The sequence below is a fragment of the Aphis gossypii genome, chromosome 3, assembly GCF_020184175.1.
Source record: "Aphis gossypii isolate Hap1 chromosome 3, ASM2018417v2, whole genome shotgun sequence".
NCBI classification, from domain to species: domain Eukaryota; kingdom Metazoa; phylum Arthropoda; class Insecta; order Hemiptera; family Aphididae; genus Aphis; species Aphis gossypii.
The window spans coordinates 29,804,367-29,876,455 of NC_065532.1; the positions used below are offsets into that span (position 1 = coordinate 29,804,367).

The 72,089-nt window shown below is 27.9% G+C and overlaps 5 protein-coding genes and 1 long non-coding RNA gene across 8 annotated transcripts; 4 read left to right on the forward strand and 2 right to left on the reverse strand.

Moving 5' to 3' along the window:
* The first annotated feature begins 14,522 nt into the window (after positions 1-14,522).
* Positions 14,523-36,996, forward strand: LOC114120116 (ATP-binding cassette sub-family G member 1). Its single transcript, XM_050203464.1, has 10 exons — positions 14,523-15,152; positions 25,064-25,184; positions 28,135-28,324; positions 29,207-29,352; positions 31,484-31,857; positions 32,438-32,658; positions 32,863-33,031; positions 33,981-34,081; positions 34,369-34,524; positions 36,219-36,996. The coding sequence occupies exons 1-10, from the start codon at positions 15,092-15,094 to the stop codon at positions 36,558-36,560; spliced, it is 1,881 nt and encodes a 626-aa protein (XP_050059421.1). The 5' UTR covers positions 14,523-15,091; the 3' UTR covers positions 36,561-36,996.
* A 1,841-nt stretch (positions 36,997-38,837) lies between these two features.
* On the forward strand, positions 38,838-40,585 carry LOC114120114 (acyl-coenzyme A diphosphatase FITM2). Its single transcript, XM_027981923.2, has one exon. It carries the CDS (start codon positions 39,160-39,162, stop codon positions 40,144-40,146), a length of 987 nt encoding a protein of 328 aa, XP_027837724.1. The 5' UTR covers positions 38,838-39,159; the 3' UTR covers positions 40,147-40,585.
* An 816-nt stretch (positions 40,586-41,401) lies between these two features.
* Positions 41,402-44,731, reverse strand: LOC114120117 (pre-mRNA-splicing factor RBM22). The gene is made up of 8 exons (XM_027981925.2): positions 44,550-44,731; positions 44,415-44,479; positions 43,164-43,217; positions 42,923-43,099; positions 42,766-42,852; positions 42,479-42,693; positions 42,071-42,214; positions 41,402-42,000 (listed from the first exon to the last, which is right to left on the reverse strand). The coding sequence occupies exons 2-8, from the start codon at positions 44,466-44,468 to the stop codon at positions 41,586-41,588; spliced, it is 1,146 nt and encodes a 381-aa protein (XP_027837726.1). The 5' UTR covers positions 44,469-44,479; positions 44,550-44,731; the 3' UTR covers positions 41,402-41,585.
* Positions 44,732-45,962: 1,231 nt separating this feature from the next.
* Positions 45,963-50,003, forward strand: LOC114120118 (cell growth-regulating nucleolar protein). Of its 2 annotated transcripts, XM_027981926.2 has the most exons (5): positions 45,963-46,143; positions 46,207-46,343; positions 47,853-48,081; positions 48,311-49,202; positions 49,669-50,003. In XM_027981926.2, the coding sequence occupies exons 2-5, from the start codon at positions 46,210-46,212 to the stop codon at positions 49,923-49,925; spliced, it is 1,512 nt and encodes a 503-aa protein (XP_027837727.2). In that variant the 5' UTR covers positions 45,963-46,143; positions 46,207-46,209; the 3' UTR covers positions 49,926-50,003. The 2 variants fall into 2 exon arrangements, with proteins under 2 accessions (XP_027837727.2, XP_027837728.2); XM_027981927.2 differs by lacking the exons at positions 45,963-46,143; positions 46,207-46,343 and adding an exon at positions 46,957-47,154.
* Positions 50,004-51,699: 1,696 nt separating this feature from the next.
* LOC126551435 (uncharacterized) lies at positions 51,700-52,547 on the reverse strand. The gene is made up of 2 exons (XR_007605343.1): positions 52,413-52,547; positions 51,700-51,933 (listed from the first exon to the last, which is right to left on the reverse strand). It is a non-coding gene; the product is annotated as an uncharacterized LOC126551435 (long non-coding RNA).
* Positions 52,548-52,622: 75 nt separating this feature from the next.
* On the forward strand, positions 52,623-59,045 carry LOC114120102 (serine/threonine-protein phosphatase 4 regulatory subunit 3A). Of its 2 annotated transcripts, none has more exons than XM_027981904.2 (13): positions 52,623-53,249; positions 54,152-54,207; positions 54,294-54,536; positions 54,607-54,811; positions 54,882-54,975; positions 55,039-55,219; positions 55,290-55,439; positions 55,506-55,662; positions 56,641-56,859; positions 56,928-57,441; positions 57,505-57,677; positions 57,746-57,897; positions 58,303-59,045. In XM_027981904.2, the coding sequence occupies exons 1-13, from the start codon at positions 53,096-53,098 to the stop codon at positions 58,390-58,392; spliced, it is 2,388 nt and encodes a 795-aa protein (XP_027837705.1). In that variant the 5' UTR covers positions 52,623-53,095; the 3' UTR covers positions 58,393-59,045. The 2 variants fall into 2 exon arrangements, with proteins under 2 accessions (XP_027837705.1, XP_027837704.1); XM_027981903.2 differs by having other exon boundaries at positions 52,626-53,249; positions 57,499-57,677.
* Positions 59,046-72,089: the final 13,044 nt, after the last annotated feature.

Below are 72,089 nucleotides of genomic sequence, written 5' to 3' on the forward strand. Positions count from 1 at the left end.
GCCAATAATAAAATATATATAGATATTGTAGATCAGTGTTTCCCAACCGTTTTACCACCACAGACTAAGGGCCACTTTTATAATATTTTATAGGTCATGGATCAACTCAATTTTAATTTTTAAGAAAACTAAAAAGATGGGAAGACCTTTTTTTGCTTAAAATCAAAAAAATGCGTATTTTTATTACTTTACGTTACTATTTTATTATTTTATTATTATTATATTTAATACTAAAATACTGAACAATAATTAATATTAATATTACAAGTAGATTAGATAATTACTAGCGATATAGTTCCTCAATAAATTATAATTTTTTTACTATTTAAAAAAAAAATAAGATAGAAATTGAAGATAAAATCTATGAGACCGTGGATCACCTGTGACAAGCTCACGGACCACCAGTTGGGAAACACTATGGTCTATATTGTAGATGATTATAATATATTTATAGATCTTTTACCAACATTAATTGTTTTTTTCCATACCATTTGAGGTCCATTAATAATGACGTGTCGATAGGTACCAATTATCGCGTCATATTTTAGTCCTAGGTTTAGTTTCTAGGTTATCGTATATTCTTACTCTATGGTCTATGGATATTGCATAGTATCATAGAGTACTACTCTATGGATAGTATGAATTTACGATGTACCTAGTATGGTTGTATAGCTATTAGTATAAAAGACAAAGATTCAAGTGTCCTGTTTCCATCCATTGGTTAGTATACAACATTATTTTTAGGTTAACACGACACAATGGGTGATTTCCTCATAATGTTATTCATATAACGATTATTTATTAATTTACCAGATTTACTTGTACCTAATCATTAAAAAGAAGGTAATTGCCTATGATTTATGAATAATAATACTCTACTCTAGGTATAATATGTAATAGGTAAAGATTTTGTGTAGTTGGTATATCTATGTAATTATGCTCTATGAATGTATAATAGTATAATGATATGTATATTTTATACCAGTTTCCTCTTGGCTATTTCACGAAAAAAAATGTTGTACTTTTACCGATCCCGTACGTATTATATGGCTATAATATACTACGAGAGCTTAAATATTTTCAATTTTTTCTCCCATACCCACGTAGTTTCATATGATTTAGTGTTATTATTTTTTTGGCGTTTGTTTTTTTTCTGGCTTGGAAATCCCGTTGCACGAGGTTGTGTACTTATGTCGGACGGCGGAGAAAGTAATCCAGCCGCCCGCCCATTAGGTTACTTTCATATTTGAAGTGTTACTTAACCTTGTACGGACTACGGGTACAGCGCATGCACACATGAAATACTCGTGTTAATAATAATAATATGTTGTGCGGTCCATCACTAGAACTTCACCGATTGGCGATCATGCAATATTCAGTGTGGCGAATTGGCGAATTATAATGTTTAATAATAATATATACCTATAATGCATTTAAGTAGTCGACCACTAAAATAATATATTATTATTTAGGTAAGGGTAATTGTGTACTAGGTAGTCGAGTTTTCTAACTGTTTCGTAACGTTATTCGTCAAAATAAATGTCAATATCAATGACACGCCTGGACGAACGTCCATTTTTTGTCAACATTTAAGATTTAACTTATCTATGTATGTATATTATGTATATTTTGAAGTATAATATATCTAATAATAAAAACTAATTCTCGAAAAAAAAAAATATTATAAAAATGAAATATCTAAATTTTAAAATACAAAATAAAATATTATAATTATTATAATAGTATCTAATAAATAGTTCCGAAAAAAAGCAAAGCTAGTTATAAACAATATTTAAAATAATCATTCACAAAAATCACAATAATGAATAATGCTTCCAAAAAATGTTTATCAAAAGTTGAGAATACAAAATAAGTATACGTATAATATGAATTGGATAAAAAAATTATTTTAACTAAGTTGGTAGATAATATGAAAAATAATATACAATTTGTAAAATGATCGCAACATTTCCTCTTCGTCCAATGGCAAAATTTTCTTCTCTTTTGAAGGCAAATTTTATTCCTCGTTCGTATAATAATTACTCAAATACTCAGGTCTTATTCTAATTGGCAGTAGGACTCAAATTGGGTAGTAGAAAAAATCAAAAAGACAGTTGACTTTATGAATATGGGCACCTTACATAAATATAATTTTCCTTATACGAGTAGAATGACCAAATTACTACTGAATATTTTAAATTTGTATAATTTATAAAACCCTTGAACAACAAAATCAACCTTTAATAAGTAATAATCATGTAAGTTTATACAATCTTTGATACCTACTTCGAATTTCGATGATTGATTAATCTATATTTATTTGAAGGAGGGATAAGTATTATAATACAAATAAATTTCATAAAACAAACTTTTCAGTGTGTTTGGCCGTTTGGACTGTAGGTAAAAATCCTTAGAATGATCCCTGCAAATATCTACGATCGATAGGTGGATATCCGCCTTGCCTACAATACTACGATTTACACAGAAAGAGATACATGATAAGAACTAGAGAGCATATCTAACTAGTAACTACCCTATAAAATCGGCCTTTGGCCCACAAATTTAAGCTGCAGTATAGGGACTAACTAACATTGATCAGTTGTAGCATAAAAATACCCTGATAGCAAAAATGCGCTCATTTTGTATGTAATGTTGCCGTTGGTTATCGTTTAAGACTCGCATAAACAGGACATACACAGGTGTCTTAGTTCCTATTACATATAGTTATGCATTTATGCCGTTCTTAAATAAATTTTTATTATTTCAAATACATACAATATTTAATATTTCGATTCCGCAGATTGGCATATTCGTGTCTCGTACCGTAGATGTAATATTTACACATTTTTTCGTCACGTGTCATATATACGCTTTGCAGTAAACACAATATGTAAATAATTATTATTACAGGATTAGAGGAAATTACGTATTTTTTGTTGACACGACTATTACAATAATGATAGGCGTGTACCTATAACCCAACCTATTACGACGTGTGCGTGTGGACATTTCTTTTCGCTGAAAATAATGACAATATATTATTTATAATTAACTACAAATCTTTATTTTATCTTGCGATTATATCATCATTCGATGTTTTATATTTTTGAGTTCAATACTTCCTCAATATTTATTTATCAAAGATTTTGTAAATTTAGCATTTTATGTAAATAGTCTATGATCTGATCTCTCTTATAACGTACCTACCATCGTCGAAATAAGCCTACATACGTTATTACCACCGTTTTTTTATTTATTTATTGCGTTTTCACTTTATGTATGGTTTCTCCCATAATGGAACTCACATTGTCATGTTGAGAGAGCTTGCGAGCTTAAATATCCGATATCTTGAGCAAGTATTTTCTTTTATTAATTATTAAAGTTAATAAGACCCGGAGGGAACTTTTTAGTTTCGTAGTTGAATCTATTTAAACATGGTGGTAAGTTTAAAATCCAGAGGAAAAGAACTCCTTAAACGATTCACACAATGCTAGAAATAAAACAGCTTATATTATATAAGTTATTGGATCAAAGCATTTTAATAATACAGATATCTCGAAAATTAGGACTTGCGTCTTGTAGGAAGCATACGGTGCGCATCCTGAAGTTTGATTAAATGAAACTGTTACACCACTATGCGATTGGGATTCTATCGATATCACCTGATATTTATTTATGTTGATTTCGGTGACTATTTATTAAACATTAACTGATGTATCATATTATAAAGTATTTTTTTTTTTTTTAATTAACAGTATAGGAACACTCAGTTTACTATTTATATTTTTTTAAATAAAAACAATAAAACCATTGTCGTCCACAACAAAAAATATGACACAATTATTACATATATATTATGGCAAAAATAGGTATTAAATACAATATAAAATTTGTTAAAATAGTAAAATTTTATGATTCAAATAGGTACCTACTTAGTGGCACATTTTTATGATTAAAATCGTTAGACTAATTGTAATATTATGTTGATTTATTTTTAAAATAGTGGTTTGATAGCAGTTTTACATACCTACTAAGTTAATCTATTAATATTTTTATTTAATAATCGTAAGTCGGAGTCAATATGTAAAAAAAATTGGCGGATATTTTAGTGTAAATGGGACGTTGAGTAAAATTTGTTTGTAAATTACTGACGAGTATAGACACATCGTTTGGTTTGTTCGACGTTCCGTGACGATTGACGATACTTTTAGTCTGCAGTGTTGTATAATGTCATGATACGGAAGTATTAAGTAGTTGTACACCTATTACCAGCTACTGTAGACGTAACTAGGTATATTATATTGAGTCACTACGACTGCGCGACGATAAAGCAAACAGTTTACTGCACGTTAGCTGTCTCCACGTGACCATGTATACATGTAGAAGTAATATCTATATATTTATATAAATCCAGCACTCTAGTTCTATGTTATGTATATTGTATTTGTATATATAATCTAATATTTGTGTTCATTCTTATGTTAATTCTAGAAGTTTTGAATCATATTACCATTTAACAATATAATAATTAATAATATAGGTACTTATATAAATATATAATATAAAAGCATATACATAGGTTAACGTTAAATATAAAGTAAAGGAGTGCTAAATTAATTTATGTACCACTGACTTTTGGGGAACTTTTCTATATGCTCGTTCTATTGGATTTAAAAAACAAATAAATCATTCATTATTTAAGATTTTTACCAATGATTAATATCGAATAGTAGAAATATATATTAAAATATAAATTACAAACTTACAAATATAAATATGGTACAGTTTGTAATTAGTATTTTAATTACGAAAGATTTGAATTGATTGAGAAAAATATAACTGCAATAACTGCATTATGATGCAAGTTATTCTGCGTACGCAATATTGTGCGGAACTTTGAAATCATAAAATGTATTCGATTTTAGGAACCTTGTCAAGAAAAAATTCTTTCTTTATCTATGGTTAATATAAAATTGTATGTACAATAGAAACCAAATTGAAAAACTTAATTTCCAAAAATAATAATTTAATTAGTGGAATATCATTTGCAAGAAATGTGCACAAATCATTAAATATAATATATCAAGTATGTAAAATTAATACTGTATAAATGTTAGCTAAAATTATAGACCCAAGATTCAAAATTATTATGCTGGAACCACATGAAGTAGATGCAGCAAATAAGATATTAAAATAGAAAATGAAATTCTTAGAACACCACCACCCGATACAAACATTACAAATGAAACAACAGAACATACATTAGGGTCAAGTAATTCTTTATTGTGGGATATTCTTAATGAACGATCAGTCACTATAAAACATAATATGAAGGGCCAGATCGATTATGTTTTGAGAGAAGTGAGCTTAATTATTAATTTCTATGATAACTAAAATGAGAGTAATTTTAAATTTTAAATATTCTTGTAAATACAGGAGTAGGTATTTAAAACTACCGCTGATTTTTCAAACATCAAATCCTTTAACTTGCTAGAGCTCTAACCAAACTATATTCTCAAATTTATTACCAGTTGCGATTAACTATCTAGACATTCCTACCACATCTGTTGGTTCTAAGCACATGTTCTCAAAAAGCAGGACAAATTGTTACCAAGAAGAGACAGAGTCTTGGTACAAGATAAGTAGAACAATTATTATTTCTATACAATATGATAATATTTTATAATTCTATATATATTTATTAAATGAATAGTAAGTATGTATTAGGTAAATTATTATTATTTATTAAATAAATATATAATTTATACTTTATTACTTTAAAAACTTGAAATTATCTAAATTTATTGTAAATACAGTTACATAGACTTAAAAGTTAAAATGTAGAATACTGAATAAGTGATACGAAAACTTAAAATATAATATTAGATAATTAATAACTATAGTTGATTTATTGTTTATCAACATATTTCTAATATGTCACCAAATAATCGTCTGAATCATATTTATCTGAAAAAAAACCAGTAATAAGAATCGTACTTATAATACTTGATATAGATAATATTTGTAAATTATCGATTGGTTCTTTTGTAATTAATTTAAATTTTAAAGCAATTTTATAATGGTCGTTACAATATTAATCTTGAATGAATTTTCATTTGAATGACAAAAATCAAAATAATTTTAAGTAATAGAATACGAGCGGTGACACCGTACACCATTTTCAGACGCACAAGGACCACGAAAGTTATTAGAAAGATGCCGGGGAACATTTTTTTATAAATTGCAATAAAAAGGTAATTAGAAGTCTGACAAAGAAGTTTTAAATGCAACACAATAATAACAGCGAAAATTAAACTACATACATATTATAAAAAATGTTAACTAAAAAAACCACTAAGTATAAGACTCAAAAAAAATGTAACTCAAATTATAATTTTAATAAATTAATTCTATGCGAAGTCAACCATATTATATCTTGTCAAAAAAAAACTATTAAAGTAATACTAAACTATGTGATTAGTGAATACTTCTTAAGGGGATTGTTGACGGTGATTTCCTGTCTTTGTCTAACACACCCGCAACATAAGAATTCAGACGTGTTTTTTGTCCAACGTACCGATTGATACAGTAAAGCGATAAGAATTCTGAAAACAGATTTGAATTCGTCGTCAGTCCACATTTTTGATATTATCTGCCTAAATCTTAAAATCATTATATTACAAACGAGTAATTAAAAAATTGTCATATTTCAATTATTTAAAAAGTTATATTTTAATATAAAAATGTGGACTGGCCGTTCTCAAGTAGACTTGACGACGACGAATTCAAATCTGTTTTCAGAATTCTTATCGCTTTACTGTATCAATCGGTAAGTTGGACAAAAAAAAACACGTCTGAATTCTTATATTGCGCGTGTGTTAGACAAAGACAGGCAATCATCGTCACCAATCCCCTTAATAGAAACGCCAACATCAATGTATTTAAATTTGTACTATGAACCAGCACTAAAATTAATCACTAACACTACCAGCTCTTTTCATTGCGCACACTTTACCGCGGTCTAGCAAGACGCTGAGTGGCGTTATTCGTGCTGAACTGAAAACATCCAGTCTTGGTCCCGATTTAATACCAAACGTATTTCTAAAAAATTGTAAATATGCTATTTCTCCACCTCTATTATATCCATTTAATATAACACTCTCATCTGGTATTTTCCGTAATGCGTGGAAAATAAGTTTCGTTCTGCCTATTCCTAAGTTTTCTTCTGATATTTCTAATATATTTGACTATCGACCCATTTCCTTGCTCTCCCTTATATATACCTACCTAAAATATTTGAATCAATAGTCGCTAATTAAGTTCAATTCAACTTGAATAATGTAACTGTTGACGATCAACATTCAACATGGTCTCAGACGTAATAAAAGTACAATTACCAATTAGCTTAATTTTCAAACTTTTTTATCAGACCCCATTTCGAGAAGGTCTAGTGTAGATGTTATCTACACATACTTAACTAAGGCGTTCGATACAATTAATCATCAAATCCTATTTATAAAATTAAAATAGATTGGTATTTATGACCCTTTTCTATCATGGCTTGTATCTTTCATAAGTAATAATAGATGTAAAATAGTAACTTATAAAGATCTTCTCTTGGTCTTCTCCAATAATCGTTTCTTCGGGAGTCCCTCAAGGATCCCATCTAGCTCCAATATTATTTTTCGTTTTTGACGGCCCATAGCCGATAATGCTATATAATAAGGCTTAAAGCCTTTAAGCCTTATTTATAAAGGTCTATATGTATATATATATTTATCTATATATATAGGCTAATATATATATAACCAATAGCCATAGCCTATGGCGGAAACGGGTGACTCTCTAACAAGGGCGCCCGCAGAAATTTTCATCAGGGGGGAGGGCAAGGTGTATATTATACATATACATATAAAATGCTAGGTTAGGTTAGGTAAAATATACTATACAAACATTGTCAACAAAAGCGGGGCGTTGTGCCCCCCCCCCCCCGGCCACCTTGCTGGCGGCCATGCTCTCTAACGAAAAACTGTGAAATGAAGACGATAATTAGTAAAGTTGTTAATTTTTACTGTTGATAAAGATCGTCTGTCTCAACATTAGACTCTAATGTACCAAAAAGATTAGACATTAATTATTTTTACAATTCTCCGAAATATCTATTTCAAAAAAATCATCAATTATATATATTTATTATATTGGTAACATCAGTTACCGAGTTAAGTTAATAAAAATACGTAATTATTATTATAACAATATTAGTAAACTATCGGAGAAAAACGTATAGCATAATAAGAAACTTAATGTGTTTTATTTTAATATAAAAAAAACTATGGAGAGTGATGCAAGTGGCATTGATTTGAAAAAAATACAAAGTTCGGTAAGAACTAAGAATTATGATAAAGTTCCACTTATTTCGACAGGAAATTTTAATATTAATTTTCAAAATTTTCAACATTATTTTTTAAACATTACAGAAAATGATCAATAAATAAAACAATAGTTTTCAACTTAGATATAATAAACAGTATACCTATGTCCTATAAATATTGTTTAACTATATCTTTGTAGACTTGTAGCTTATATAAATATTTTTTTACAATATCGTCAAACTTTCTATATTTTTTCTTGATTACTATTCTTTTCTATATTAACCAAACAATTTATTAATTTAAATGTAAAAATATACATAATAGTATTAATATATGCATATAATTTGGTATCCTGTTTCTAGAAAAAACCATTAACAAATTTTTTAAAAGATATTATTTATGTCTTATAATAGTTGTCAATGTTCTATGTATAGACGTATATAGTTGTCAATTGAGTACAATGTGTAGTGTGTACACTGTACACTGTACATACTACTTATGTATACAAAAATTGTGAGACTATCTACATGTATATAAGTTTTGAAATAATTCTTAATTAAGTTATATATTTTTTTATGATTATTTTCCAGTAGATACCTACTGTTTTTTTTTGCACAACACACACAGGAGAATATTATGTAAATTGTAGTTTGTACCAAAGTGAATGTATTTTCTTCGGGTGTATAAGAATTAGAATTTATTCGAAATCTATAATATGTAAAATGTCCACAACGTTCTTATTTTTATTAAACAGCTATTAAAAATTAAAATTCATATTATTACATATAGGCACACATGAATAACTGAGAAACGTTCACATTTAATATAAGTACTAATTATTGAATTATTTGAATCCTGTTTTGCAGAATATATTGGTTTTCACCGGTTGATGATAGAATACTATTGTTAAATGCAAACTCGGTGTATAGTGTATATAATAGTTATGAATTTCATTTTAAAATAATAAGCCATAAACCTACTTATACATATAGTTGAATTCTGTATTTTATTATCTAATATTGATGTATTATATTTTGTTATTTTTTTTTTTTTTTTTTTTTTAGTTGTAGAGATTTATTTTTAAATTGTTCATCAAAACTGGTTATTTAAACATAGATTTTTGTTTCTATTACTTGTATTTTTTTAATCATAAAATATATTTAGATAAGTTGAATAATGTTACGTATTTATATTGGAGGGTCTCAGAAAATGATATGGGCCGACATTAAAATCGACACAATCGTTATCTGTAATAATGATTGGCCCAAGTTAATAACGAAACAAGTAATCACTGGCATAGCTTATATTTTCCAATAGGTACTTAACTGTAAAAATAGTAAAAAATGTAATTACATTTTACCATTGCATAAGAATTAATTAACTTAATGCCTAATGGTATAATAACAATTAATAGGTTTTAGTTTTAGATATTGGCCTTGGTCATTACTCATTAGATAGTCGATAGTATCGGTAAAAAAATATTTATCTGTTTAATTATAATATTGGTAATATGGAGATAAAATATTAACACTTCTGGGCCACTTCAAATTGTATCTTGCATCCCCTCAAACCTATGATCAGTATGATCACAGGTGGATAAGTCTTTAACAGTTAATGTATTGTCATGTATCTTTTATTTAAATATATAAAGTAATATTATTAACTATATAAGTATATAACTGATTGATTTATGATCGCCTAGCCGCAACCAGTTGTAACGGTTATGATAGTGAAATTTGGTTAGTAATTTTGTTTTATAACGCAAAAACTAGTCAAGAAGGGATTTTTCAAAATTTATCCCCTAAGGGGGTTAAAACTCTTCGTATAATTAAATTAAAAGCTCCAGTGGCGTAATTTGGTTATGTTTGTAGGGGGATGAAATGTTTTTACATTTTACCTCCTTCCTCCCTCCCTAAAAAATTGTATCTATTGTAAGCATCTCCTTTCAATGGGGATTGGGTGGTGGGAATTGGGTGAAGGAAAGAGAGGTACAATCTCAGTAATAAAACATATATATTTCCGGAAATATGTTTCTATACAAGTACAGTTAAAATTTAACACTTCATAATAAGGCTTATCGGTATCTGATTTGGTAAAATTTAAATAACACTAATGCGTAAACGAGTATCTGTATATTATCTATAATATGATGAAAGTCCTTGAACTATATTTAAACTCATGGTTAAAAAGGTTATAAGTCAATAAGACAACAACTACAATATATAATAAGATATTTTTAATATAAACCGTAAATAAAATAATACAAAATAAAGTATATATGTATAAAGTAGGTACAAATTATATAGTTAGTAAAGCCACGGAACCCAAGAAGAAAGAAATTATGAATGCGTTTATAGTGAAGAAGAATATCAAAATTATATATACCTATTAAATATGAAAGGATGTATAATATTTAGTCATCTAATACACTTAGATTCGGTGGTTTCCGATGGAAAAGTGAATATCCTTGGCGTATTATAGAGGTCAATTTTTTTAACAGTTTTCAAAAAAATCGATAAAAACAAAAAAAAAGGGACGGAAAAAATAAATGAGAATTTTTACGCAAAACCAGTTTTCGACCAAATCGATTTTTTTATATGGTTGTAATTCAAAAACTAATCACTGAAATACTTGAAATTTTCACCAAATGTTTATGTTAGTGTTATCTATATGCAATTAAATTTTCAAAAAATGTTGATTTTTTTAAAGTTATTTATAGACGACTGAAACTTTCGGTTTTTATGAAAATTTTTTTTTGAAGTGTCGATAAAAAAATTTGAAAATGTAATACAAGATTCCTTATGAGTTGTTCTTATTGTAACTAAAATTAAAAATCATAAGTCACAATTTTTTTTTATTAGCGTTTATAGTTCAAATTTTTACGAAATATGTCAAAACCGCGAAAATTTGCAAGTCTCGATAAGATTTTTTTGACCTAGTCAAAATACTTGAAAAATTAATATAAAGTTTCTCATAAGTTATTTTTATAATAATTAAAAAATTATAAGAATACATAGGCATAATTTTTTTTATTAGCATTTGAAGTTCAAATATTGACAAAAATTCGTCAAAATCACGAATACTTGAAAATTATTTTGTAGGTATTGGCAATTCATAAAAATGTTTGTATAAGTAGCTATAAGAGTTGAAAATTGAATACAAGATTTTCCATAAGTTTAGCTCACAATAATTATAAAGAACTTAAATTTTATGTATTCAGGCCATTAAAACATAAACCACCTTTTTCACCAACCACTGGAAATGATATCCTAGGCTAACAAATCATCTTCGTTCAGAATCGTTTTTCGTATACAATGATACCTATCATTGTATTCAAATTTAACACTCCTATAATATATAATAGTTATCCACACGGCACCTAATGTACAGCAGAGTAGTACCTACTTAGGTTTTCTTTTTTTATTTAATCTTTATTGTTATTTATTTTAGGAATATTTTAATTTTTGAATGTATATGAATAACCACGCTGAAATAGTAATACTATCTGAGGTCTAAATCATATGCATTAACGATCCTTATTTGGATATTGAAATATTGGATCGCGAGCTAAGTTTAAGAACACTGATTTCAATAGATTACGTTGTGATTTAGTGACGTCCTGTTATTATTATACCTATGTCCTATACGGCTATACATAATATATCATTGGGGACTGAAATCGCAGTACAAGGATTTATAGGTTATTTTCATTAGGCTGCAGATTGTCATAATATCATACTCGATGTCTGTGAATTAACAGATTTTACTTTTTATATTTCAGTTTATAGGCTCTTAAATGCTGTGTAAGCTTAATAGTATCTACTGCAAAATTCAAATATATATTGTATAATACATACGAGCAGATACCAAGAGAATAGAGAAATCTACATATTTTACAGTGACGTCATTTAAATGGACAACGTTCGCTAAATATACAGCTTCGGGTAGCTTGATTTGTTTTATAATATAATATTATGCATTAATAATATGATTTATCATTATATTTGAAACCCGCGCAACTTTTCGCTGATTATACTATCTGTATATTATTATAAGAATGACGGTAATCAGTGACAAGAATTTTAACAGACGACAATGATGGTAATCAGCGGGAGTGATACCTACACAGTTTCATAATATTGGTACCTATAGTATATAAAAATAATTTCTAATTATGATATTTTAATTATATTTGGTAATATAAAACGATAGTGATTGTATTTTATGCGTCAAAAATTGTAAGCAGTTTCGAGAAAAAATAATTTGCACGTATCGAGTACATACATATTATCCGACGACCAAAGTTAACTGCGCTAAATGGAAAAAGAAAAATAATGATTTGTGGACATTTTTTCAAAATATAATAATACCCAACAGGCAATATTATTTAGGGCGATCGTTTCCGGTGAACAATTCTGCAAAACTAATCAAATATAACATATTATGTCATTATGAATTTGTTTACGACACAGTGTTATACGACGTGTTTTAATTTATTATCAGTAGAACACGGATTTTTATGCACTAAAAAGTATCAAATTATGCCATATTATATAATATTCAGTCAAAATCGTGAAAATATGCAAGAACATTTTTTTTCAAAATAAATTATTGTAAGAAAAATGCACGATTTTTAACTGATTTAAAAATTAACAACTTATAATAATTAATAAGGTTATACTTAATGAAAAAAACATTTTTTTTTAGAGAGAATTTTCGAATAATATTATAATATATTTTTAAAATGAATAATCAACTCTTATAATATAGAAGATAGTTATTAGTACACCAATGTCGTATATCCGTCCTCATCGTGTACATCATAGGACACGGGACTGGAATCATCTACACACATTTCAGCTGCAATATCAATAACATACTGTATACACCACTGCATCAAACAATTCAGACTGCTCGACGTCAAATAGTTGGTCAAGGTGATCATCTTATTTATGCACAACGTTTATACGAATACGCAGCAACCCTATGAAAATACGAATAAGTCGATAAGTATAATTAGTTTTATTTTATATTTCATACTAACGGATTACAATAAGTCATAAGATATTGTAAAAATATATTTTAATTTATAATACATCTATCTAATTCCGACAGAATGTGAAAATTCTGTGTAAATTAAAATATTAATTATTAATTGTTAAATTATACTTACCCAAAATACAATACACTTGTTATCAACCAACAGAATTAAAACAAATTTGGAATGGAGAAACTGAACTCAATAAATGTATGTAGGTAAGTTAAACTTACCTACCATAGGGGCATGTCTTTGTAAATAAGAAATTCAAACCACTATATTTTGATTACTAATTTAAAAAACAGAGGATTTCTTCTAAAAATTGTTTATTTTATATTTTAAAATCGGTGTAGATAGATAAGTTATGGTTGGTTTATCCTGTGACCAGTGTTCGCGTAAAATTTTTTATTTCATAAGGCCAATATAAATTACAGAGGACCCTAAATTTTATAATACAAAACTGTAAGTAATAATAAGTCATGTTTTATAACTAAGGGGTATCACTACTCAATTAGTTACGAGGTAATGACTGCATTATCATGCCGTTTGTACGTTCGCTACTGGTTGAGACTTTGGCACCTTGCTATATTCTAAGACTATGCCCGGATATTTAGTTTTTAATTAAAATTTTCATCCACAGAAATGCGAAACAAAAACAACCAATTAAAAACTAACCCGACGCAATTGCCTTTCGGCTCAGTAAATATATGGTAAAGTGAATAGGTACATCGTATATAAGAGTCAAAAACACACAAGTTGTATAGTTTCTAAGACCTTCATGACAGACTAATAAAACATTTTAAAATATAAGTAATTTTATATTACTTTAACTGTACGATAAATAGTTATCTATTTGGCAATCCGACGTTTATAGAGGGTACGTGCTGTCGATTATATACGTAATAAAATTATATTAAATACGTAAAAGGAAAATAACAAAATCCTGAAAACCGCTATATAATTTAAAGATCACAGTTCCCACCTCCTGCGATTGAAGTCTCCTTCTCCTCGTAGAGTATACCAGTGTCAAGGCTCGGCTCTCTCCGTCTCTTTTTCGCGTCCATTCTCACTGTCACTATCTTTCTCCTCACGAATTACTGTAGTATACGTATCAACGGGTATACGACAGTGACCGGCTGATAGTCGTGTTGATCGTATTTTATTATTATTATTTTTATATAACAATAATACATAAAACTATACGCCTATAAAGAATTTTGTACAGATATTTTTACCATCGTTCATCCGGTTCAGTGGCCATTTCTCCTTCCGAGCGCGCGCGTGTTCGCCAATCGGTTTATTCTTGCACTGTTGTGGAAGCGGTCGTCCACGGAGCGCGCATTTCTCTCTATTCCGAATAGACCGTCGAAAGACTAACATTATAAAACAAAATTGACAGTGCGATATCATGTAATGTCATGCTATCGTCATACATAATATTATTTTCGGCCATGGATATCACGAGTGGTTAGTGCATTCCGTTTTTGATTTATAATATTATATTATAAAAGTATTTATTCGATATTTACTCAACTGAAATCGCGTCCCCTACGTATTTTCTCGAACAAGTATTGGTGCGACGTTTTTAAAAAAATTGTTTCGATAGTGCGATTATAAAATATAAAGAGAAATTCAAACGCAGCTGAACGCTACGGGGACCGAGAGTCGTCTCTAACGCAACATGGATATCCAATTCGAAGACTTAACGTACGAGGTGAAGCCACCGTTTTGGAAAACCAAAGGTTAGTACTATATAGATATTTTTCTGTTCAATTGTATATTGTAGTCTAAACTGGTCAGAAAGAGACCAATCAGTGTACCTATATTTTGTCACTTACTATAATATAAAATAATACTGAAATAAATTTAAAAATGCTCGTATGTTCAGTTCGTCTAAATAAAATTTAACACTCGTACAAATATGATAAATGTTTACCCTATGAGGCATGGAATAATATGTGTTTAAAAATAATATCTAGATAAGTAGTCTTTGTATGTAGTGATGTAGTTTTTATTTTATTGATCCATAAAAATTAATTATTAACTATTAAAATAATGAAACGATAACAATATAATGTATAAATGAAAATTGCCAACTGTACACTCGCATTTACTTTTCATATAATATGAGAATATCAGGACCTAAATGTTACGTAAACACGATCTATAAGCGCCTAACATAAGTGATAAACTTAACAATGAAAAATCTTTATCAAAATTTGGTAGGATTGTCTAGCTGTTTATTAAAATGTTGGTTATCAAATCACAATAAACAATGGTTTAGCTTATTCTGTTTCGTCATATCGGTTTATGAAACTAAAATTACAACTTGTTATTTAAAGAATTCCTGCAGTTGTTATCTGATATTTTAAATCCAAACGTACATTAAAATATTACATTATTCCTGTTCTCATAATATTATATAGCTGTCAGTTGCTACTTACTAATAATTAATAAATGTTTTTTTTATATAATAATACTCACCTATATAATATATAGTCAGTAGGTCGTAAATAGATACTAGATGTCTAAGTACTATAAATTATAATATACTAATATAACGTTGCATAAAATAACCCACCACAAGACGGGCTTTGTTCCATGTCAATTAACTCGACGATAAAACGTGTATTCTTTTTTATTAAAAAAAAAGTAAATATATAAATCAATGTTATGCTATAGGTAGGTATAAAACTATAAGCAATACGAGGGTTTCATATACATTTTATTTCTTCAATAGTTCTTATTTTTTTTATTATTATTATAATATTGTGTAAACCACACAATAATATTTGAAAAACTGATTCGCCTCATTGATTATCATGAGTTATGCAGGATTTTTGGGTAATTTAGTTATGGGTGTCAATCATTATTGCAATACATAACGTTCAAACCGGATAGTGGGAATTACTCGTGATGTAAGGTATTCATATAGTTTCAGCTCCTCCCTACCAGAATTTTTTGAAGTCCACTTAGATATGTTGAGTAAATGTGTTTAGATGTATTAGCACATTATATAGCTATTTGCTAATTTTATTTTTCTTATATACAATTTTCGAGATTCAAGACTTCTTATTATAATATACGTTTAACATGTAGAATATATATGGATACGTTATGACTATGACAAAGGAAATAATGTAGACGTAAGTAATTGTTAATTGTAATAACAATTTTAAAATTTGAACTATTTTAACACGTTCTTAATGCGTGGAAAGAATAATGAAAAAGTACAATCATAAATTGGCGTGGCACCAATTTTTAAAATGTATGAAAGAACAAAATATTATAGCGGGTGTGACTAAATATATCCCGAATACGAACATGAGTCGTGCGAAATCTCTCATCCACATTCTTGCATTTAAATCACTATAAAATATAATTGCCTATATAATATAATTATAGATAGAAGCATTTACGCCATCACGCTATATCGACGTATTCTTGTTTGCTTATACATAATATGCCATATATAATATATAATAGTGTGAGGTGTGTAATACATAAATATATAGCTCTAAATATCACGTGACTAGGAGATAGCAAATAAATCATCATACGATATAAATGTTAATTTTTGTAAGTAATTTAAAAATGTATTATTTCACATGGTATTAATCATAAATTATTTTTTACATTCATAAACGAAAATGTAATTCAAATTCAACCATACAGCTGAAAATCAACCTATTGTAGTAGATACCTACTACGTATAAACATATTAAAACAAGTCATTAGATGCTCAAATATAAACAGCTAGACACGTTATTAAAATGAAATTAATTTCCAATTTATTATAAGAACATAGATTTATAATATATACTTTGACGGAACAATTGCATTTATTATATTAACTGGCTACTAAATGTCTCAAAACGTTATTTTTTCACAAAAATTGTATTAGATTGTAAAAGAACTTTTTACGTCATTTATTGTTTATCGTAATACCATAGGTATATACTTGTTTTAGATATTTGAGATATTTTAATTGAATTTAATTTTATTAATGATTACTTAATTAGATATACTAAATTAGAATAAGAGTAGATAGACACATCATAAAAAATGGTTATAGTGAATAAAACGTTAAAAATGTTACATACATAGTGTGAACATATTTTAATCTTTAATGTTCAATTTTTTTTGATTTTTCTACTTTTCATTAAATTTAGCTATGGTGGTCTTTGAAGAATGCATTATGTATTTACCATTCTAGCGTTTTTAAAAACAATTATACATCTAGATTTATTTATCACAAAACATGTAATTATTGATTTTCGTATTAAAAATAAAGTATTCGTTTCGTGAAGTACAGAAACTATAGTAGTAAATGTTTAACTCTTGCCTACACAATAATATCTCTTAGGGGACATTTTGCGGTATTCATAAAATCATAACTCATATTATAGATATGGTTATGGTTATGTTCATTCTGATTGTTCATATTATTATACAGTATTTATCTATACATTATACAGGGTTTATATGTAAAAGTGTATTTTCTACATACTTATTCACATGTAAAAACTAAATGTTTTTTTTTTTATAAATTAAACGAGAATGCAAGACTGATGACCATGAATTACGCGGGACCGACTATCCTCTCGTCGTTAGTCAATTACGTGTGCGCTTCATTTTTATAGCGAACGTGCACAAGAAGAGATATTATTTGACCATAATAATAAAATACTATGCGCCTAATATTCTAATATAAATCACGTAACCATGTTAATGGTTTACACACATTTACACAGATTTAATTGCAGACTGTTGATATGTGTACAGCTGCGGTGGTCATCATCGCGTTTTCCCTATTGAATATAATAGAATTATAAGTGCAATTTTATTAGTATAATAGTTTTAATAACAATAGAATTAATCAGAGACGTATTTATGGGATATGGGGGATAGATCCCCATTGGTCTTTTTTTTTACTAATAAGTTTAATAATGTCGGTAAATGTAACCCCCCACCGACGAGGAAATTATGTTTTCCCACGTATATCCCCCCTGGACAAAATCCTAAATACGCCACTGGAATTAATAACATATTATATTTTTTTATACTATTGTCCGAACATTTCGATTATTGTTCTGCAATCGACGCAATATTTATTATAATTATTATCTATACGTAATACATTTTGAAGATCTTAAAAAATATACTAAAGTAGAATTTAATTTATAAATTATTTAAAAACAATCATTCCAACATCACTTACATACCTATTATAAAATACTACATTTATTACACTTTTGTGATTGAAAAATGAATACTGACATTTCAATAGATTTTCTGAAATTAGTTACTAGGTACTTACAGTAAATTATATTATATAGGTACCAATACACGCGTAATAACAGTTTTCAGAAATAATTTTTGTTTAAATATTGAAAACTATATTCGTTATACTACACAGGATATCTTATATAATTGGATAATCTCTGTTGATATTACTTAGTCCATACAATGCTTTTTCACTCTTACACCATGATCAACGACGTTTTAAAATAGACTGTGATTTACTTATAATAGATATGTATTATGAATACATGGTATTAATATTTGCAATAAAACGTCGTTTGTTTACTTCGTATCGTAATGAGAAAGCCGACAATATATTTAATTGTTTACATCATGAGCTCTGCGAATACACAAGGTATAGGTTATAGACCATATTACAGCGTCGTAATCAAATTACAAAGTAGGCGACTGCATAAGCAGTATACTGTTAGACATGAAAGTGAGAGTTTCTTCTTTTATCCTTGTGATAGTCATATGTCTTAAGTTCAACGTAAGGCTCATTATCTTTTATTTTCTTTAAACTAGTTTAACCTGTTGCAACCCATACAATGATTTTGCGTTCCTCTACTTTTATATGGACATATAGGTACCTATAACAATAAATGATGATATATTATTGGCAATACGTATAATATTCCGGAATCATACAATTACCATCGTTACTTTAAAATATTTTCGTTGAATGGATGCAACTATACGATTACGTGTTTTGACAGAATATGCCGGGGAATATAAATCATTACGTAAATAATTATAAGCACCACATCACTGGATACTATAGTATACAGTGGAACCTCGATAACTCGAACCGCTATAAGTCGAATTTTATTTTCGATAACTCAAAGGAATGCCTTGGCCCCTGACTTACAATATATATTTTATATACTTACTGTAAGTCGAATTTTCAATAACTTGAATTTTTTTTCGCCCCCAATCGATTTATCGAGGTTCCACTGTATATAATTTTGTTCAGACATTCGTCATTCGCGGATTATCAGAGTACCTATATCAACTGTTTTCAAGTACAAATTCAGCATAACAGCAAAATTAAATTAATAGTTTTGCAAAAGATATAATTTAGTATTATTACGTTTCCGTAGTATATAACAAGCATTTATACCTATATTATATTAGGTATAGCGCATAGTAGGTTTCTTAAAAAAATATATAATAATACCTATTAACTCTTTTTCTGTGAGTCACTATATTGTATGACTGTGTTAAAAATACAAAATATTTTCAAACAGATATATGTTAAATATTTCATCACAATAAATTAATAAATATAATATATTGTATGTTTACGATTTTACGAACATAAAAAAAACATAACTTTTTTTTTATGTTTATGAAATATCGTGAATGTGATAATATACATATTATTATCAGATTTTTTTTTTATGTACAGAATAAATAATATATGAAATTTGTACAAAGATTATTAATAAAAGTTTTTTTGCAAGTCAGCAGTCTGTAGTTTATAGTCAGTTCTCTTGCATTATTATTGTATTTAGAATACCTATGGCAGAGGCGTATTTATGGGGGGCCGAGGGGGCTCAGGCCCCTCCTAAAATGAAAAACGCAATTATTAAAAATTGTTATTTTTGACATAGAATGATATAGAATTTCCTCAAAGAAATCCAAATATATAATTGGTTCCCTCCGAAATAAAAACCTATATACGCCACTGGTCCTATGGGGATTTTATAATAATATTTATTTAACATATTGTTAATATAATATTATGATGTAACATAATGTACTATACTTTAATTCTATAAAATGGAGATTTGGCGATAAACAGATGATATTACAATTCAGTTTTTTGTCATCAAATAAATTATTGTTTACTTTGAAAGTTTCAATAATTTAAGTTTGATGTCATATACCTACTTGTATCATATTATATTATGTGTATTTTAGTTATTTATTTATTATTTGTGAAGAATTATTGAATGTTAATATGATAAATATTATGTATTTACAAGTTAAATTAATTATATATCAAGAATAAAGATACAATAATAAAGTAACAGATTATCGATTACCGTCCTGCACTTTATAAATATTATAATTATACAACGGAAACACATTTTTATAACTGTGCGTCATTTTTACGCATATAAATTTTAAGTCTAGGTATTTAAGAGTTGTTAGAATATAATATAGTTTGCGATAAGCTACAATAAGAGTATAATATTTTAATTTATATTTTTAGAATACTCATAACAATTAAAATAACTGAAAAATATTTCAATTATATTATTATACTATTATAATTTAGCATACCTTTTGATTTGTTTAATTTATATTTTATTTTAATTAAAAACAATGATGTAATGATATGCTTTTACACTGCAAAGAATTCAAAAATTGAAAAACACTAATTATTGGAATGGCACTCCGCGACAATTTCAGTACAAAGATCATAAAAATAAGTGCACCGATACCACATTCGAGTAATGACGAAAGTTATTTGGTTTGCTATAGAATTATAATCTTGACTAGAGATACTAATATTTAAGAATACGTATATATGTATTATGTATATATATATATAAACAAATAGTTTATATATATACGCAGAGTATAAACAATTTGGAAACATTCTGAATAAAGTTAACTCACTATAAAGTAAAATATGTATAATATTCGCATTATAATACTATAGTTTAGCATATATTTGACTGTTTTGATTTTGTAATGAATAATATTTACCTATTATTTGTAATTTTTGAATTTTACTTATTTGCCGTCCATTGGTAATAGCCAATAGGTATACATGAAATATTATAAAAAGACTTATTAATTCTATGTATACACCAAATAGATGAACGATATATAATTTAGTTATAATATATTAATTTGAAAAATTAAGCATCTGAGTCAAGCACGTACACAAAAAAAATGTTCGTGGAGGCTTCATAAAAAAATTTAAAATAATCAATATTTATCGATGAATTATGATATAAATAAACTACGCAACTATTAATTTTCGGGGGGAGGGGGGTTGACCCCCCCCCCCTGTATACGTGCCTGATCTGAGTCAATTAAATATTATATTTATAACCGTTTTAAAATATAACAAGAGTATAAACATAAGTATTCTTAGCAAATTTAGGTAAAAAGATAAGCAATACATTTTATTACATAATTTTATTTACCATACTATTAAATTTGCCTCCTATCTCCTCTTAAAATATTTGTCAAAACTGCTCTTAAAATATTAAGTTACCAAATAAAATTATGAAGATGCATCTCCATGGAGTTTATTAAATTTGATTGATTTATTGATGTAACTTTTAAGTCAATGTTATAATTTGTTTTATAAAATAAAATTTAAAAAATTTAAAAGACCATTTGTACAATTCTATAGTTTAAGATAATTTTTTTACGTGTAAAACAAATGAATAAAAGAGGAGGATGAAGACAATAGGTTTAGGAATGGTATCTATATACTACAATACTATATATAGGATAATTCACTCAAACCCTTATTTTTTATATGTTAATAAATTTATTCAATTTTTGATTTTTGGAATTTAAAAAATACTCAAAGACCATATTTTCAAGTATTTGAGATTTTTTGTGTTAATTCAATAGTCTCTTTTGGTAATATAAACTTCTGTTTTCCGAGTAAAAACCTTTCTTTTTTACTATAACTTATTTAGCACATAATTTATCTGAAAATATCTCAGACTGTTTAGATGTATCAAAATCAAAAAGTGGACGAGTACAGTTTTTGAGTTATTTAACTTTGTAAAGGATAATACGTCCATGATAATACGTTTTGAATATATATAGGGGTAATGAAAATTTGAAAATTTTTAATTAAATTATCCATTAAATAATTTACAATAAAAAAGAAAGATTCGTACTCAAAAAACAGAAATCTGCCATTCCTTAAGTATTACAAAAAAAAAAAAAATTAAAACTTTAACAAAATGGTCTTTGAGTGTATTTAAAAATTTCAAATTTCAAAAATCAAAATTTGAATTATTTCATTATGGTTGGAAAAATAGGAGATGAGTATGTTTGGTAAATCCACTTGTGTAAAATGTAATAATATAAAAATAATTCATGGGTATACTGTCAGGCGCAGGAAAAAATAGTTACCTACCTTACATTATCTAGACACTGACCTTATGTGAATGAAAGCGTCAACATTTTGAGAAAAACTTATTTTGGAAAAATAATTAACTAAGATATCAAGGCAATACTTCTATTTGTATACTTAGTTATTTGATTCAATCAATAATAATTAATTTTTTTTATAGACAAAAATTTATCAGATTTTATATTTTTAATAATTTATCGTATCAACTTAATGAGGAATGGGAGTGACAAAAGCGGTGTCAGCGGTGAATTGAAAAATTATAAGGATACACAGTTGATGGAAAACAAAATGCGCCGCTGCATGTATATTATTATGTATATTTAATAGCAGTGCGACATGGCATAAAGCGTCAATGATGTAAACGATCACTAAAAACTATACCTACTTATTAGTTATTTCGCAAAAGTTGTATTTATCTAATAAATTATAGCTAATTATAATATACATTTTTTCTTAATTACCTCACTTAAAATGGTAAGATAAACATTTTTTACCATAATCATAGAATTAAAAATGTAAATATTATACAAAATTGTTTAAATTATTGATTATAATTTATAATCACTTAATAAAGAATATCGACTATTGACTAATAATAATTCGAACTCGGAAGTTAACGAGTGACGGTAGCCGACGACAGTCCTATCAATTATTGGTCATTTCAAGATATATCTGTATATACAGCTGAAATTGTAAGCAACACTCACACTGCTTAATATATTCACGTCATGCCACTCTATATACTATAATACTATACTATATCTACTATAGTACTATACTATATCTACTATAATCTATAATCCTATACATATAATATATTTATAATATTTAATAATAACTAATAATATACTTTTTATTTTATATCATAAGTTTTAGTGTGTTATTACTTCGTATTTCATAGAATACAATTTATTTTATTATGATACGCAACTATTAATATTTTTATAATTGTAATATTGTGATAACGTGAGTTAAATAAATCCTTAAATGTTTTAAAAATTAATATTAATTTCGATAGATATATCCGAAGTTCGCAATGATTTTTATAATCGGTACTGAAATTATTATATTATTTGGTTTCCGGGAGGGAGAAATTCCGTTTATTTCAATCGGAAATCACCGTATACTTTCTCTTTTTACGTCAGATCAGTTTCACATAAACAAGTTTGTAATTTCAAGTATCTGTACGTATAGACAATACTTCAAACTGTGTAATATATGTATATCCTTACAACTTATTTTTGTTTCTTTAACAAATTAATTGAGTACAGTAAATATCAAAAACAAAATAGGTAGATATGGTAGTGTGATGTTATCATTAATGAATTGAACACCACTTTAATTAGTTTTAAATAGGTTAAGTATATTTGTTATTCAAAGAATTTAGAATAATAATACTTAAGCACTAATATACTCATTAAAATATATATATATATAACTAGACAATTTTTAAGATAATTCTTATGAAATAGCAATAATATTTAATTGAAAAAATATAAACTATAATTATAATATAAACTATTATTTTTATGAAATATGCTCATTTTAAGTATAATTGAGTCTTGAAGTATTCTATTGCATGGACAGCTTAATGAATAGCTTAATCTGGTCATTCAACATTTGTGACATTGAATATTATGTCATAGTATATAGTATTTAAGTATTATATTATATATAATTTAGAAAAACAACTTATTATTATAAGAATATCAAAAGTATCAATTGATATAATAACCTATAAGTATAATGTAATAAACATTATTACATATTATTAAATATTATAATATTAACAGGGACTCAATATAAGAACATTAAAAAATATTTTATAATTTGAACTAGGTATGTTGGTGGCATAAGAAAAAATATAAACCTTCATACCTAAACTATAATTTTCTTGCATGAAATATTGTTAATCATTAATAAGTAAATTACCTAAATATTAATTTTGAGAATTTTTTTTTAATATTCCTAACATATACTTATTTATTATATTCCGTTCTCAGAGAGAATATGATCGTTTCGGTCGAAATATATCATGCCGGACGCTTTTATATTTTACCGACAACATTTTAGGAACCTAATGTGACATTCATAGTAGGCCTTGTCAAATTTTCCAAGTTTTTAAAAACTGATAAAAATTGCACCCCTATATATATATGATAACAGATTTTATTTCAAATTAATCAAACAAACGACACAATATAATAATTCTGATGTTATTTTTGTTTATAGTTCCGTCAAGAACGATATTGAAGTCTGTAAACGGCCGATTTGCAGCTGGTGAACTCTCATGCATTATGGGACCATCGGGTGCAGGAAAAAGCAGTTTACTTAATTCCTTATCCGGTTACAAGTAAGGATTGTTGTCATTATTATAGAATTTCATTTTTTTAAGTTATATTAAGATATTTTAGTTTCTACTTACTTGATATAAGAAAATACTAATAGGTTTATATGTTTAATAATCTTTGAATACATAACCTAACCTAATCTATCTATGTGATTTGTTGTTAATATCCATTAATAACTATACATTATAATAACAGCTATGACTGCTATGAGATGCACATCAAAATAAAACGGTTTATAATTATCTTGAAAAAAAAATATAACTTTAACTTATATTAGTTACATAATCTGGAGCTACTATTCACTAAACTTTAAGTTTCAGAGGACTCTCTAAGCTTCTAATAAATCTTCTAAAACAACATTATTTTGATAAACCTAAAATTAAATGTTGTGAAATTCTAAAATAATTAATTCTAAATGTGAAAGTAGAATCTTTGTCCTTTGATGTCAAAGAACGTTATACAAAAATACTTTTACTTTTAGTCGTTCAAAATGCAATACAATATTTAAGACAATTTTTAATATTTTGTTAACATTAATAGTATATAATAAGTTTAAACAAGAGTGCTAGGAGTTGTAAAAAATAAAAACGTTACAAATACAGATACAGTATGTTTTAAATTATAAATACATATATGTATATAATAGTTAATTAATTAACGGGTACCTATTATTAGATATGCATTCTTTATTTTATTTAAAAATATAATATTTTATATTATTTTTTTATTTTTTTTATATTATTATTTTATTAGATTCTGAACGGATTTTACAATGATGTGTGTTGTTTTTTTTATTTATTTTTTATGTGTCTGTCATCACGTTTTGGAGCAGTAAAAGTGCTTCGATTTTTAGACTCAGCACCGTTTCTGATAGGAAAGTGAATCTAATTGGTACTTTGGGGGGTCAAAAGTAAACAATTTCCAATAGTTTTCAAAAGCATCAGGAAAATCCCTAAAAAAGTAACAGAACAACGGGAATTTTTACGCAAAACCAGTCTTCGACCAAATCGATTTTTTTATATGGTTGTAATTCAAAAACTAATCACTGTAAATACTTGACATTTTCACCAAATGTTTGTATTAGTATTATCTATAGACAGTTAAATTTTCAAACATTTTTTACTTTTTTTAAGTTATTTATAGACCATTAATATTTTCGATTTTCATGAGAATTTTTTTTTGAAATGTCGACACAAAAAATTTTGGATGACCAAAAAAACTTGAAAATTTAATACAAGGTTCCTTATGAGTTGTTCTTATTATAGCTAAAATTAAAAATCATTAGTCACAATTTTTTTTTATAAGCGTTTACAGTTCAAATTTTTACAAAATCTGTCGAAAACGCGAAAATTTGCAAATAATTTTTAAATTGAAAAATCATAAAATTTTTTGTGTTTTTATAACTAAGGATCGAAAATACAATACTAAGTTTTCCATAAGTTTTTCTTCAATTAGCTATAGAGAAAACTCGAAGTATCATTATAAGAAAAATTTTAAGTGCGTTTGAATTTTAAATTTTTACGAAATAGCGTAACGATAACGATTTATCCTCAAATTATTTTAAATATTTGTTATTATTCAAAAAATATAAGTCGTAGATACTTGAAAATTTATACAGTTATTTAGATTGGCATTTTATTTACATGATTTAATTTTCAAAATATTTTAACTTTTTTTGAGCTATTTATAGACAACTGAAATTTTCAATTTTTTTTCAATTTTTTTTTTTTTGTTGAAGTCTTGATAAATTTTTTTTTGGCCTAATCAAAATACTTGAAATTTTAATACAACGTTCCTCATAAGTTATTCTTATAGTGATTAAAAAATTACTAGAATACATAGTGAACATTTTTTTATTAGCAATTGAAGTTCAAATATTGACGAAAATTCGTCCAAACTATGAACATTTTCAAATTCTTATTTGTAGGTATAATTCATAAATTTTTTGTGTAAGTAGCTAAGAGTTGAAAATTCAATATGAGATTTTCCATAAGTTTAGCTTATAATAATTCTAAAAGAACTTAAATTCTAGTGTATTCAGGCCATTAAAACATAAACCGCCTTTTTCACCAACCATTGGAAATTATATCCTAGGCTGACAAATCATCTTCATTCAGAATCGTTTTTTGTATACAATGATACTTATCACTGGATTCAAATTTAACACTCCTATAATATATAATAATGATCTACACGGTATCTAATGTACAGCAGAGAGGTACCCACTTACCCGCTTTTTTATATTTATATTTATTATTATTATTTATTATTTATATTTTTATTTATTTTTATTTTATATGTTTTATTATTTTTTTTTTAGGTTCATAAAAAATTTTAGATAATTTTTTTCTTATTACTTTTAATAAAATAACAAAAAAAAATATAATTACGCGTACGATAATGATTAAAAACTTGCAGTTTGTGGTTTTTTCATGTTATAAGTATTATTAATAGTCGGCAAATTTAAAAAGTCTATATATAGATTTCCTATAATACCAATAATCAAAGAAAATTATCATCGACAACATAATATATTATGTCGATCATTTCCATTTTATAACAATAATTATAATATACCACAAATATCTATTATTTTTGCAGTGAATAATCACTATTTCAGTCGTGTTTATAGTGTTATAGTAATGGTTATAAGGGCACATCATTTATATACTGTTAGGATCATTTTATTGGTTCCAAAAAGATTATATAATAATAAGTTAAAATTATACTACAAATTTTCTGTTATTTATTTTAGTATAGCTTTTTACTATGTAGAATTATTTCTTAACAAGAATACCTATTTGGATTTTTATTGTGAATGCCACTATGTCAGTCTTTATTTACTGAATATTGTTTAAATTTTGGTATGAACGTATACTATACTGGAAATTTAATTAGAATGGTTACCAAAACAATACCTTTCATGTTAACCAATTAGCGGTAATGTTTCAGTTATAAAGGCGTAAGCGGGACTTTGAAGTTAAATAATCAAGTCAGAGACGAGAAGTTGTTTCGTAAGTTATCATGTTACATAATGCAGGAAGACAAGATTCAGCCTATGTTAACTTTAAACGAAGTGATGATGTTCGCTGCGGAACTTAAATTATCCAATGGTACACTGACTAAAGAAAAACAAATGATCGTGAGTATAAAACAATAATTAAAAAATAAATAGAAATGAATTAAAGACATGGGTGATACTAGATTTACTAGATTTTTTTTTGTTGCGGGTGAGGGGTATAATTAAACAAATAAATCACAGAGACTCATCGATATTTTTATCAGTTAATTATTATCAGGGCCGGATTAAGGTTTTTGCCGCCTATAACTAAAATAAATTTTCCACCTAATTTACATAGGTAAAATTTGCTATTTTGTTTCGACCGTTTAAATTTGTCACCCTAGGCTTTAGCCTAAACACTCTTAGTTATTACAATTAGTAAACCAAGGTTAAACCGCCGAATTCGGCCTGTAAAATCTGTAACCTAGGCTAAAACTATGATTGTAAAACGGACACTAAGCGGTAATGCGGCTCTGACTATTATGCATTATCATCACATAATCACATGATAAATAATAAAGCATTACATTTTTTAAGCATTTGTTAAAGATCAATTTTCGTATATTTTTTTTTATATTATTTACAGTAAATATTTCTCGTAACGAAAAACTATCTTAAAGCATACTCATTTTTATATTAGCTATAAGGAACAAAATTTATTGTTTCGACTGCATTCTCATTATTGATATTTCAATGTATATTAATCTTGTAGTGAGCTATACATTTGAAACATAAGTATACACTTACACTGCTGAAAATTTTTGCTGGATAAATCTAGTTTTAATTGTACCTAGGTACCTATACTGCGAGTAAAACCGAAGTAAAAAACTAAATTAATTAAATTTGTGAAATTGTATTATATTTTTATGGGATATTATTTTTTTGCTTATGATGTACTATGTACATTGTATATATACTACTTATATATAATTGTATATACATTATAAAAAAAGTATTAAATAGGTGACAGAAATTCAAAATGTTTTGGGATTGTCCGAGAGCAAAAATACAAGGACCGAATTTTTGTCGGGAGGCCAGAAAAAGAGATTATCTATTGCTTTAGAACTTATCAACAATCCACCCATAATATTTCTCGATGAACCTACTAGGTAAGTACGTACTAATAATTTACGATTAAAAAATATTTCATAATATTATGTGGTGTGGGTATGACGGTTTTTTATTTTTAAAACTATTAGTAAGTGGTTGTCAGTTTTTTTTAATTTTATTAACTGCGTAGAGGCTGTAGGAAGTATAACATATATTAATATATGTACAATATTAATGTCTTCAAATTATTATGGTTATATTATAGTATTTTTTTTTTAAATTGAGAAATTTTATGTTATTATTTGTCATAGTTTCGTAATAAAATACGAAATTAATTTATTATATTTAAGAGAAAACAACCTTACCAATGAATTTAAGTGTTGCCTATAAAGCATAGAGATAACCGGTGTTTAAAAATAATAATTACGATGAATCATTAGTGATGTATAATAATATATATCAATACATATTTATAAAATGAAGTCGCTTTTTTTTGTGCGCGATAAACTCCGAAACGGTTGAATGGACTTCAATGCGGTTTTCACTGTTGGATAGGCAATTAACCAAAGAATGTGTATGTGTATAATTTATTCGTATAACTTGATTAAAACAAATGTTACAATCAAATTTGTGCTTCTGCAGAGACGTATATTTATTACTATTTAAATAGCAATGAAATTACCGCCGCGTGTTGAAAACACTCGTGCACAGTGGCACTTAAATATGATTTTGTAGAGAGTGTCGCGAGTTTGATACACGGATAACAAGAAACCATTAACTAAAATCATTTTTTCTGTTGTTTACCACAGCAGCATATTATATACGATATAGATATTAGATTAGGTAATATGTATTATATTTGATGAGAATCGAATTAATGTTATAATTTATTATTTATTACAATTTGCATAATTTGAGAGTACTAAAATTTTTATTCAACAAACTACTGAAAGTATTATTATTACATTAGTCATGGTACCAATAAAACGAGTAGGTATTAAAAAAGTAAAACCAAAAGTGTTTAATAAAAAAAAAGTCTGTGATCATGCCGATTTATGCCTAATATATGGCATAATTAATATTTATTTAGCAAAAACACCATATTTTATTCCTACATAATATATTATAGTTAGGTTCTTAGTATTTAATTATCACTTATAAACCTATAAAAAATACTGTTTCTACATCAAAAAAACTATCAAAAAGAACCTATTGGGTTTTTGCTTGGAAAAGTATAGCTGTATAGTAATGATTCTTATAGTAGTTCGATGTATACATATATAATATACCTATAATATATATAGAAATATAACAATAAAATTATTATATAATACAAGTAGTTAAACTTATGTACTAATGTCTAATATGTATATAATATTATTATCCGCAATATCAATACTATTTTTAATTAGTTCCATATTCATTACAAATTTTGCTTTATTTCATTTGACTTCATGTGATAAAGTCGACATTTCTTTAGGACACACTAGATCTTATGTATTCGATCGAATAAAGGATATTTGGTAATACACCGTTTACAACAATATATACGTATTACATAATGATTAATGGTAACAACGCGTTATCAGTGCGTGTAATAACATTATTACGAAGGTCCGTCGGTATATAAACATTATATTAGGTACTAGCTGTGATCGACTGTAGCAAAATATCATTACGTTTCCGTGAACAACAGTCGAATGTAAATAAAACGAATTTTCTCGGACGACTCGGAAGAAAACTTAGAAAACTATGTATGTACAGGTATGGTTATATTTATAGGTATACGACCGTGTATATCGTGTGCGAAGGCGAACTTAAATCCCGTGCATGGGCATATGGTGACTATATAATATTATGCTACACGCTGCAGCCATCACACCTGCAGGGGCGTTATTTATGGGGTTGTATATATATTATGTACACGTTTCCCAATACAGTTTCTACATCACATTATTATAGACACCACTGAACTGATCACGATCAGCATATAATATTATATATATATATATGTGTGTGTGTGTAGGTTACAGTTTGACGTTTTGTAATTTGTTCGAACCCTTAATCAACGCCGCAGCGCATTAATCGTGCACATATCATACGCCGTTCTTTAAAGTCTATATAATGATAATCGCCGTAAATTTATTGACGTGGAATTTTCATTAAATTTCTTTTCGTATGAATATATAGTGGCCTGGACAACGTTTCCAGCACGTATTGCCTACAACTGTTGCGTGGGCTCGCGCACCAGGGCCGCACCATCGTGTGCACCATCCACCAGCCGAGCGCCAGCATGTTCCAGCTGTTCGACCACGTGTACGTACTGTCCCAGGGGTACTGCGTGTACCAGGGCTCCACCGACCAGCTAGTTCCGTTCCTGTCCACCGTCGGGCTGCATTGCCCGCTCACGTACAACCCGGCCGACTACATAATCGAGGCGACCGACGGCGAGGAACAGGAAAACATTGACAAGTTGGCTTCGGCCATGGCAAACGGTAAGCAGTCGCTGTGCAAGACGAGAGACATCAACAACTGTTACTTGACCCGCGAGGACACGACCAAAGGTGAGCGTTTAATAACTCATAACTATAGAATGATATATACTATACTGCAGTATACAGATAATAGGTTCACCCCAATTGCCACCGTGAAGCGCAGTTTGTTTAAAATATGTTCGTTTCGCAGTTTGATACTGTACGAACAGCCGTAAGAAAATCTCGGTTTAATGGCGTGTACCGTGTACGATAAGTTAAGTTGGATTCGATACTCGGGTACCTATGTATTTAATCGAACAATATTAATCATTCGTCTGGAACTCGTTTAGTTGTCTGAGAGATATTTCGATTTTCAAGTTACGTTTTACGTCACTGCGTATAGGTATATACTATGTCGTGTATAAAAAAAAATAAGGTATTGGCCCTCTCATTCTGCAGTGTGTGCATATAATATTAAAAGAATACCCCCATTCTTTCAAATCAGACGAAAAATTATATTTCTAAAAGAAAATACTTCTTAATAGAACTTTAAATACCTAATTACAACTCGGTAATAATATACTCACATAATTATACAAACAATTTTGTGCAATCGTTTTTCCGTTATTTATAATGCGTATTTATTTTGTTATTTACCCGTTGTATATAGTTTCTGAACTACTCTTGCCGGAACTTAATGGAAACGTAGTCACTTCCAAATTGCTCCCTTTGCCACCGATAAATTACATAGCGGGTGACGAAGTGAACAATGACGAAGACGATGACGTAGTAAAACCCAGCAACACATGGTGTGTGGATTTTCCGACTTCCGGTTGGTCGCAGTTTTGTACGCTTTGGAAGCGTATGATCTTGCAGTTGTACAGGAACAAGGTATAAATGCGTTATTTTTACAATCGTATTCGGCATACTAATATTGTGATAATTTCAGTTTCTTATAAATATTACGAAGTCGTTTTATGCTCGTCCATGAGATATTATAATATGTATATTTTACACAAAAATAAATATGCATTGTAATATTATTTTTCTTATGAAATTTTTCATCGTTTTTATGTTTTACTTCCACAATCACAGATAGGTCTAAACATTCAGTTTTACCATCATCTCATCTGTGGCCTGGCGGTGGGCATTGTGTTCTACGATAAGGCGAATGACGGCACACAATTCTTCAACCACATGAAATTCTGCATGGGCAATATTCTCTTCCACACGTTCACGCAGTCGATGGTCCAAGTGCTTGCATGTACGTATAGGGTATAAGATACATCATATTGTATACTTATTAGTTATTACCTATGTATATTAATTAACTGAATAAACTCCCATTATATATGACAGTAGTTTTGCTGTGTATCATTAACTTCACTTATACACATAAGTTCGAATATGAACATTTGCCATCTAGAGTATACCGCTAAATCCCTTAAAAGTTAAAAATAAAAGAATATTTTACAATATATATACTAATACTGTATTTTAGTATATATACTTATTTTTTCAAATACACGCATTTTAATAATAATTACAATATAATAAGTATTATCAATGATTATAAATCAATGGTATTATTAAAAACATTTTAAATTAACGTGTATATAATTTAATATAATAATAATAATACTATATTAACTATAACTGTATCCAGTATCCAAAAAAATTGTTTAATGTCATAACTTTCTAAGTAATCCGATCGACCCTTTCACTATTATCCTTAAAAGCGTTAAGATTAACGAGACCCTACTATATAAATATTAAATATATTATGAGCTCTAGTAAAAAGCACTAAATAGGTAACTTAGTTAAAATTTCTAAACATAAAAATACCTACAAAAATAAAACAAAATGGATATTATCTAGTATCTACTTTATTTCGGAAAAAGTAAGTGGATAGATGGCATTCTGAACACCGCTAGTCAATTTTTTGTATACCTGACTTCCAAATATATGTACTTACATGTACTTCCTTGTACTTGAGTACTTCCTTATACTTCCACGTACTTCCAAAGTATTTTCTATTATTTATATACCTATACTTCCGCTCACGGTTTACCCCCACCTCCGGAATTCCTTCACTAATATAATGTATTAATTATAAATACATAATAATAATTAAATAGTAGGTATAATGTACATAATATTGCATAACGATTTTTAGCGTTTTCTATATAGTTATTGTTATATTAATTTTGTAGTTCCGTCCGAAGTGAAACTTCTAAAACAAGAATACTTCAACAGATGGTATAGCTTGAGGCCTTATTTCTTAGCGCTACAGTTGTCAAGAGTACCATCCATTGTAAGCATAAAATAAATACTTATATATAATATTATAATATTAATTAATAAAAATAAAAAAATGTTTTCATAACGTTCATAAAAAATTGCGTATGAATGTATTACATGAATACATGAAACTGATAATAATTTTTATACTCTTGGGTGAGGGGGGGGCGGTCGTTCAAATTTTAAAGTCACTAAAATAGTTCATTTAGTAAGTTAAGTTATATATGAATATCATAAGCATACATGTATTAAGTCAGTAAATAAGTTGAATAATAAAAATATTTGTTTTTTTTTTCATAGATATTTTTTAGCAGTATTTATACGGCTTTGGTATATTTCATGTCCGGTTTACCTTACGAACTTTTGCGATTTTCAATGTTCAATATCATTTGTCTATTGGTTTGTTTCGTCTCCGAAGGCATGGGACTTCTTGTGGGATCTGTGTTCAACGTGACGGTACTGTATTTTTATGAGAGAAAAATTATATTTAATCATAAATAGGGAATAAATAAATCAATAATTCTATATACATTATATATTATATTATATAATACATATACATTAGGTACATATGTGCCATGTACCTAGTACCTAACTATTATTATTACACATCATATGCGATTTAGATGTGATACAATTAGTAAATACTTAATACAGATACATATATTATATAACTTATACCTCTACAACTTCATTAAATAAAAACGGGTAAGTGGGTACCGCTCTGCTGTACATTAGGTGCCGTATATATCATTATTATATTATATTATAGGAATGTTAAATTTTAATCCAATGATAGATACCTCATTGTATACGAAAAACGATTCTGAACGAAGATGATTTGTCAGCCTAGGATATAATTTCCAATGGTTGGTGAAAAAGGTGGTTTATGTTTTAATGGCCTGAATATACCAGAATTTAAGTTCTTTTTGAATTATTATAAGCTTAACTTATGGAAAATATCGTATTGAATTTTCAACTCTTAATTACTTACACAAAAAATTTATGAATTATATCTACTAAATAATTTGAAAATATTCATAGTTTTGACGTATTTTCGTTAATATTGGAACTTCAAATGCTAACAAAAAAAATTGTGCTTATGTATTCTTATAATTTTTTAATCACTATAAGAATAACTTATGAGGAACTTTGTATTAATTTTTCAAGTATTTTGACTCAGTCAAAAAAATTTTATCGAGACTTCAAAAAAAAAATTCTCAGAAAAATTGAAAAATTCAGTTTTCTTTAAATAGCTCAAAAAAAGTCAAAATATTTCTTAAATTTAACTGTATATAGATAACACTAACATAAACATTTGGTGAAAATTTCAAGTATTTATAGTTATTAGTTTTTAATTACAACCATATAAAAAAATCGATTAGGTCGAAAACTGGTTTTGCGTACAAATTCCCGTTTTTCCTTAATTTTTTGTTTTGGTTTTTCTCGGTGCTTTTGAAAACTATTGGGAATTTCAAAAAAAGACCTCCCCAATGCACCAACTAAATTCACTTTCGAACCGGAAAAGCTACTGAAGTTTAAAATCGAAGCATTATTTCGACACGTTCTCGTGTACACAGACACAAAAAAAAAGAAAAAAACACACTACATTGTAAAATCAATACATTCATCGCTCCGCTCAGAATCTAAAATAATAATAATAATTATTACTGAAATTAAGGTGATTTTTTTAATAGTAAAGTAAACACTCATTTTCCCAAAAAGTACTAACATTTTTAGAAATGCTTTTGTTACATCATTTGAATGCATTAAAAAAGTATAAACTTTAAAAATGATTATAATAAAAAAAAAATTACTAAAAATAGATAATGTATTTTCAAAATTGTTGTTTTAATAATGACCTTAAAATAAGCAAAAAAAAAAAAGGTAGAAGTTGTCATATTTTATGAAATGAAAAGCGGAATATATGTTTCAATTCTGAACCTATTAACTGTAATGGGCTAATAGTTTTCTATAGCTATTTTTGATTTATATACAATTTAAGACGAGAAAAAATATAAAAATCAAATATTTTTTTAATGAAAACTTCTTAAATTTTATTCACTTTTATTTACAAGATTTAGCGTATAATAAAATCGTAAATTATTTAATTATAATAATAATGTATTAGTATAAAATATATATTACAGAACGGCAGTGCGGTTGGGCCAATGATGATAGCACCGTTTTTGGGGTTGGCTATTTATGGGTTTGATTTTGCGCACCAAGTACCATGGATCATGGAGTTCGTAATGCAAGGAAGTTTCTTACGATGCGGAGTTATCGGACTGGTCATTACTGTGTTCGGGTTGAACAGAGAACCACTACATTGTGACACAGGCTACTGTCACTTTAAAGACCCAAACATCATAATTTATTACCTGAACGTGGACAGAAAACATCCATACTTTGAGATCATAAAGTTGGTCGTTATGCTTGTGCTGTTCAGGGTTTTGACGTACTTCGCACTCCGGAGGAGACTCACTGGCTAAGACGGCAGCCAGTACGACTATTTTTTGTTGTCCGAGACGAACTTTATAATTTTATTTTTATTTTTTAAATGTTGATTACTTATCCTTAAATATTTAGTTATTTAACTTTCATCGATTTTCATTCGTTGTATTTTTATTTTTGTAAAACTTTATACCTATATACAACGATAATATTATTATTTTATATAATAGGCTTAGATACATTAGTTTTCTAATTTATCACACCGAGTCCTCGAAGACCGAGACTTTAAAATTTATATTTTAATGAACAAAATTCGTATTTTGTAACTAATTTATAAGTTTATATAATACAAATATTGTTACAACTTTTGTTCTAAGCGATTCTATACACGAATACGAAAGTGTTGTAAGTATATTGTAAATATGATGGTAAATTTATTTTTATAAAATATATATATAAATAAGACTCACAAAATATTTTTCCTTCAAATACAATATTGTGATTGCGCTAAAAAAAAAAAAAAAATTGAATACTGCAATGAAAAATACTTGATATACCTATCACTCAAAAAATGAATTTTAATTTTACCTACTAATCTATAATTCAAGTCCATAACACGATAAATGCGTGAAACATTTACACACTACTGCTGCTGAATGTTGTAGAAAATATTTACATTTTCCGCCTGGATCGTCTGTGGTTAAAATATAATATTAATATATTATACAAATGTACCATATTATCAACCAGCAAAGAAGGGTATCGACTTTGCGCATGTTACCACTATTTTATTAAATGTATTTCACGCATTTAAACTTTAAATTTTTTGTACAATTATTACTAATTAATAAGTAACCATACTCGTTTGAAATTCAATTTTTACATATTATGATAATCTCAAAAATATTCTGCTTCGAAGTATGAAATGAAAAATCTGTTTTCATTCGAAAAAAAATAACAACAGTAAAACTTTGTATACATTTACGTCTAAAGGCGTTTGTGTTCTAAGTAGAATCAATATTTAATAAATAAATAAGCAGAAGAAAGAAGAATACCTAAGATGCAAGAATTAGATTTAGGTAGGTATCTGCTAATTCTGCTATGAGTTAACAAATGATTAACATTAGAACTCGGAAGTTATTGTTGGTAATAGATGTTGTATGTACAAAAAAAGTAATAAGTAATGGAAATGATTATAATTAATTAATACGATCAGGATTGGAATTTCGAGTTTATAATAATATACCTACTCTTATTAAATGAGTTGTTTATACTTTATACAGAAATATTATATATAGATGGTCGGGTAGAAGATACCTATTAAATAATATCATTTGACATGGTACCTATGTCTTAATAATTCTGTAGTTGACTTTAATACTTATTTTTAAAAGAAGGTATTCTACATAAAGGAATTTTTATAAATATAATTGTCTATTTTACTTTGAATTTTGTTTAAAAATTCTATCCAGAATATTAATCAACTATCGTGATGGACAATATTAAACGTTTTAAATAGGTCAATAAAAATTACGTCTACTCGATAGTCGATTATGAGGTATTGCTGGTATTCATTAATAAGTAGTTTTTTTTTCAAAATTGTTATTTCGACACATAGAATAGATCACTTGAAATGTGTGCACAAATAATTGTTGCTTCTAAATTATAATGATAGGTAATAGGTATTTAGTATGTTTATTGTTTGTGTTCATATAATCATATTCATTTTCAAATTTGAAATGTTATTTAAGCCGGTTCATCACAACTATAGTGCGAATTATTGCACTAATTGCAGCAGTGGCATATTAATGATTTTTTTTTTTTTTGTGAAGGAGGGAGATATGACTAACATTGTCAATACCGAACTGCCCGGCATAAATATTTTATTACCCACTGGCTTTATTGACTAGCATTGATTATGCAACTGGCGTCTGGCAACTGAGAACAGAGAAAGTAATGAATGGAGAAAACACAAATAAAATCAGATAAATACAAGCTAAAAAGGGGGGGAGGCAAAGGAGAAATGTATTCCCCTAACCACTCGCCGTAATATTACGGCACCGAATTGCAGAATTTTCAATACATTTTTGGGTTCTGGAGTCGATTGTAGTGTCAATCGAGAAATCAGTGTTGCAAAAACAAAGAGACGGATAATATTATCAAAATGTTTAAAAGGGAAAACACATGGCTAAATGTATATATATATATATTTAGCCGTGGGAAAACAGAGACGGGATTAAAAGGAAAAAAAAAAAATAAAAAACGGACTTTCGGCTTCTGATAAAAACCGTGACAAGACGTTCAGTATCACATCACCATGTCGTTATCACGAATATACTGAATAATTTATTAGTAAATAATTAACATAGATAATCTATGATAATTAATGATCACGTCGGTGATGGACGTCCGAACGCCGTGCGGTGTTTAGGTGAAAGTCAGACGTAAGTACCAAAGAGGCAAAGAGTGTTCTGTTTCGGAGACCGAGACGGTCAACTTCAATCAACCATCGGACGACGATGTGATACTGGTTACCGGACTGCGTGTCATTACTTGCGGAATTCAAATATCTTTCGTTCACACGTCGCCTGCGTGTGCACACCAACAGGTTTCAATTTAAGAGTATCGTCCCCAGACATGACCACCAAGCGGAGCACTCGATCGGGGTCGATCGAATCGAATTACATACCGACGGGTTTGTCCATGAGATCGGAGACCAAAGGCACACTGTTGGTCAGAGAACCGACGACCGTGTCCAACATATTCCTGACGGTGTTGTTGTTCGCATGCAGAAAATATCTGTTTTTCTCGACGCACAAACGGCTGTTCGTGTATTTGATCTTGCTGGTCGCTTCGGTGGTCGGCGACTTCATCAAGTTCCCAAAAATCTACTTCGCCAACAGCAACACGTTTCTCAACCAGTACTTGGTCAAGTTGGGTTGGTTCTGGACAGTGCTGTGGACGCTTTCGTTTCTGGTGACCACCAGCAAGGTATTTTGCCTCAACTCGCGACCCAGCATTACCGTGCACGCTACTCGTATAGTTGTTGCCACGTTTTTCTGGTACTTTTGGACAAACGCCTTCAATCAGCTTGAAGATTATTATGGCAAGTGTTCGGGGGGCAAAGGACTGGTCCGATCAGCGTGCAAGTCTGCTGGCTATCTATGGAAATCGTTCGACATATCCGGTCATGTTTTCATACTCATTTATAGTACGTTGGTGATGATAAGTGAAGCAAGACCAATCATCGGCTGGGATAAAATCCAAGACGTGTTGAGAAATGAAGAGAACGCGCGCAAAGAAGGGAAAAGTGTGGCTACCACATTTAGCAATCTGAAAGAAGAAGAATTGCAAGAGATGAAAACTGTCTACAAGCAGATGACACCTTATGTACAAGTTTTATTCATTGTAATCACAATTTTTGTTGCTGTTTGGGAGTTAATGCTTATCACAACGATGATGTATTTCCACACAATGCCCGAAAAACTATTGGCGGGCATAGTGGCAATGTCGACGTGGTTTGTAACATACAGGGTCTGGTACTGCTCGTCATTTTTGCCTCCTCTACCTGGTGACGGATTCTTTAAATATCAAGCACTTCAAAAGAGTGAAATAGGTATTTAGCTATTAGTTCAATGTCATGACAATATATTGGTGTTTTGTATTTTTTTTTCAATAACAAAATCTGTATGTTTATATATATATATATATGTATATATGGGTAATGTACTATTTTATATTTATATGTGCAATGGTGTGGTGAAGGAATAATTGACAGTCAGCTACCTCGTGAGTTTTTTTTATAGGGATGGCGGGTGGGTAATGGCCAATGAATAATAATAAACTAGTATTTACCACAATAGGTAGCTAAAAAAGTGCTCTTAAATTTTAAGTGAGTCGTTTGTTGGAATATTTTAATAAAGCATTTGGAAAATCTGAAGGTCACCATGCCATTATGTATGTGTTCATTTTGAATAACAATTTTTACTAGTTTTATTGTTATTAAAATACATTTTTTTTTTTTGTTTTCAATATATTAATATATATTTATTGATTGTTTTTATTTAGATTTTTTTTTATTATTATTGACTTGTTATACCTATTTATCTAACTTATTGAACAATATTTTATGATATTATTTAATTGTTTTTCTTATTTTAAAAGTCATGATCATTTTAATTAAATTAATAATTTTATTGATCATGTTAAGATTAATTTCAGTTTTAAAAGATTTGTAGATTCATGATATTTTTATTATTTCTATATTATTGATATTGTTATACTGTATTTGTTTACAGGAAAAACAAAATCACTACTACTACTTAATTCAAATTTTAAATACTTATAATAATAACAACTTTTATACAGTAAAAATTTGTCAATTAAATATTATTTGTTTTAGATTATGGTTCAAGTATGTAATCTAAAAAAAGACAAAAATCCAATGAATTACCAACTACATTTAATTAAAATATAACTATGACACATAAACTCACCGAAGACTTTTCAGAGTTAAACTGATAAACAGCATTTTATGATGATCTTAAGTAAGATATCAAGTTATATTTCTTCATAAATATTTTGATATAAATACTAGGTTTAGAGCAGCAGTTCTCAACTTAGGTTACGTGTACCCCTAGGGTTAAGTGACACGATTTCAAGGTACACAAAAAAAATTATTGTTTGTTTATTTATATTCTAAATTTATATTTGGGGTACATGAAATAGTGGTGAGAGAGGTCAAGAGGTACGCGAATGAAAAAAGGTTGAGAACCGCTGGTTTAGAGGACAGCTCTATCAGGTTATATTTGAGTTAGATATTCCACCCAGACCATACAGTATTAAACTAAATAATAAATACGCAATAAAAACTACAGAATTTATGTCTTTCAAGAACTTTATTATTTCAGCAAATGTATAAGTGGAAATTATATCTAAATAATATGATATTTATATTATGCAGTTATATAATAATTGAGGAATTTGTTATTTGAGTTGTCTGTTATACTTTAATTATAGAGCAAAAGTGTATAAAAAATGAAATATAATATTAAATAAAAGTTTTATTTGCTTGTGCCAGGTGGATAAAGGGGTGTTGACATGTACTGCATACTCGGGTGAGGTAATGTTGGCATGACAGGTATGAAAGGAGTAGCAACAACAGGCACAGTTTGAGGAGCAATGTTGAAAAAATTGTTTTGTAACTCGGTGGGCAATGGTGGTAATGGGGCAGGTAATCCTGGTGAAGGTTTCATTTTAGTTTCTTTCATAGCTGCTATACTAGTGGTTTCTTTATCTTTACGAGCTTGAGCATGACCCCAACGTACATTCAATTTATGTCCACCCAATGTTAAACGACCATAAGTGCTCTCAGCTGCCATTTCAGCTGCAGCTCGTGTGGTATATTGAATGAATGCACAATTCTGATGAGCTACATGAGTAATGTTTCGGATTTCTCCATATTGATAAAATACATCCCTAAAAGTTAAAAAAAAAAACAACAAAATATTTAGCAAACTGCAAATGTACGTTAAGTAATGATATTTACCTCAAATCTTTTTCTGTAGTTATGTCATTCAGGTTACCAACATAAAGTGTTGTAATTGTTTGATCCTCTGGTTTTTCTAGTTTTGGCATTTCACTGGCTCTGTTCATCATTTTCTCGGCAACAGGATCATTTACACCATAATATCTAAAAACAAAAAAACAATAATGAGTATTTATGTTGATATTCTTAAGGTAACTAGATTACTAATATTAGAAAAAAAATACAAACATTTCAGAGATAAACTTATAATTATGACACATATTACAAATTTCTAAAATATTCAAAGTAAAAAATTAGAAATTCAGCAATAAAAATATGTAAAATTGTAGTTTTGCACATTTTGAAAGTATATGAATCTAAGCTTTTACTATAGTTCACAATATAATGAGATTATTTATGAACCATTACCTGTCTTTGAAATTCTGATTCGATAATGGATCTTCTGGGTCTGTAGGTCTTTCATGACGATATGGACATTCTTCTCCTCGACGACATTCACCTTTCACCCAAAATGAACAAATGTGTGGCCTGTTACGCTCATAATAAGGAGCTTTACGAGCCATTTTAGCCAATACATCACTAGCATTCTGACATTTTCCACCAGCTTCGTCCATCTTGGCTAACTAAATTTAACAGACAAATGAATTTATAGATACACACTTTTGGTTGGTAAATATGAATTTAAATTATCTTACTTCAGAATCCATATTTTGAACAAAATATTCTTTATTAACATCAGATTTAGGAATCTGTTCTTTAATTTTTAATGCAGCATCACGAACCTGTAATAAATACAAATTACAAGTCATCAACATATCGGATCAATCAGTTATAAATTAAATAAAAATGTACTTGTAAAGGAAGTCCATATTCAAGATCCAATAAACATGTCTGGCAAGCATTTCTTAAACGTGCACATGTTTGACATATTTCAGTTTTCTTGAAACGCATTCTGGCACCTGGACACCAACGGAATACTGTAAATGGTCTTGCACAAACTTCACACTCTTTGCCATATTTTTCTTTTGCCTAAAATAAACCATAGTAATGACAGTCCTAATATTTAGTAATTGTTTTAACTAAATATACTTACCATTCGCAAGTAAGGGCTATCTCCTAAACATGTTTCGCAAACAATTGGAAAGTCCTAAAACAAATTTAAAATATTAGGATATTTTGATACAACATAATAGATGCTTATTGTATAAATATATAAATCAAAACACTAAATTGCTATACCTATTTACAAAGCTATACTACCACTTTGGTTATTTAGGCTACAGCTTACGGTAGCAACAAAATAGCATATTTTTTATGGTATAAGCACAAGTAATTTGAATGCATTATGATAATATTATGAAACAATGACAATATTTAGTGTTTAAAATAAACTGCAGTTATAATTATGTATATAATATATCATATATTTATTCGTAGTTAGTGAATGAACACTAGAACCCATATTTGAATTTAATTTTAAAACATTATATCATTTATATACGATTTGTAGAAATATCGGACAGGTAAATAAGAAACTATGACTAAATATTATAAGTTAATATGTTAATAAATAGGTTATTTTCTTATGTCATTAGAATTAATACCTGAATTTAATCTAGTTTTAGTACAACATTAATAAACATGGTAATGTTTTATTGGAGTAAAATGTTAATATGTAAAATTAGGTAATTAATGTATTATATAGACCAGGGATGGGCAACTGGCGGCCCGCATCTGGCTCGCGCTACATTTTCAAATTACTTCATATAATTATCAACTACAGACATAGAAGTGGATTTTACTAAATTGTCTATTGAAAAACCTCATCCTCAAGTATCACATTAAATAATAATTGTAAATATAAATAAATAAAGATAAAAAATAAATGTTAGTAAATTTGAAGGACTTTTTTTTTTGCTTTCTCCTATGCTCTGCGGCCCACTAGATTTTAAAGTACTAAAAGTGGCCCGCTAATTACTTTGAGTTGCCCATCTCTGATATAGACAATAAGCAGCAAACCTTTAATTCGGCCCAGCCAAATTTTCTAATCAGTAATTATAAAAATTACTTCGGAAAAATAGTCAACTATGTAAAAGTCATGCAATATACTATATATTATTACATTATATTTTATTTTACACTAATACTATAACTTGATAGAAATATGTAAGTAAATAATGTATCTATTCAATAAAAATACGGTGTACTTGTTGCAACCCGTTCATATCAGCGATTATATTGTTGAAATTCTAACAGTCAGTAATGGTAACGTGTATAAAACCATTATTAATACGCTAAAAATGCTTTGCTAAATAGATTGTGAATGAGAGATTGAGATACTTACGGAATCTTCCCAATTCTGTCGGTTATACGTGTTTGTCGTCTTTGAAAGTGACATATTTGAAAACGCTAATGATCAAACAAAACAAAACGGTACCTTATAACATTAATATTATTAAATATAATCATGTTGACTTACTCAATCGATTAAGGCTTGTTGTGATAAGTGTGATGTATCTCTAATAGTTAAAACATCGAATAATATCTATTAACTACAGTTAAACGTAAACTGTACACAAATACAAGCATAGAATATAAAATACAAGTCCACAAAGTAGTAAGTATTGTTCTTCGGTATTCAGTAAGTACATAAAAAGGACGTATGTAAGTTCCGCTAGCAATATTTGATAAGCATTGTCAGGGTTCCCAAAACATATAGGACAACAAAATTACTGACCAACAGATGGCACAATAAACCGAAATAACAACAAATTATTATTACTCTGAGCAACAAACCATGAAAACTCCGTAATGATTTGTATATTGTTTAATGCAATATTGCTATAATTTTCAACTATCAACTACTAAGCAGTTAAATAAAAATAAAAAATATTTCATAAGCCAATATTGTGATTTGCAGTATGAATACTTTATGACTTACGTTAAAATATTTCATTAAATTACTAATATATATTTATAGGCACACACGGCCACACGGGTATTTTTCATCTCAAGACTCAAATACAATGTTTATTTATTTATTCATTACGATATAATGCATAATTTCATAATGGCTATAATGGTATTATTGAATAACAACCGGCCTTCGAAGCTAGTGGTGCTTCCCCGTGGATAACATTTAATCTACAAAATTGCCGTCGAAAAATAAGCCACTCTTTTTCTACCGATCAAGCCGAATGTTATCACCTTGACGGCTTGACACCTTCTCTTCTCTACATGGTGGTTTGTACTGTTTGTAGTATTATATTCTGTAAGATCTATCTCATTTCCATTATTGCACTGATCCTGAGACGTATTAGTCAGTGGCGTAACAAAAAGTTTTGGGCCACCCCCCCAAAAAAAAATAAAAAAATGGGCCCCTAATATATTGTTATATAAAATATAACCCTATAACCCTGTTATGTATTATTAACCCGTATCGGCGAGTCTTGATCTCGTACTAGCGCCCGCGCGTGTTCCCACATGCTCCGACGACGGGGCCGCCGCCCCCAACCGATTGTTTCAGACGTCGTCGTGAAAACGACAAACGGACGACGAAATCGGAAATAATAATAATAATACATTATTAAGCATTCGAATGCGCTGTCCGCCGGCTGATGAGACAATGGCAGTGGCAGCGTATACGCGGGGAGGGTTGTGCGAGTTATCCGATGCCCCCCTGTATAGTTATTTACGTACCCGTATATACCCGTATAGACATATATATATATAATATATACTCGTATATATGGCTCAAGCCAAACTTTTCGAAAATTTTTCGCGGGAGTTTTGGAACAACTATTTAGTGGAACAAAAAGTAGTTATCCAGTTTGATACTGTTATCGGCTTATCGCCAGCTTCTCTAATATTCTTTATCAATGATGGTTAAGTACTTCTTGTACAGGTTGTACTCTTGTGTATAGCACATTAATATTTTTTAATACTATTTAACACGTGCTAACTGCTAGTAGTAGTTGCATTTTGCTCATTAGTTTGATTCGATAAAGAATTAAACCAATAGTATTTATTAAATATTTGATATTTTTTTTTATTTTATTTAGGTAGCGAAACTTGTAAGTATACTTATTTTTTATGTTAAGCGATACGTATTTGAATTTACGTTTTTTGTACTCTAGATCATGGTTGTATTCACTTGTAATAATTGTGGTGATTCAGTAAATAAACCTAAAGTGGATAAACACATACAATATGAATGCAAACGTAAGAATTTTGCAGTTAGCTTCTGTTGCGTTGACTGCTTAAAGGATTTTAAGTGAGTAGAATTTATTATAAAGTAAAAGCACCTTCCATAAATCGCAATACCTACACCTGTTCATTAAAATCTATTATACTTGGAATACATTTTTTATAATTTTATTTGTAGATTATATTTGTATTAAATGCGTTAAAGATACGTCATTTTGTCGGTTATTTTAATTGGTTTTAATTTTTAAGAAACTCTAGAACTATGGTACATTTTTTTAGGAAGTACTTGTATGCAATGTCTATATTATGATTGTGATCTATTATGAAGTGAATAATAATAATGCTTTAAATTATGTAGAAGATGCTTCAACTTTTTTTTAAGTATTAATAAGACATTTATTTGCTTTTGTTATCTATATCTTGCTAACACATAGGTAGCATTTAAAAACACTGTAGTTTCATTATTGTGTTAAATAGACTGAATTGACATATCAAACTTAAAGGTATAAAGATTATCTAAGTTGTCTTATTGTTTTATTACAATATTTTATATTTTATATTATAAGTTAGTTTTAACTTAAACAAGTGTTAAACTGCTTATGATTCATTTAAAAATTTTAATAATCTAATGAAAAACAAAAGAAAGGTTAATGATAATGTTCTTACCTTAGATCATATACCATGGATGGAGCCACTGCGTATTATAGCAATACAAAAAATTGAAGCCGATATTAGCGACGAGTCACTGAATTAGGTGTTCAATATGCGCATGCGCAACGCAACTTATCGCAAATTTATCCATTGATGATTTGTTATCACATAACCATACTGTGGTCTATGTTTTGAATTTTGACAAAAAAATTGAACAAAATTAATAAGTAAGATATAAAATAGTAAATTTTTTTTAAAATAAATAAAGGTGATTATTATTCAATTCTGTGGTGATAGTAATCTGGATAATTATGCGACGAGTTGCTTCGCGCATGCGCATATCGATCACCTAATTCAGTGACTCGTCGCTAATATTGGCTTCAAAATAATACGTAGTGGCTCCATCCATGGTATATGATCTAAGATTCTTACTTAACAGTTTGATAGTAGGTAAAATTACCTCTAATATTAAATTAAACAATCCAAAAGGCACTTCACAATAGAGACAGCTGAGCTAAATTATTTAACTTAAAAATTATGTGTCAGAGATTGAGTAGGTCTCTAGGCCAGTGTGGTCAGAGGTGTCTTGGCGGGTTTCCTAGAAGACAGTTGGAGTGAAGTTGAGTAATGAGGCTGTTAGTGTGGTCAGCCATTTTTGAGTGGAGGCGAGTATAGAATGTGGTAGCTGTTTTTTTGATAGTAGTAATTTTTAGTCCATTGTGAAGGCTGACATTGGTAACGTATCAAGGGACGTTGACAGTCATTCTCAGCAAATGGCTTGAAAAGCTTAGATGTTGAACTTAAGAGGAAATTTTTGTCAACTATTGCTGATATTGAGAATTTTACTAACTGATTCAACACAACTTTCTTTTATATATATATATAATTTAATATTTATATCATATTTTTTTTTATCATATTTTAGTTATGAGACTGTAAGAGATCATTGTCAGTGTGTAACCGAAGATCAGAGATATTCTGCAAAAGGCTATGTACCTAAACCGTCAGCTGAAAAAGGAAAACGTAAACAAGCTGGTTGGGTTGACATTGTCCAATCAGTAATGAATAATAAAGATTTGCCTAATGAACAGAGGCAATTTTTGAATATTATAGCCAAGTTTGATAATGTCCCTAGAAAAAAAAATAAATTCCAGGTATTAATATTTATTGTTTTGGAGATTAATATTGCACTTACTTTTTTATTTACACTGATGAAAATCCAAGTATTGCAATTTTTTTTTTTTTAGTACTTTATCATTTTTTAGTTATGCATTATAATTTCAATTTATATGCAATTTTATTATTGTAATATAGATATAAGACCAATATTACTCTTATTTATTGTATCAAAATGATTTATATATATTTTTTGTTTTGTTTTAGAACTTTTGTTTTTCTACAGCTCCAGCTTATAGAAGAAAAGGATATATTATTGATCAAGTGTTTGATATGATAGAAGCTGAGTATAAAGCACAACTACCTCAGAATTCAAATGAAAAACCAGTTGATAACAAATCAAATGACTTAGAGAAGAATGATTCAACTCAAAAAGATTCTCAAGGAATTAAAGAAAAAATGAATATTGAAAATGATGAAATAGTTACTCAATTAAACGGTGATAATGAAACAGAGGAACCACCAAAAAAGAAAAAGAAAAAAAGTAAACAATCTCTTGATGCAGATAATAATGAAACTGAAAAAAAATTAAAAGAAAATGTTGAACCACAAACAGCTAAAAAGCCTAAAAAAAATAAAAATAATGATTCAATTCAAGAGTTACAAGAAATAAAGGAAAACAAGATCATTGATAGTGAAACTATTGAAAAATTAAATAATAATAGTAAAAGTGAGGAAACACCAAAAAAGAAAAAAAAATCTCTTAATGCAGTAAATAATGAAACTGAAATAAAAACAAAAGAAGATGCTGATAAAAACTCAACAGAAGCTCAGCCAAGCTCACTTAAAAAATCTAAGAAAAATAAAATAAAATCAGATATAGAAGTAAATAATGATACATCTCATAATGTTGTTTCTAAAACTGAAGTTATATGTATAGAAAATGGGGAAAATGGAATTCTTCACAAAACATCAGAATTAACAATGAGTAAAAAAGAGAAAAAAGAAATGAAAAAGAAAATTAAGTACCAACAAGAATTAGAAACTGTTTCTAATGGAATTATAGAATCAGATAAAGAACCAATATTAAAAAAGAAAAAGAGGAAGTTAATTAACAATGAAGAGAATGAAGAACCACAACAAAAAATTATAAAAACTGGTAATTTTGATGTATTTATTATAGCATATCTTAAGAGGATATGCCACACCTGCATGTATTTTCTATGTCTTATATAGATATAACACAGTGAATTTTTATTCAGTAGAATCAATTTTATGCTATTAGCTATAATATTAGTCAGTTTACCTTTTATCTAAACTTGAAGGTAATAATATTATTTCGTATGCTTGTATTGATATTTTAATTTTTAAATGAGTTACGAAAATTTTAAAGTTTTAATATTTTGCATAACTATAACTCACTTAAAGTTTAAAATATCAATACAAGCCCATGAGATGTCCTAAATAATATGTTTGATAGTAGGTAAATTGACTCTATTATTAATGTTAAGTATAAAATTGATTCCGATGAATGAAAATTTGCTATGTTGTACGTATATAAGATAAAGACAACACATGCATTCTCTTAAGTAATCATTTTATTTTATTTTTTATTACATTTTTAGAGGATGTTCCCCAAGTTCCAGCAGTACAGTCTGGGCGTAAATTTGAATGGAATGAAGCTATAAATCAAGTATTGCAAGCTAAAAAAAATAAGCCAATGTCATTAAGTAAAGTAATGAAACGAGTTATGAGTGAATTCCATTCTTTGAACGAAACTACAAAGTCTGAAAATGATCTAGAGAAGATATTTTTGAAAAAAATTAGGAAAATGAAAAATGTTAAGATTGAAAATGATAAGGTAAAATTAGTAGAATGTTAATTTAGTGTTTTGATGATTTTGTATTTTACATTTAACTGATACTTCAATTTAAGACTATTAATAAATAACTAAATTATATATCACTTTTATATTTGTCTTTTATGAGTTTTATGTCACATAAAGTTGTAATTAATACAATAATCATTTTTATTATTTGAGATTTTGAATAATCATTGTATTGATTTTACAATGATGAGTTTTTAATTTTATTTTTGTCTCTGTATACACTTTTTGGAGATCCTAAACTAATATACTCGGTACTTTTCACAATAATCAGAAAACTTAATACTGGAATTTAAACATATTATTTAGGAAATAACATAGACTTTTATTGATATTTACATTTTAAAGAAAATTATAAGCATTTTAACGTTTTAATATTTTACATAATTATAATTCAGTTTAAAATGAATGTATAAGCCCAAGTAATACCCTAGATAGTATTCTTAGTTCTTACCTTCAAGTATTATGATAAATATTGACTCTAATATTAAAGCTTACTGTATAGTCTGTTAGTCTGTATAATGATTCTGTTGAACGTAAATTTGCTACATTGTATATTACTAAGCCGTAGGCAATATATAGCGCACGAGGTATGACGTCTTCTTAAACTTTAACCCACAATTTACCATTCTAAAGAATATACATTTTTGTGATTGATATTAGTGGTTCGAAAAAGACTATGTTAGATGTCAGGTAGGTTCAAAGGTATTTGTATCCTATTGAAACATCTATGAATTTTAATTGTTGATATTTTAAAAAAAAACATCTCAATTTTAACTCGAGGTCCTTATTAGGTACTTTATTTAATCACACTACATGCTAATCCACATTTAACGGTCAAATAATTGTCCATAGACTAGAATATTACAACTATTATTTTATTACTTTGATTATACGTATTGGATAGAATGAAATAAAATATATTTGAGATGTAGACATATAACTACAGATTATTATTAATTCGTGTTTATAGCTCTAGTCCTACATAGGACCATTGATTAAAGATACAAGTATTTTATAATCTCACTTGAATTTGACATATTATATTATTAAGTACAACTGTATAAGGGTGAACGCGAACGTCGCGAATGACCACTTGGTGCTCTTATCAAAAGATTGACGTTTACGAAAAAAGAGGCTATATACTATGTAGCACGATGTAGAGAATTCTCTACATTTCTCTATAATTCTCTACATCGTGCTATATAGCATGGAGGTGGGTTACATTACGTAGTCATCGATTTAAAATTGAGTTCGGTTCAAGGTCACTTTTATCCCGAGAAATACGAAAGGCAACGCAAGACCGTCAACTATCGAGTTCACAGTCCACATACATTATTGACTATTGTATTTCCTTTAAGAAGATTTGGTTGCTAGTGTTATACGCATAATACATTAATTATAATTACAAGTATAAAAATAGTACTATAATAAGCAAGAGCTTTTACAATTTCATAGTTGTGACGTTTTCTCTGTAAACCATGTACGTCGTACGCGTGGTCAATACGTTGACATGATAATATACTCAATAGTTATAATTTATAAATAAATATTTAATTATTTTTTCGTTTTACTTAATTGATGTTGTTGGATTCAGTGAAAAATTGAATTAATGAAAATTTCGAATAAAGTAATAACTGTTACACTATTGTAATTATTATTAATAGTGAAACAGTAGTTTTAGAGTATTGTACATTTTTAATTTTAACGATGGAGAGCTTTCAAATTACAGCCTATTGGCAGCTCAGTAAAATAAATGTACAATATAATGTATAATATAGTATAAAATATAATTGCATAATTAAATATTAAGTATTAGGTAGTAGGTACTGCACTACTGCTGTCTGCTACTACTAGTTACTACAGTGCCGTCGCCAGTCCACCCAACAAAACAATGAGTATTGAGTATTTGAGTCATTGATCAGCCTTATCAAAAACGATTATGATATGAAAGATAATAATATGATAAACTCGGACGAAGATCCAGATCACCGGGACTAAAAATCTATAAATATAAGAAACGCAAATTAATTATTAATATTATACTTGAAATTCTTTATATTATCAACGATCGGAACTAGGAGGAATGTAAATTGCGATCAGTTTTCGACATTTCTGTAGATTCCCTCTCTTTCACCGGGTAGTACTGTAGTAGGTGATACCGACACTTCATTACTCGATCAGCCGGCCGTCAGAACGACTGGCGGTCGGTGAACGACGACGGTTTTAGCGGGCACTACGATGTACAAGTTAGAAGTAGCAATCATAGATAATAAATGATTAAAAAAAATAATTTTACTAATCAATAATGAGTTTTTTAATATTTATTAATTTCTGTAAAAATTAAGAATTCATTATTATTATTAAAATGGTTACAACAGGACAAATCGACGACGACCTACACGTTTCCACTGTCCAGTAATCGTACATGGGTACATTATCATAAAAAATATATATTAATAATTACCGGACTGGACTGTGTACCTGTAAAAGTTATTATTGTATTGATATTGGAGTGGCGCGCGTGTTGTTTTTGTTTTCGTTCAGTCCGCAGCGTCGGTTGGACGCAGTTCTGTTGGCCACACTGCTCGTCTGCCGCGGTCGTTCCTCCACTTCACTGGCGACCGAGTTGGTGAACGGAACGCGTTTTGAGCGTTTAGCACTATTATTATTATTCATTCCTCCTCCCGTACGTACGTCCTATATATATTATTTATTTTTATTTTTTTTTTTTGTTTTCAAAATGGCCGTGTGTCCACTGTTTGTTGTTTAGAGCGCGCGTCCGCGAAATGTTGTCACGTCTCATCGTTGATAAAACCAATTCCGATACGTTTGACCAGTGCGCGCTCCGTACATTTCACTCGATCGTCACCGCACGCGCTTGCCCGGCCCGTTTCGACGGACACTTGATCGAATTCGGCGGGTCTCGCTGAATTCCGGTAAGTCTGTCCGTGTATCGCGCGTCAACTACGTCAACTTTTCCGGAAATAGTTGTTGCACCGCTAACTCGCTTGGTCCGCGGTGTGTACTGCGTCTTAATACCATCGCCCGAATTGTCGCCTGTCTGGAGTGTTGACGGAATTCGATCGCGACAATTGGTGGTCGTCTAAAAGGGTCGAAGAAAATCCTTTACGTTCAGTTCTTCTTGCGATGATCGTTGTGGACTCATGTTCGACGCAATGACTGACACCAAGCGGCGAGTGAAGTTGTACGCCCTGAATGCTGATCGTCAGTGGGACGATCGTGGCACAGGGCATGTGTCGTGCACATACGTTGAACGGCTCAAAGGTGTTTCTCTTTTGGTTCGAGCCGAAGCCGATGGTTAGTTTCTTTTAATCGAGTACTCTACTATGTTTTGTAATCACTTTCTTTTTTACCTACTTAATAGTTTTGTGTTGTTGTTATTTATTATTTCCAGGTACTTACTCTAATCATTTGGAATATGATCAATGATTTAATTTGTATTGTTAATATGAGGACATTGCAGTATTGTTTTCTACGACTATTTGAATAGGCCAATCGTAGTTAATCATTTTACCATTTTAGTGTACTTATCTTTAGATATTTTGTCACTCACTGAATGATATTGAATATCTACATATAATTTAATAAGTTAGGGTATTTTTTTTTTATGAATTCAACAGATAGAACCTATAGGTTTATTTAAAATATAAACCATGTTAGTTCTTCATTAGGTTCATTGTAAACAATAAATTTAAACACGACAAATCATTAATTTTAAATTTTATATAGGTAATTACTCATAATTTTTTATATCATTTGTGATTGCTTAATTAATGTAGGTACTTATATTACTTATACATTTTGAATCGATTCTTTATTACATAAATATATTTAACAAAAAAACCATAAGTGATATTCATTTTACTTTACATACCTACTTAGTATCATTTACATATTGTATTGAAACAGACAAATGAATAAATTGTAAACTTCAACTACCTTTTTGATTCTTCTTATCAAATAAACTTAATACTTATTTTAATAAATATTTAGATGTCATGAATTAAAAATTAGTATTAAAATAAAATGTACCTATTTATTTATTAATAAATTTTAATAAATTAAAGTTTTAATTTAAAATAGTATAAAAATGCATATCATTAGTGTAATAGAATTTTTAATTTTTGAGATTATTAATATTGTGCCTATACACTTCGTACTACATACAAAAACTTCAGTCAATTTTTTTTTTTGTTTAGGTGCTCTTTTATTAGAATCTAAAATTCAACACGATACAGTCTATCAAAAACAACAAGTTAGTTTATTTTATTTATTATTTAAACTATAATTGTTACAATTGTTTATTTAAAAATTTATATTTATTGTTTTAACTAAATCCAGGATACATTAATTGTTTGGTCTGAAGCTGATAATTTTGACTTGGCATTAAGTTTTCAAGAAAAAGCCGGTTGTGAAGAAATATGGGAAAAAATTTGTAGTGTTCAAGGAAAAGACCCAACAATAGAAACTACTCAAGATATTGTTGAAGAATCTGAAGATGAGCGGTTTGATGATCTGTCAGATTCAGCTCCTCCTGTTGAATTACCACTATGTGAAATTGGCAGACTTAAAGAAATTAAAGACGTAATTTAAACAAATAAAATATTGAAATAATTAAATTAACTTTATTTGACAATTTTTTTTTAATTTATAGCTTTTTATCACTTGTATGGCCACACCTTTAAATAAAGATAGGCTAGCTGAAGCTATTGAAAATGATGGCTATGTACGCAAGTTGGTAAAATTATTCAATCTGTGTGAAGATCTCAATAATTTGGAAGGTCTTCATTGTTTATATGATATTGTTAAAAACATTTTTCTTATCAATAAAAATGCTTTGTTTGAAATGCTTTTTGCCGGTAAATATAAATTAACTAAAATTATTTATAAACTATTAATATTAATTAAATTATTTTATTTTTATTTCAGATGATATTATATTTGATGTCATTGGCTGCTTAGAGTATGATCCAACTTTACCTATCCGTAAATACCATAGGCATCATTTAAAGAATGTTTCAAAGTAAATTATTATTAAAATAATTGATTTTTATAAATTACTCTATAGCATTGATCTTTTTTTTAGATTTAAAGAAGTTATACTGATAACTAATCTCGAGTTATTGAACAAAATACATCAAACACATAGAGTGCAGTACATACAGGATGTTGTTCTTCCTACACCATCTGTATTTGAGGATAATATGTTATCTGCATTAAGTAGTTTTATATTTTTTAATAAAGTGGAAATTGTCACTTTAATACAAGTAAATAAACATTTTTAATTAGTATTATTATTTCTAATGTTCTATTAAATTATTGAAATATTAATTACAGGAAGACGAAAAGTTTTTACCAGATCTGTTAGGTCAACTACAAGACGAAAGTACGCCAGACTCCAGGAAACTGGAATTAGTACAATTTCTCAAGGAATTCTGCAACTTTTCACAAAATTTACAGCCCCCTCAGAAAGAAGGATTCTTCAGAGTAAGTATTTTGTCACCAATTTTTTTTATTTTAATTTTTTTTAACAAATTATTTTCAAATTTGTAGACACTAACTTCTCTGGGTATTTTACCAATGCTTGAAATGACTTTAATGTCTGAAGACGTGAATATTAAACAGGCTGCCATTGACATTCTTACCATTCTTGTTGAATTCTCGCCTTCTGTTATACGAGAATATATTCTTCAGCAGTCATCTGATACTGGTGAGACAAATCAGTAAATACTATCTTAAAACCTAGAATTGTTTTATTTAATATTTCTATTAGATTAAAATTCAGTTTTTAAATACCAGTAAAAATATAAAATTAAAATTTTTAACTATGGTGTTTTTTTTATAATTTTAAATATTTATAGTCTTATTGTTCTATAACAACCCCATTAGGTCATATTCTTTATTTTTAAGGTAGTATTGATATAGATATTTACTTGTATACATTTTAAGTTTTTATTATACATACTATCAGTAGTTTAAGAGACGTCTCGTTTATTTTTTTGCAATATTTGAAAATACACACAAGTATAGTCAGTGCTCTAAATCAAATCATTAAACTTCTTTTTTTTAACTTACAAATTTACTTTAATCATTTTTATTCTGTTTTATGAAAAAGCCCCTTATATATTTTATTATAATTTAGTTTTATAAAAATAATATAGGTTAATAAATATAAATAATTTTACCTTTCTCTATATTAAACTCAAACTTTATTATTAAATTTTAAATTTTATTAATTTTCAATCGTATACACTTTATTAAATGTTGAGCATAACAAGATTCTTGAAAAGTAGCTTATACTGTTTGAACTCTTAAGTCTAAAAAAAATATATATATAAAGACAATTATTTTTTATAGACATATTTAAGTTCCAGTTTAGACAAAAAAACTTATTTAAGTTATAAATAACAATATTATATTAATAATTTTGATATAGTTTATAAACATTATTTGTAGATACTTATATACTTTCATGTATTAAATATAATTATGTAATATAAAAATTTTTAATCTATTTTAAAATACCATCATTTTATAGGTATTAATAGTACTATAAATCTATTATTACTGTTAAATTGAATAGAAATACAGATGCTTAAATTATGTATAATTATGGTTTAATCATAATTAATAATTTTAGCATTGGATTTAAATCAGTATTTATTTAATTCATATTTTTTCTTTTTAGTGACTCAAGCAAATGGAAATGAAGTAGAATTGATGCTGATGAATGTAATAATCGAACAGATGATATGTGATACAGATCCTGATCTCGGACGTGCAGTCCAGCTAATGGGTGTTATACGAGTCTTAATTGACCCCGAAAACATGTTGCCTTCATTAAGCAAAGTAGAAAAAACTGATTTTCTCAACTATTTTTACAAACACAGTGTCCAGATTCTCATAGGTATTTGCTAAGCACAAATTATACTAAAATTATTATTTTTTTTCTATAATTATTTTTAATTTTTTTAGCCCCTTTGTTGGCAAATACAGTGGATGGTGTACCAGCAAGAGATGATTATCAAAATGCTCAGCTATTAGCACATATCCTTGAGTTGCTGACATTTTGTGTAGAACATCATTCATATCATATAAAAACCTGCATACTGAACAAAGATTTATTGAAACGTGTATTGGTACTAATGAAGTCGGCCCATAAATTTTTAGTATTAGGAGCCTTAAGATTTATGAGGAAAATTGTTGCATTAAAAGACGAGTTTTATAACCGTTATATTATGAAGGGATGTTTATTTGGTCCTGTTATTGATTGTCTACTGGATAATAATGGTCGATACAATTTACTCGATTCTGCCATCATTGAATTATTTGAATTTATTAAACTTGAAGATATTAAGATATTAATAGCACATGTTGTTGAAAATTACGGTAAAAAGTTTGAACATATTGATTATGTGCAGACATTCAAAGCTCTTAGGATACGCCATAGTCAGCAAACTGAAAAATTAAAAGAAAAACCTATCACAAAGTATGTCTTGAGTTTTAAAAATTATCATTATAAATAATTTATACTTTATTCTCTCAGTTGTAGTGTGACTGTATCAACTGGTCGATTTAGAAGAGATCCACGACAAATTGAAGATGAAGAAGAAATATGGTTTAATAATGAAGATGATGAATTTGATGATGGTGAAGCAGTTGTTCCGCATACGGGAATGACAGGTTCAACTGAAATTACAGCCTCTGAACAATTGGAATCTATTGGTAACTTTTTAAAATGTTTAATCCGTATAAAATATTTCTAAATAATGTAATGTACTTGTTTAAAAAAGGTAAAAGTATTGACAAGAAATGTGAAGGTAGCAGCACAAAAATATTTGGCACTACTGTTAAAACAACCCCAGTTATGAATAACAATTTGGTAGCTACTCCAACATTAAGTTCATCACCTGAAGAGTCAAAAAATAGTTCTCTTTTGAAAAAAGTGAGTTATTAGTTAAATTATTATCTTGCTATTATATTCTATATCTCTATATTCTATACTCCGCGCACTTTAAAGCATGAGTGGGTGGTAGACAATTTTGCGTTCTAATTTCCGAATTTTAATACTAATTATTTTCAAACATTTGGTCACTAGTACACAGCTATGACCCAAATGTCAATAATATATATATACTGGTCATACTTTTAACACATTGAGCTGTCCATCTACAAAAGTGGTTTGCCTCTTACGGAAAGCAACATAGTGAATGAAATTGTTTTGGCTGCTTGGCCAGTCATGCTCTTAATGTGTGTGGAGTATAGATTAATATTTATAAATCATAAACTATTATTGTAATTTTATTTTATTTTTAAACCATTTTTAATAATATTTATTTAATCTTTTTAGGCTTTAGTTGACTATGAAGGTGATTCGGATGAAGAAGAAGATGAAAATGGAGATTTAAAATCGCCAACTAAGAGGCCCCGTTATACATAATAATATATTTGTAAATTTTCTTATAACTTTAATTTGAATAATAATTTACCTGTTTTGTTATACAAAACAAGCGCCAACACTTGATAATTTTAAGTTATAGACTAAATGACATCACCCCTGTGTAAATAATAATCATGCTAAGTATGATATGCCTTATAGATGTTTTCATAAATAATGTGTAAAGCTAGGTAAATGTTGCTTAAAACATTTATATTTTCATTTTTTACCCAAAACAAATTTTGTATATTAGACTTTCCTTTGGACTGTTAATATCTATCAGTACTTAATGATAACTATTATTGTAATAACAATAACAAAAAAAACAAAACAAAATTGTACCTGGTTTATATTTCTCAAAGGAACAATCAAACTAACTAACAAGTTAACTTTAAATATTGGTGTTAGTTAGACCAATACGATCCATAATTTTATTATTTTTTTTTGTTGTTTTAAAGTGATCTTTAAATTACTACAATTTTTGTTGTGATATTTTGACATCTTAATTTGTTTTTCTTTTTGTTTTTGTACAAATTTCGCTGTTCACATGCTGCGAACCTCAATTGTAATTGATTTCATACAAACCTTAGAGCTTTGTGTAGATATTTTCATGTCAATGGTGTATATTAAAAAATTATACAATATCAATTTTTAGAGTTGACCTATTTTTTTATTACAATTTTCAACTTGAAATGTAATTATATATATATTTAAAAAAAAAAATAATGTATAAAACTAATAGATATAAAGTACATAATATGTAATATGGAAAACTTTTAGGTAAGAATAGTGTTATTTCCCGTCAAGACAAATGGTTGAGATTACTTGTTTGTCTTTTGATTGAATTGTTTGTAATAATTTAAAAGACTGAAAAATGTCACTTAAACTTGTATTGGGGCAAACATAAAAGTTTCTTTAAACAAAAATATAGGACCAAAAACAAAAACTTTTCTTAAACAAAAAAAAAATATATTAATAAAATCTTTTTAATTTGTCAACGTTGTTGAATAACTATTTTGAGTAATAGTTATGATGTGTTACTATTGTTTTTAAAGTTCATCAGAAGTAGTATGGCAATAAAATAGTTAAGATTTTCTTAATTATATCTGTTAATTACAATGAATAAAAATGTTTTTGTTTAAAATTATTATTGTATCATTCATTTTTTGGGCCGTTTTTGGAAATAATAATTGGATGTGGTAATTAATTTTGTAAAAATGTTTCAATACACAAAAGAACTTTAAGCTTTTTCTATTAAATTGTTAGTCATTTTTGATTTAGCAGAAAAATATCTACTTAAAATATATCTTTAAAATGATTCAATTTCTAATGAAACTATTTGATAATGAATTGTATATATTTTTTTGATGATTTGCACAAGTGTTGTGAAGTTGATCATTTGGGTGTGACAACCAGTGACCAAAATGTTTTTTTTTTATTTTTACATATTAAATAATTTTATTTATACATTCCATTTTATTTTTCCGTTAACATTGTTTTTAAAAAAAAACTATAAATAATTCTATGTTTTTAATATTCCAAGACTACTTATTTATATATTTACAGATTATACAATATAATTTTTAAATAAGATGTTTGATATTATTAAAACACTTATCAATCTAAATAAATAAATAATTTGTTGATATTTCCATAACACAACTTGTAGATTGCTTTTATAACAAATTGAATATATCCACATCCACTATGCTCATATTTAATGTGTTTGTTTTTTAGAATTAAAAATAATTATTTCATTATTATCAAATCTAGATTATAATGCATATTCAGTCAATTAGTACATTTTTAGCATTTTTTTTTTAGATTAAGCAGTGATGTAAGACTGATTTTATCATGGTGTTATTGTTTAAGGCAGTAAAAACTAAAAATACTTCATTTTCAACTTAATGTGGTTTCTGGTAGTAATTGGAATCTAATATGCTACCGTGGAAGGATTAAAAGTAAAAAATGCTTTGGCAAAAACAGTATCAGTTGTTCAAAACTATGTTCTGAAAAATATTTTTATTTTAATTGATTTTTTATTTTTTTCTGAATCAAGCAAAGTAATTGTAAAAAGTATTTGTACTTTTCTTGATTCAGAAAAAAATAAAAAATCAATTAAAATAAAAGTATTTTTTTCAGAAACATAGTTTTGAACAACTGATTAATTTTCAACAAATATTTATACTACACGAAAATTTCGGTTCGGGCAAGAACATGAAAGTTTACAAGATACCAGATAAATTGTTTTTATAACAATTAAAGAAGTAAATAATCAAAATATTTAAATCGTTATTTCAGGAAACTTTAAAAGGCTTTGCTAATATACCTACTGAGTTACATTTTAGAAGAGTTGAAATTTTGTTGTTTCACAATTTTTTTACGGACGATGCCTAGGTACGGGGTACCAAGTTCAGTTTATAATAAATAGGTACTATTCTTTTTGTTGGTTAATGTGTTACCTATTGGTATTAAAGATGGAAAACAATTATTAATTATTATTAGAAATTAGCATTTAAGTGAATGTAAAGTTGAAATATGGAAAGTATCATCTATTCATCAAGTTAAAAGTCCAAAAATAATGTTTATCCACACTAGTTTCGCTAAATGTTAGGCAGGTTAGTATCAGGGTGCCAAATTTAACATGGATACATGTGCGGTTTACGAAATTCACGGTTACGACAGCTAATAGTAAAATAAATGCAATATTTTCGAAAATAATTAAAGACCTTCTGGCTATCGAGGTTTGCCGTAATACTAAATTTAATTACTTTAATGTTTAATAGCAATATCACGAAATACTTATACTTAGTGATATAGGTTGACAGGTTATCCTTTATTATTATGACTACCTATAATAGGTATATAAAAAAAACTGAATTTTAATGAAAAATTATTGGTGTTTATTAATCAAAAAAAAAAAAAATTAGAAAGAATATTTTCCTCAATCAAACATAATATGTGTTCAAAAAATTACTTATAAATTATAATATATTATTAATATATCAAATATCAATAACATTATATCAATTATCAATGCATTCGTGTTAAATGTAAGTGTAAATATTAAATAATGTATTTAATGTATTAATTGTTTTTTATTCTTATGATTTGTGATAACTGATAACACACATTCATTGATATTTGAAAGTATTCTTTTTTTAAACGATTACCTATAATAGAAATATTATCTCTGTTTGAAAATCGAAGATTATTAAAAATAGGTACATCTATTCAATCGAGACCAATAATATTGGTCCACTTTTTTTTTCAAATACGACTTTATTATATTTTCTGAAAAAGAAAAATTAGGCCGACGTTGTTATGTAGGTAAGCACCAGAAAGCTCCGATTATTATACTATCCAATACAATGTAAAAGGAGTTGTCTGGTTTCTATCCTTTCCGTGCAATAACCAGAAAGTTTTTTGTGTCTGAAATTTTTTAAATAGGTAAATGGAGCTGTCTTTTATTGCACTGACGCCTTCAATTTGATTTTAAAAACATTCTACATTGATTTTTCATAAATTTTAGTTTTTACCATTTAGAAATTAGATTAGGTATATTAAATTAACAACAAACCAATAAATTCCTCATTAGGCACGTGTATAAACTAACGTGACTGTCTGTCGCGCATTCTGGCGGATGCGATAATTCCGGACCCTATATTTTCGCGTTGGCCACGAATGAATTATAAATATTAATACCTATAAATAAATAGCTTTTTTTGTTCACATTCATTACAAATTTTGTTCCTCAATTTTTTCGATTAAACTATAGTAGGTAAACATTGAGCGTCAATAGTAAATATTTCTATGATCCAATGTATTGGTACATAATTCAAATTTAATAAAAATAACAATAACGATTTACGGCAAAAAAGAAGTTTTTATTTATCTTTTACAATAATAATAATAATAAATTGAAATAAAACGTCCTTTGCTAGTAATTTTTCTGTATTAAAATTATGGCCATCATACGAATTCGTGAATTCGGGGGACGCGGGAATGGTGGAGACACGACAACGGGGGCGCTGCAGGTTGACCGAAGGGACACAACGCGATAACAGTTGGGACAGGACCTATACAACGGATAGTCCGAGATAGGAATTTTTCAGATGTGATTTACCAGGATTTAGCACGAGTAGGTACCTTCACGCCAGTCTATATGTCAGGATTTACTCATTTGAACATGGTTTAATTTTCAATTTAAAAAAAAACACTTAAACACATTTCGCAATAAAAAACGCTTAAAAAATATTTTCGTCGTCTAATTATTTCACTTCGACATCCAACCACAGTGGCCCACTTCAGTGTATGTACAATACTGGTGTACTATAAAATACAAACTTATTTTCAAATATATTTCGTGCGTCCAATAAATGATCTATGATGAATATTAAAGTATGTGCTATGTATTTTAATTTAATAAATATTTTCAATGTTAAAAAAATGTATCAAAATTCTATAAATATTAAATATTTTGTACATGAATGCGAAAAATTGATGTGTGAATGAACGCCAAATATATGGCATGTTTGAATGTTTCAAAATTGCACGCAATAACATGTCTTATTGCATCTAAATGATTCATGCGATAAATACGAGTATTAACTTATAATGTAATGATGACGTATAACCATTATAGGTAAAGGTTTATTATTCTTTAAACCGTATCACATAAAGTTTATAATTCAGGATCTAATTGCTATTCGTTACAATTTTGATTTAGATACATTACAATTTTTAAAAACATGAATTGCTTGACAATAATTATTACCTATCAGTAGAATATGAAGGTTTTTATTTGAAAAGATGAAGCTTGTCAAAAAACGTTTATCTTAAATAATATTGAAAATCTATATGTATAAATAAATATTACGGGTTTTAAATAGGTAGCTACTTAAAAGTGCCATAACTCAGAATTTGAATGCAATTAATGATTTAAATTATGATTGAATGTTTAAGGGCAGTGAGCTTAATATATATAATATATGTTTCATACCTTATATAGCAGGCACCTAGGTACCAACATTAATTTGTTTAATCAGTTGGTTCGAAAATGCAAAATATGTCATGAAGGTAAATGATAAACAAATAATACTATAAATAATATTATTTATAAATACATATTTCGAGTATGGGTTTGATTGATTTGAGTTTATCTATGTCAACCTAAATTTAAACTTTATACAATAATACAGGTAATATTAATAATATTTATCTGAGAATTTACTTTTTATAGTATTATACTGATGTAGCTTGAATAGTTTGATGATAATAATATATTATAATTTATTGTACCTTTATATAGGTAGATATAGATTTGAACAATAGCAATATTAGCATACTATTTTTTGATTTAGTTTATCACGATGGGTCAGAGCATATTATATACATAATGTTTAAGGCTATTTTATATATTGTGAAAATGTCTATGCAAATATTGGCCTATGCGCGTATCCATTAAGAACGTAATTTGCATGATGTAAGAGTATACATTAGAATCGTATAATATATGTTCAATGTTGTTTATGTTTTACAGATTTTTTTATTTAAATTTATAAAGATTAATAGACATTTGCGATTTGCCTTACATATTTTAAGTATCTACTAATTAAGTTTTAATTTTTAATTGTTTCAGATATTTTCAATGACAAAGTTGATCACTTTTTAAATTTAAATCGTCCTTAGTTATTTATTTATAATATATATATATACAAGTTTTATGCATATTAAACAAATATTAAACATTTTAAGATTTTTAAGTACCTACCTACTTTAATATTAACAAACCACCTTATATTATCTTCTGAATTTCCTTTTGCTTATTAATTTAAAATCATTTTATTAATCTTTTTGCATTTGTACTTTTCATTTGTAAAACTATAAAATATTAAAATTTCATAATGTTAATCATTTTTAAATCTAAGATTGGGCACTATTACCTATGACTATCGTGCAGTATACGCTCTAATGGTAATATTATGAAATATGAATGTATGATGAATACAGAATACGCTTTTCCAATCCCTTTCCCTACATTAATATATAAATTCAAAAGTAACTCAGGCTGTTTAGCTGTTTTGCTTTCATGTTTAAATCGCTGAACCGATTTCGATGAAATTTGGTACAGGCTATAGATTAGAGCGATTAGACATAGTAAAAGAGCTACTTTTTTCGTGAAAAGGCTTGAAAGAGTAAATGAAAGTTCGTAGTTACGTGTTGTACATTTTACAGCAATAATACTATGTACCTATAGTGATAATTGTACATTTACACCCATATTAAATGTTAAATGTTTATAATAATATATTATTATTTATTTAAGTCATTTATTTTACTTTTATGATTACTTATTACGGTAGATTAATATCATTTTTCCCAAACATAATACATTCATTATATTTAATTGTTAAATTTGTCATTCCATATCATATAATATATATAAAAAGGAATGATATTTTCGTTTTAACCCGAAATCTCAAACACTATTTGACCTATGAATCTATTAAATTTGGTAAGTGGGTAATTATATATATTACGCCATTAATAGGGCTCGGATTTTAAATCATACCAATTCTTCTTTTTTTATATATGAGATAGAAATCTATTTTTTATACATAAATTCGTTTCACGTCATTCTGATTCCAAGTAAATCAATTTATTTTGCCTTTCTTATGTAAATGCTTTTTTTTTAAAAATTATTCCAGCTGTAATTTTTTTATATGTAATATGTATATTATATGCTATTCAGCTATTGTAATACAATAAAAATAAATGATAATTAATGTAAAAACCCAGAATGTGGACTAAATAGTTATATTAGATTATTATTGTTTTCGTTATCGGGTTGTTTATTAAATATATTAAAAGTATAGATTATCGATTTACATATAGCCTGCAGTACGCCAGTAACTACCTATGCAGCCAGTATGCCTACAACATCGACATCGATCACTTCAAAATTTAAGATTTCGTGTTATAATTTAAAACCTCTGGTTCATACAAGAGATACTTCATTGCATATGCACCGATCACTTCAGTGGATGTAGAGAGTTCGTCTTTTATGTAAATATTGTGTCGGACATAGAGTCAGTTTCACTACTGAAAATATATAGGGAAATACATGGTAAATAATTTTTTTTTTAATTTAAATTAATTTTTTAGATTTTTTTATTCATTCTTATAACTAGTTTATGTTAATTTTTAGTTATGCTTTTTTTTTAAAAAAATAATTATGCTTTTTTTGCATTTTTAAAAACAATCCTTTGCTTTTTTGTTGCTTATAATGCTTTAAAACCCTAGCGCTAGTCATTAACTAAGTATAATCTAGGTACCTATATGGTTGAAGCTGTAGTATTAAACTGCAGATTATAGACTATATAGTATAGCAAAATTATACAACATTTATTTTGTTATGGTGTAAGGTAGATTCGACTTGCAATGTGTAGGTACAAGTTATTGTATTACCTGTATAAATTTTGACTAATACCATTAAGTTAAAAACAAATAAAATCTATTTACTTTGGATTTAGGACAATTCATCGATAAAAAAATTTTGGTTGCCCAAAAATATTTGAAAATTTAATACAAGGTTTCTAATACGTTGTTCTTATTGTAGTTAAAAAAATAAAAAAATCGTTTCTCTTCAAATAGCTATAGAAAAAACTCGAAACGTCATTATAGGGAAAAATGTTATTAGCGCTTAAAATTTAGATTTTTACGAAATTGTGTTACGATAATCATTTATTCTCAAACGATTTTAAATTCTTGTTATTATTCAAAAAGTATAAGTCGTAGATACTTAACATTTCACCCAGTTATTTAGATTGGTATTTTCTTAACATAATTTAATTTTCAAAATATTTCGCATATTTTAAAGCTATTTATAGGCATTTGAATTATTCGTTTTTGTTTAGTTTTTTTCTATAAATATCCATAGAATTTTTTTGGTAAGTCAGAATACATGAAAATTTAATACAAAGTTTCTTATAAGTTAGTCTTATATTTGACAGTTAGTTTTCTATTTCTTAAAACACGCTTCACGTTTATAATTATAATTTTTCCTTGCATGTAGAAAACGTATTAAGGAAATTGAAAAACTACTTCTTCAAACGGTATCATTCAGACTTTATTATAGTTACGGACTTAAGTTAGGTATAGGTTAGCTGGCGTGGATCTAGAAATCGCAAATGGGGGGGGGGGCTACGTATTGTAATTTACAAACAACCATAATATTTTTATAGTAATTTCATTTTATATCACTTAAAATACGGCCGAAGGGGGCTAAAAAAAATTTTTTTGGTTGAGTCAAAATACTTGAAAATTTAATACAAAGTTCATCATAAGTTAGTCTTATAGTGATTCAAAATTATAAGAATACATCAATTTTTTTTATTAGCGTTTGGAGTTTAAATATTGAAAAAAATTCGTCAACATCATGAATAATTGCAAATGATTTTGTAGTTCAAATTTGTATAAGTAGCTATAAGAGTTAAAAATTTACTACTAGATTTTCCATAAGTTTGGCTTGCAATAATTATAAAAGAACTTGAATATTTGCCAATTAAAAAAAATTTATCCTTAATTTACTTTATTTAAATTAATTAATTTCTAAAAAAAACCATGGGCATGCTCGTTAAATTTACCCTGTATATATTATAATTTGTTTACATATTTATAATTTATGCAATATTTATCTTGTACAGAAAAGTCCTGTTTTTTTCATTCGACAGTCATGTATAATATACCTACAATAATATATTATATTATTCGATTCAACGTAAATCTATTTGCATGTCGCAGGCACGTGTACCGCCTTCTTTTATATTATTATACTTTCCAAGGATTGCTTTTGTCGTATGTTAAAAGTCACATGTTTTGTTCTATAGTATTATTTTATTTATTTGTATACAGGGTATATCTAGTGCGTACTTAATCTGTTGACCTATACTTTACACATAGGTAATCAGCATACAGAGAGATTCAACAAATGTGTTCACTCCTTTTGTTTTTGGATAATACAATTACTCAAAATTTTATTTTTGAAATTTTAAATACACCTACTTAAAGATTATATTTTAAAATTTTGAAATATATAACTACTTAGAGATGATATTTTAAAATTTTTCTATTTATTTTTTTACAACTTACTCAACGGATTTCTTGTAGAGACGCAAACTTCTGTTTTTAAAATGAGGCTCTTTTTTTTCTTTTCCTATAATTATTTTGAAAAATTTGATGGCTATCGAACGGTGACTATAAGAATCTTATTCTTTGTTTTTCGATGTCGTAGTCGTAATCACTACACAGTATAAACTTACCCATTACTATTTCATTTTAAATAGACTCGTTCATATTTAAAACGATACCAAGAGTTAATCCATTGTAAATAAAATATAATATTAAAAGCATCTATAATATAGGCACAGCAACGGATAATGAATTCGATTCAAAGATAGGATTTAATTGATCATATTATGATATTGTGTATCTCCGTCGCAAAACTTTAGGTTATTTAATTTTTTTTTTTTTTTGTGGTTGTGTAGTGTGTACATAATTTTTTACCGAATTTTATCATAATAAACACGTTTTTTTTCATGTTATTCTCGGCAAAGGTTACAAAACACACGTTTACTCAAGACTATTTAAAAATAAATCGTACAGACCGGAAGCCAATCGAAGGGTGATTAGTGCAACGTAAATAAAATATAATATTATCGACTGTGCCTTTTTACGAAATCTCGTCCCGTTTATGTCAATCCGTAATATATCATTCACGTAACTATATTAATAATACATAATAATAATAATAATAATTCCGATAAATATTAAACAAAATTAATATGGTATATTAAGGTATATTAAGGTAATAGTAATTTGGGAAGGGAGTGTTAAGGTGTACTATGGACACTTTTTTCTGCATCTTATTGGTTTGCTGTAAAATTTACAAATGCGCTGATGGCCAGTGTATGAAAGTTAAAATACATTACGAAAACCATAAATAATAACGCGTATAATTATTTAGTATGGAAGATTAATATATATTTATTATTTATAAAACCATATTATTTGTATGCAAAAGCGATTTCCGAGTTCCAGCCTTCCATTTTTTAAGTTCATTAAAATATTATGCATATCAAAAAAAAAATGGTGTACTTAAATATTGGGCATTATTGACACACTTATTAAAATCTAAAACGATGCCAATGAATTGCGAAAATAATATTGACAGTGTATCTATATACACGAGTAGGTAGATCACGATTGTCAGCGTACTGTGAGAAGGATATCTGGAGTTAACGAATGCACTTCCGGAAAATAGTTGCAATTGCATATTGCAACAGCGTTACAAGGACGTTATTATCTATATAATATTATAATGTAAATATCACACTCATATTTATATATCATTATATCATATATATATATCTATATTATGCTTATTACTGTTTCAGCTGTAAAGTCAAAAACACTTCCTCAGATTGCCGCCGTACCGCTACCGCGTGTAATATTTAGGACTTGCATACGACAACGGTGTAATACAGCTGTATAATCGTCACGAACGATTAAGCGGGTCCTGCCCGGCGGGATCTAATGGAACAATCTCGTAAGGCTGTGTGACTCAGCGTGTGACACTGTGACGCTTGTCCCGAACACTTACAGCTCCGCGACAAAATAATATTATTTATATCGCGTCCTTTAACGTATATTATATACAGCACATTGTCCGATGTCACATCGTATACATATACATGTCACGTGCTTAAGCACTGCGATATTTATTGTAGACCGCGTATATATATTTTTATAACGTAAACCAATATATAATATTATTATTATGTGTATTATTATACTGTATATAGTATGTTAATTTACCGCAAGCTGAGCACCTTATACCAATGCCTTGTATACAGAGTGTAGATTCGCCGCGAGCACGCTTATAACTCCATACATTTCCCCTCAATAATGCGTTTAACCAAATCGTGAGTTTTGACATTTTTTACGTGTACTCATAACAATAAGAACCGCAATTTTTAAATATTTATACGCATTTTTTGCATTTTTCCATATACCGTTTAAGCGTTGTTGAGGCGTGTCTTCCGACATATAGGGCGATAAAAAATTTCTCTTTTCAAACAATAACCGACTCTTAGTTCACTGTGAATCGTTAAGGGGACAATTTTCTCGATAATGTCGATAAATCTATCTATACATCTTCACTTAACAGGATATCGTTTACCCGAGGCATGACAAAAAGCTCTATTCGTATATACTATATATATATAGACAGTATGAGTATGAGCCGTATAAGGGATTCGGATCTGATGAGAAAACGATAGATATTATTTTATGGCATTTATTGGGTGTTTTTTTGTTTATAGTTATTTTTAAAGCACGTTTTAAGACACTTTCAAGAACGCGTGAGCGTATTTTAACGCTACAGGTACAAAGCCACAATGAGTAGGTAAGTCGTAAGTGTTGAGTATGACATATATTATTATAATATAATAGAAAAAACCTATGTATAACAAAATACGTATAAATGCAGAATATATAGTTAAATATGGCTGTGGTACTCTCGGCTGTCATCGTCTTTAAATATTATGTAACGACTGAACGACTTGTTTCTGAGAAGCGGACAGGAATTGAATAAATATTACGCACTCACTAGGAACTTGCACTGGCTCTATGTACGTGTAGAAGTACTTTATATAATATATATATTTATAATAACAGTGCAGTTTATGTATGAGACATATTAGGTTTTCATTTTTTTTTTTTTTTTTTGGTGATTATTTCTTGCCCGTATCGTATAAATATATAGATAATAAGGAAAACATCTATCCTTACCATCGTTAAATATTTGTGCTAAATAACAATGTAAAATAAACACTGCAGGTGATGAGGTATGTATAATATTGCCTTTGTTGAATTCATGAGAACGATGTTGACGTCATTGCTATATAGTGACTCTATTATTGTGTATTATTGCTACCTAACCTACACTTGTTATGTTTCCACAAATTAATATACCGACCGTTGCTAGAATATAATGGGTTTCTTAATATTTTTATTTTATTTAGAAAATAATATGTTATATACACCAATCTTATATTATCTTTATATTAATCTCATATTATTATTATCTTAAATTTTTCTATTCATGACGCACGTCCTTATGAAAATGAATTCTGTTCGTGTTTTCCTATGATACCACCCATGGACGTAAATAGAAAATAAGATGTTAACAAATACTTAGTCTTCCTCACAACTATCTAAAGCTCTTTCTGATATTTATGTTTTGTAGTCTATGAAAAATAGATTCAATTTTAAATGTATATAATTTAATTATTCAATTACAAGTACTTACCTAGATAGGTATGCATGTTTGTGTTAATTATTACTTATTAATCATTCGTGTTATATTTTCAAGATTATTTCAATATTTTGATAGTGATATTGATAGACTTATATATATATATATCTCAAACCCCACGAATATCTATATTCTGTAATAAGTAACAAATGGCAACTGATAAATAACAATCGTTAAATATGTTGTAAATTTATTTAACTATATTTCCCGTGAATGATTCGTTTAAGTTTTAGTCTATTGTTTCAAATCTCAATTTCTTGTCCGCCAGTGGTTTTTATATTTATCATTTTTAATATTAAAAACTATGAAACAGCAACCACTGTTAAAGACAACGCACAGAAGAATATACAAATGAACACACAAAATTTATTTTAATTATACATGGTAGGTACATACTTATTATTTTCACATTTTAAACAGATAATCATCAAATCATCATTGGTATAATATTATATTATTTACTATTGTTACTTATTGTTTACATTAATATGTACATAGTTATACATAAAATATATCGATTTGTTATTTTAAATAGTATCGTAGATAAAAAATGAATCTTATCTGTGGGGGATGAAGGCGGAATTCTCATCGATAGATCTTAAGAAGTTGAAATCTTTTGGACTAAAGCTCTATGCAGCTGAGGTAAATTTTTACATCAATTCACAGATATTACTTATTTTAAGCATTTCATTAAAACTATGTGTTCGTATTCAGCATTGAAATACATAACGCAGATAATATAGGTACTATATAATGTTATAATGTATATTATAATGTACAGTATACTTTGTTCATTATACTAGGTATAGGAAATTATTAAATTAAAATAAATTATGAATCTATACATAATATTTGTACAAAAATTATTTAAACGTCTAAACTAATGAATTATAAATTATTACTTATGTTGCATTGTCTATAATACGTTAAACATTCTTTAAATTTGAATGGCATCAAATATAATGTTTTGTAAACGTAATGCACTACAAACAACAACAAAACAAGTTAATAAGTTAAAAAAAGAAATAGGAACTAGGTATCTAATAATTTCAAACTTGACGAGTTCATTCAAAAGATTAATATTATGATGGAGTAAAATTTACGTTAAAATATCAAATCGATATTATCTCCCAACATCAATAAAGTAGGTAGCCAGCCCAAAAACTACCTACTAAATAATCATAATTGATAATAATTACAACTTAACAAAAATGTTATGTTAACAATATTTGACTAAACTTATGTTTTCATTTAAACTTAAAACAAGTTTATATACTTTATATACTAAATTAAACTGTAAAGAGTATTACAAAAGTAGATA

Excerpts from the sequence above, each read along its gene's own strand:
- LOC114120118 (XM_027981926.2), top strand. The coding sequence starts at position 46,210 with ATGGTTGTATTCACTTGTAATAATTGTGGTGATTCAGTAAATAAACCT. Across the intron at positions 46,344-47,852 it reads GACTGCTTAAAGGATTTTAA|TTATGAGACTGTAAGAGATC; the intron begins GTGAGTAGAATT and ends ATCATATTTTAG. Across the intron at positions 48,082-48,310 it reads GAAAAAAAAATAAATTCCAG|AACTTTTGTTTTTCTACAGC; the intron begins GTATTAATATTT and ends GTTTTGTTTTAG.
- LOC114120117 (XM_027981925.2), bottom strand. The coding sequence starts at position 44,468 with ATGTCACTTTCAAAGACGACAAACACGTATAACCGACAGAATTGGGAA. Across the intron at positions 42,694-42,765 it reads TTCAAAATATGGATTCTGAA|TTAGCCAAGATGGACGAAGC; the intron begins GTAAGATAATTT and ends TGTTAAATTTAG. Across the intron at positions 42,001-42,070 it reads ACTACAGAAAAAGATTTGAG|GGATGTATTTTATCAATATG; the intron begins GTAAATATCATT and ends TTTAACTTTTAG.
- LOC114120114 (XM_027981923.2), top strand. The coding sequence starts at position 39,160 with ATGACCACCAAGCGGAGCACTCGATCGGGGTCGATCGAATCGAATTAC.
- LOC114120102 (XM_027981903.2), top strand. The coding sequence starts at position 53,096 with ATGTTCGACGCAATGACTGACACCAAGCGGCGAGTGAAGTTGTACGCC. Across the intron at positions 57,442-57,498 it reads AAAGAAAAACCTATCACAAA|TTGTAGTGTGACTGTATCAA; the intron begins GTATGTCTTGAG and ends TTATTCTCTCAG. Across the intron at positions 57,678-57,745 it reads TGAACAATTGGAATCTATTG|GTAAAAGTATTGACAAGAAA; the intron begins GTAACTTTTTAA and ends TGTTTAAAAAAG.
- LOC114120116 (XM_050203464.1), top strand. The coding sequence starts at position 15,092 with ATGGATATCCAATTCGAAGACTTAACGTACGAGGTGAAGCCACCGTTT. Across the intron at positions 29,353-31,483 it reads TTTCTCGATGAACCTACTAG|TGGCCTGGACAACGTTTCCA; the intron begins GTAAGTACGTAC and ends ATGAATATATAG. Across the intron at positions 34,525-36,218 it reads GATCTGTGTTCAACGTGACG|AACGGCAGTGCGGTTGGGCC; the intron begins GTACTGTATTTT and ends TATATATTACAG.